Below are 72,089 nucleotides of genomic sequence, written 5' to 3' on the forward strand. Positions count from 1 at the left end.
GTGGGAACGGGAAGAAAGTGGCCCATAAGGTCATGCGGTACTTTCCGTTGACGCCGAGATTGAAAAGGCTGTACAGTTCCAGATATACTGCAGAGGATATGAGATGGCACTATTCTAAAAGGCCAAGGGAAGATGGTGTGATGAGGCACCCCGCTGACAGTAAGGCGTGGAAGCACCTTGATGAGTTGTACCCATCTTTCGCAGCCGAACCTCGAAATGTTAGGCTTGGGTTGGCTACAGATGGTTTCAATCCTTTTGGGAACATGAGCAACTCTTACAGCATGTGGCCTGTAATACTTGTCCCATACAACTTGCCGCCGTGGAAGTGCATGAAACCACAGTCATTAATGTTGTCTATTCTTATTCCAGGTCCTTCTTCACCTGGAAAAGATATCGATGTCTATATGAGACCTTTGGTTGACGAGTTGAAGGAGTTATGGATGAATGGTGTCGAGACAAGAGATGCATACAATAGTACATTGTTCAATATGCGTGCAGCAGTCTTGTGGACCATTAACGACTACCCAGCTTATGCTATGATGTCTGGGTGGAGCACAAAAGGGTACAAGGCGTGTCCCACATGCAATGAAGAAACTCCCTCTGTAGGGATTAGAAGTAAAATTGCATACATTGGCCATAGGAGATTTCTTGATATGGATCATGAATGGAGGAGCAAACGAGCACTATTCGACGGTAACAGGGAACTCAGGCCACCACCGAAACATTACTCCGGTGATGATGTTTTGAAGCAATTAGAGAATTTGCTGATTAGACATCCTGGGAAACACAAAGAATTTGGTGGTGTGAAACGCAAAAGGGCTCCGATTGAACTTAATTGGTCGAAGAAGAGCATATTTTTCGAGCTTGATTATTGGAAGGAGTTATTGTTGAGGCATAATTTGGACGTAATGCACATTGAGAAGAATGTTTGCGACAGTGTCTTGGGAACTTTGTTGAACTTAGAGGGAAAATCTAAAGACACTGACAAGGCAAGACTTGATCTAGCAGACATGAAAATTAGGGAAAAACTCCACCTCCGCAAAGAGGGAAACAAGTGGAAGAAACCGCACGCCAGTTACACCCTCAGTGTCCCGGAGCGTCGAGTTTTCTGTGAATTTGTGAAGTCAGTTGAATTCCCGGACGGTTTTGCTGCAAACCTTTCGAAGAATGTCAATGTCAATGATGGCAAGATAACTGGGTTGAAATCACATGATTGCCACGTGTTGTTTCAGCAGTTGTTGCCCGCCGCACTTAGGTCGTTTTTGGTTCCGGAAGTTCGGAAGCCAATTATTGAGTTGTGCGGTTTTTTCAAAAAACTTTGTGCACGGACTTTGAATGTGAAAGACCTTGAGAAGATGGAGACAGACATTATCACCATTTTATGCAAGTTGGAAATGATATTTCCTCCAGCATTTTTCGATATTATGGTGCATTTGGTTTTGCACCTTCCGAAAGAGGCAATTCTTGGTGGTCCCGTGCACTTTAGGTGGATGTATCCCATTGAACGTTCGATGGGAGTTTATAAACAATATGTAAGAAATCGTGCACGTCCCGAAGGTTCAATCGCAGAAGCTTACGTGGTGAACGAGGCTTTAACCTTTTGCTCAATGTACCTGCGGGGGGTTGAGACTCGATTCAATCGACCTGAGAGGAATGACGATCGCGTTGAATCCCAACCAAATCGGGAATATTCTATTTATAAGGCTGTTGGTCGTCCATTTGGTAAGAAATCAAATATGCTCCTCAATCCGCAGTTAAAGCAAAAGGCTGAGTGGTATATCTTGAACAATTGTGCCGAAATTAAGGAGTACCTTAGGTGTGTTTTCTAGTATTTTTTCAATAATGATGTTTGGTTTATATACCGAGTAAATGCCAAAATCATAGTTTTTTTGTTCATTTGTAGTGAGCATATGGATGAATTAAGAAGACGGGGGGGCTTGAATCTTGAAGTTCAACAAAAAACTGATTTTCCTCAGTGGTTCAAAGAAAGAGTATGTATATTAGTCAATTCTTTTCTGAAACCCCAATTAGTCAATCCAAAACTAACTTTCAATGTTAATGTTGATAGGTGAACGGTTTGCATGAGTCAACACCTACTGAAGTGAATAATGAATTGTATGCTCTCGCAAACAAATCAAGCGGCACTGTGTATTCATATCCAGGGATGATAGTGAATGGTGTGAAATTTGTGACTCGTGGTCGTGATATGAAGCTTAAAACACAAAATTGCGGTGTAATGGTGCCAAGTGAGGAAGGAGTGAACTACTATGGAGTTTTGGAAGAAGTAATTGAATTGTCCTACTTGATGGGTTACAGTGTTGTCCTATTCAAGTGTAGATGGTTCAATACAAGTAGAATTAAAGTGGAATCCAATTTTACGAGCGAATATGTGAAAGAAGAATGTTATAAAGATGATCCTTTCGTTCTCGCATCTCAAGCGAAGTTGGTGTATTATCTTCGAGATGTGAAAAATGGGGATGATTGGAGGCTCGTTAATGAATACATTCCAAGGAATGTATGGGATTTCACAAATTCCGATGTTGATGATACTGAGACCACAAATGATATACCAATATTGCAAGAAGTTAATTCTTCTTCATTTCAGTTGTGGGTAGAACTTCCAATTTTTGATAATCTTCAGTATGATCGGGTTGATGTCAATGCCACTGAAGTGCACAACGTTGATGATTTGGTTGGCGAAGGTTCAGATGAATTTGTTGTCGATGATGAAGTTGAATTTGAAGACGACACGTTGGTCGAGTATGAAGACGATGAGGATGACGATAATGTTCTAGTCGATAGTGATAGTGATAGTGATGTTCGTAATGATGTTGTAGTTAGTGATGATGAGGACAGTGATATGTAATTTAAACAAGTGTATGTAACTTTTTATTTAATTCAATGAAAAGTTTATTTATTATCATTAATTAATGATAGTATCAGATATAGGTACACATGCACCTATTGGATGCTTTGGGGATAGTCAATGTATTCATGTACTGGTACTCATTTTTTCAATATATTTGATGAAATATGTTGAAAAAATGGGTAGTCGCACATGTCTGCTTACTATCTCCAAGGGATCTATTAGGTCGGAATAGGGTAGGTTGGGAAAGACAATAAGTAATAAAATGTTAATTCAATAACAAAAAATAATAGTGATGCACCTAGTGGATGCCTTGGGGATAGACAATGTATTCATGTACTGCTACTCATTTTTTCAATATATTTGATGAAATATGTTGAAAAAATGGGTAGTCGCACATGTCTGCTTACTATCTCCAAGGGATCTACTAGGTCGGAATATGGTAGGTTGGGAAAGACAATAAGTAATAAAATGTTAATTCAATAACAAAAAATAATAGCGATGCACCTAGTGGATGCCTTGGGGATAGTCAATGTATTCATGTACTGGTACTCATTTTTTCAATATATTTGATGAAATATGTTGAAAAAATGGGTAGTCGCACATGTCTGCTTACTATCTCCAAGGGATCTATTAGGTCGGAATAGGGTAGGTTGGGAAAGACAATAAGTAATAAAATGTTAATTCAATAACAAAAAATAATAGTGATGCACCTAGTGGATGCCTTGGGGATAGACAATGTATTCATGTACTGCTACTCATTTTTTCAAAATGTTTGATGAAATATTTTGAAAAAATGTGTAGTCGCACATGTCTGCTTACTATCTCCAAGGGATCTACTAGGTCGGAATAGGGTAGGTTAGGAAAGACAATAAGTAATAAAATGTTAATTCAATAACAAAAAATAATAGTGATGCACCTAGTGGATGTCTTGGGGATAGACAATGTATTCATGTACTGCTCCTCATTTTTTTAAAATGTTTGATAAACATTTTAAAAAACTGAGGAGAAGTACATGACTTCTTACTATCTCCAAGGGATCCACTAGGTCGGAATAGGGTAGGTTTGGAAATACCATAATGAATAAATGTTAATTTTATAACAAAAAACAATAGACATACATAATTTGAATTAGTTAATTAATGAATATTTTAATGTAGAATGTCCGAAACAAGTAATGACACAGGTGGTGGCTCCAAGAGAGGCAGGGGAGCTTATTACGGTGCCAATATCGAGAAGGAGCTGGCCATCAAAAAAGTTACTCATTTGAAAGTAGAGTTTGATAAAGAAACTGGAAAAGCTATTCAAAAGTACGGCAAGTGGTTCAACAATTCTATGGCTCGTTATTTGCGTAGCACCGTACCCCCAACTACACTAGCTTGGGAACAAGTAAAACCAGCTGATATCGAAGTTATTCGAAAGAGACTATCTGTAAGCATTCTTTAAACCTTTAATAACTCATTATTAAATATTTTGTCTATCTTCAAAATATTTTAACAAATTCCAATTTTAATTGTGATTTTAGGAAAAATTCATTTATCCAGAAGACAATCCAGTAATCAACGATGCCATGGTAAGACAAATGCAAAAACATCTGACTGATTGGCGCCACACGATGAAGAAACACTGGGTAGATGTTGGAGGAGAGGTGGACAATGAGAGAGCGAAGTCAAAACCTTTTGTGTCGATCACTTCTTCTGATTGGGCAGTTCTGTGTGATTTTTGGGTTTCTGATTCTCACCAGGTATGCCGTACATTTTACATTAATTTTTAATTATAAAATTACAATTTAGATTAATGAGTACTGTTTTCTTTTTGAAGCGTATATCGAAGAAAAATAAAGAAGCTCGAGCTAAAATGACCATACCAGGAGGACACGGTTCCAAATCCATCGTTGCCCATGTTTATGATCACGTAAATTATAATAACTTATATCCTTACATTTACGAAAATATTATAAATGTCACAATGTTTAAATAATTTTCTTTTTTAGATGGACCCATCTACTGGCCAGCTCCCGAGCATGATCGACACATTCGAGCACCTGCACAAGAAGAAGGATAAGTGGATTAGTGATGCAGCGGCGACAAAACATGTAAGTTGCATAACCTTAACTAATTTATGATCATTTAACTTTAAAAAAGTTTAGTAAATAATTAATAAATATTAATTATTAATTGTTGTTGTCAATTAGTAATTATTTATTAATTAAATTTTTAACAATGAAATCTTTATAATCTATGTGCCAATATTTTTATGATTAATGATTGTGGACTAAGATAAAAAAAAAGAATGTAACTAATGTTGTCCCCGTATCAGGGAGCTTGCGGGCTAAAGTAAATTTGGTCATGAAAATCCATTTCTGACTGAAAAACATGCAAATGTAGTTGATGTATATGTTTGGAGACGTAAATTCCCCATTAATGGAATTAACTGTACCTACCGTATATATCAACAACATTTTCATGATTTTCAATCAGAAATGGATTTTCATGACCAAATTTACTTTAGCCCACTTGCTCCCTGATACGGGAACAAAATTAATTACATTCTTTTTCAATCACTGGTCTGCAGTCATTAATGATAGGATGTTGGCAGATAGATAATAAAATTATATTTTATATGTTGTTATATTAAAAATTTATAAGTTAGGTTTTCAAATAATGTTATATTGGAATTCGAAATACGTGCTTTTTATTGTGCAGAATGAGATGACCGAACGTCGAGCATCGCAGAGTACGACCCCTGCATCATCTGCTGCTTCTTGTGTCGGCGATAATGTCGACGGTCATTTCCCGCCTGATATGGATATTGTCACGGATGTCCTTGGACCCCGCTCGCGTTATAAGAAAGGGTTTGGGGGGTTGCCTAGGTTGAAGGCAATTGGCGCAAAGAGGGCAGCATCTTCGTCAACTTCTCAAATGTCCGGGCAATTGCCACCTGAAGTGGACACCATTTTGTAGCAAAATCAGGACATTATGCTAGAAAATCAGAACCTAAGGAAGCATACGACTAAACTTGAGAGTCGTCAACGGCGTCAAGATCTCCTGCTCAGTGCTTTGTTGAAGCAGGTTGGTCAATTGGCTCCTGGTTTTACTGTTGACTTACCAGACCAGGATTCGGACGAGGACGATGATGCTGATGGGGGCGGGAATGATGAGGCGGCCAGTACTCATTTGTAGAACTTTTTTTCTATTTATTTAAAATTTAATTTATGAGACATTTATTTTACTAAATTACTTTTATATTTTCATGTTTGGTGGAGACAATAAATATTAATAGTTGTAATTTTTTGTTTATTTATTTATAAAATTTTAATTTTATTTTTATTTCTAATTAAATAATATTACTAAAAAATTAAATAATTATTAATATATTAAAATTGAAAATTATTAATTAATATTAATATATTGAAAATAATATTAATAATTTAATAAAAATTATTATTTTAAAAATACTTTTACCGGCGCAAAATTACGTCGGCAAAGAGTTCCAATCTTACCTTCACATATACACTTTTACCGGCGCAAAAATGCGCCACTAAAAAATTAAACTATTGCCGGCGCATTATTGCGCCGCTAAAAGTGTTTTCCACAATATCGTGACAGATTTTTTTACCGGCGCATTTATATTTTCACCGGCGTATTTTTTCGTCGCCAAAATAGTCCATTGCCGGCGCATTATATTTGCGTCGGCAAAAGTGACATTAGCGACGGAGATACGACGCAATTCTTTGCCGGCGCAAAATTGCGTCGGCAAAAACTCCATAGTTTTTGCCGGCGCAAAACCATACTTTTGCCGGCGCAAATTTGCGCCGGCAAAAGTCTCCTTTTTTGTAGTGTGAAATGAGTTACAAGCACTAATATATATACAAACTAAGCTAATAACAAACTAACTACACTGTAACTAATTAACTTATAAAAAATGTAGCAATTAACTTAACAATAATGTGACATAATTTAGTCAGTGTTTAATGTGGCGTGCTGCGACATGACACACATCCAGGGGGCATTTTGTATATATGAGCGTATCTTGGTGCTTGATCATTAGTCAAGTCTTGCACCAAGTAACCTTAGGGGTAGGGAATGAAACTTTTGTAATTATGTATATATCTCCCAAGCGAAAATCATATATGTTCCTGGGAATACTTTTTATTTCCTAAGAATGCTCTTTAGGGGTGAGGTGACCTGGTGAATTAAGGAAGCACCATGGTCACCAGTAGATAGGGACTTAAGTTGTGTACTCCCTTGCCCTATCAATGTCATATATAGACAAAACGATGTTTATCCATGTCTCTTGTTTGTTGCCTTTGTTGGGCCATCGCGTGCCACTTGCCTATGTTGTATGCTCTAGTTATTGTATGGGATGTTGTCTTTGGATGGCTTACTTTGTGTTTGCTCAAGTTTCGTTATTGCCCTTACTTGTACAGGACTTGTATCGTGGCTAACCATTGTGCTTGTTTGCAACAGGTGGTGGGTTTTAGGTTGACTTGATAGTTGAGTGTGCTAACAAGTGTCGCATGTTCCATCAATTCGAGGAGTCAAGTTGGTGGCCCGTGACACTTAACACTAGGGCTGACAATTCGTGTAAACGTGTCAGATTCGTGTCGACACGATTATGACACGACAACACGTTAGGTAAACACGAATACGACACGATTATTAAACGTGTCAAAAATACGAATACGAACACGACACGATTATTAAACGGGTCAACACGACACGAACACGATAACACGATTAATCATAAATATATGAAAAAAATCATAAAACCTATGTAAATGATTCGTGTTATCGTGTCTGACACTATTATGACACGACACGATTATTAAACGGGTCAACAGGATTATGACATGACACGATTAAGGTAAACACGAACACGACACGATTATTAAACGTGTCGTGTTCGTGTTTACCTTAATCGTGTCGTGTCGTGTCGTGACCCAAATTGCCACCCCTACTTAACGCCCCCCTCATACTAAAAGTAGAGAATTTCTCAATTCTGAATTTGTCTCTGAATAGTAGAAATCTAGAATTGAAGAGTGCTTTAGTAAATATATGTGTTGTCTCATATTGAGAAGGTAAATGTTTGACAATAAGTTGTGTTGTCTGTGATTTCATCATTGGACACGTGGCAGTTATTAGAGAAGTAATTAAACTCATCGAAAGATAGTAGAGCTCGTCGACGAGCTCGTCGAGAGCTCCTTAGAGTATAGTCTCCTCCCAGTAATTCGTGATCCCTTTTTAGGCATGGGCGTCTCCAAGTGACGCCACGTCCCGAGGAACACCCTAGTGGTCCTCTCGTCTTCTTGACCCAATGGTCCTCCAAGTCTAGAAATTTTTTCCTCGAGGCCTGGACAGAGCGCCAGGTGTCAGTCACTGTAGCCTTGGGCCACCACAAGATCGTCTAATAGATTTTAGGGTGTCTCGAGTAATGGTGTCGAGTTCGTACACTCGACAATTGACATTTCCTACAACGTCATCTCACACAAGAAAACGTGCAGCCATATTCTAGCAGTACCAAAGACATGTCTCCCGTCAAGTTGGTGGGATGCAACCTGCAAATTGGGCCACGTGTGATACGCACGGGCCCGCAGTCTTAACTAGTGTAGCCGTAGGTGTTAAGTAGCAATTAAATCCCCAAATAATGGGGGAATGTTTGTAATAAATGCTCATTTAGGATATTAATGATCCCAAACCACTATAAATAGGGCTAGGGCACCACATTGTAAAAGACTTTTGGCTTTTAGACTACCTGCTTTTGTACTAAGAGCAATCTATACGCTGCCTGAGAAAACCTCCATTGAAGTTTGTTCATCCAAGCTTCAAGAACTAGGGGTGCACAAAAAAAACAACTAATCCGCCCCACTCGCCCAACCCATCAAAATTCGCCCGCTTTAAACCCGCTCATTAAAAAATAACCTGCTGAAATTGGGTTGGGTGGAACCCAACCCGCCACTAGATAGGTTGGGTAAGGGTTGTAATAATATAAGGTGTGTACAACCCGCACTTGCTACTTAAATTTTTTTGTATATATATATATTTTTAATAATAATCTAAACTTAAAAATACAACCCATAAATGGTTCATTGAAAATTATAAAGTTTGTGACCCTTTTAATATTGAATTTTGAGATGTGAATCATTGTATTCTTTATATTTATACATATATGTACCTATTTATATTAGTCCAAATATTTAACTATTTTTTAATGAATGCTTTCGTTGCTATGAGATTAATGGTAATAACTTAGGAATCGTATATAAAAACTTGTCTAGAAAAAATAGATGAAAAAATAAATAATGTTACTTGTATTGATGGTTTAAATATTAGTGAAACTTTTCATAATAAAACTCAAATTCTTGAAATTATCAATGTGAGGATTGATAAGTTTAATACCATTTATAATTTGTATAATTTAGGTAATTATTAGATTTTTTATGAAGTCCTAAATTCAAATTTAAGATATGATAGTATTTTATCAAATTATTATTTATGATGACATTGATGAGTAAAGGATGTAAAAGGTTGAACTTTATAGTCTACAATTTTTTGTTTTTTATTTTAAATATCATAAGTGCATAATTTTGAACTTTAAATCAATCCAACCCACCCATAAAACCGCACAAATCCGCCCATAAAAAAACCATCCAAACCACACACTAGTTGAGAAGTTATGGATTGCATTTTTCTAAAACTGCAAAATAAAAAAAACCGCGGAAACTGCCAAACCCACCCGCCGTGCTCCCCAATCAAGAACACTAATACTAAAGACTCATGGACTAGGGTTTTTTTATAACTTTAATCACGTAAAATCTTGGTGTTAATCTTCTTTATTTTCTTTAAGTTATGTTATTAAGTTGATAACGAAAAAGGTAGTCAACATTTTGTTGCTTTCATTGAGAGAGCTTGAAGAAACAGTCATGGTGACCACGTGTAGGAATGCCCCAGACAACGTTGCTCCTCCTATCGAAGCTTGGAGGGGGAGAACCCAACTGGCCACCTCTATATAAGCTCCCGGAGATGACCTAGGAGGATTACGACGAGAAAGCCGACTACAATGGCGAAGATGACGGGTTCTACGAGGAGAACTATCCTCAGACTATGGATGCAAAGGATCCGCCAAAAGTGGTGGCACTCCGTGGCCAGGTGGCCTCCCAGCAACAAAAAATTGATGCCCAGGAAGGGAATATCGCTGCCTTACAGAAGATGGTTAACATCGTGAGGGCTACTCATAGTGCCCAAGGGTTGCGAATGGACACCCATGGCGAAGTACCACCAAGGCAGCCAGCTGGCGTGCCACCTAAACACCCAGCCGAAGTGCCACCTGTCAATGCAGAAAGCATGCTTCCCAAGCACCCTATTGGTGTGGTGCAAGATCCAACAGCTAGCGTCTCACCTGCGCACCGACATGGAGTTGAAGCCTCACATGTGCCACAAGACCATGGGAAAAGCAAAGTAGACGAAGACCCTGCTCCGGGGCGGAAGAGAACTCGTTAGGCTTCTGAGCCCATTCAACCCTCGAGGCAGGCCAATGATGGTCAGGGGCATGGTGCCCAAGGACAACGCTAGGCAGCCAGCGTCCGTGGAGGCCAGGGCGTCCCATCTAGGTGCGCCACGATGGATCGCGTTAGACCTGAAGGTGGTGTCCCTTTGACACCTTGCCAACCTCATAAAAACCCCTACTAAAGGGCTAACTGGAGAAAGGTCTCTGCCAACCAAGGACAATGAATCAATTTCTCTTTCAATAACGAATACCTCGAGTTCGACGGGGAAATAGAAGTAGGATACCCTAAGGACGGTGGTTGCCACCAAGATTAACCTGACCTGCGAGATGACTTGAACGCTCGTAGGGGTAGGGCAGTTCTCGAGGACAACCCTAGAAGAAGGCATGGGCCTGACCTCCGACATAACCCTCTCCGCACAAAGTTGGAGAGTTTTAAAATGATAACGCTCCGAATGGCCTAAAGACAAGGTCATGAGTCTAACTTGGAGGATGAGGATGAGGATGGGGATCTGTGTGCTCCTCGCATTGTGAAAGCCCCGCTACCATGAAGCTTCAAGATGCCATCTACCCCTCCATACAACGGAGGAACATATCCTACCGACCATCTCTCAATGCTTAACAGATTGATGTCGGTCCATCGCGTGTCCGAGGGGTCTAAGTTCCATGTGTTACCGTTGACTCTAACAGAACTAGCAGACGAGTGGTTTAAGAAACATAAGTCAGGATCCATTCATTCTTGGCATCAACTTTCCTCATCCTTCCGAAGGCAATTCATAGTTGCTCAGAAGGTGAGTTTCATGGTCAATTCTTTGGCCAACATAAAGCAGGGACCCCTCGAGACCCTTAAAGCTTACATCAAGCGCTTCAAGGATGAAGCAGCTAAGGCCAAGAGGGTCGATGATGGCCAGTAGCTAATGGCCTTGCAAGCTACCATCCAAATAGGTTCCCTACCATAGGATGACCTCCAGGGGAGGGGATGCCATAGGCTCAATGACTTCATTTGTCGAGCCCAATAATACACCACTTAGGATGATGCCCAGATTGGAGCATTCAGAGGACTTGTGTCTTTCCCTGCGTCATTGGCCCCAAACGTCGTGGCTCCAAGAACTCAGTACTCACCGTACACTCCTGCCCAAGCAAGTGTCATGAGTGCTCCTCCATTCATCCCATATGTTCAATAAATTGGCTTTAGTGCCATGCCAAATGCTAGTTTCATTGCCACTCTAATAGGCTATGGGGGAACTCCCACTAGATACAACACTTTTCAGCCTACATTCAGTCTTGGAACTGCGGCTCCAGCCCAGTCCACGGTACCCAACGAGAAGATAAGTACTCGAGGTGGTTGTCTAACCCAGTCCTGGTGCCTAAGCCAAACGGCACTTGGAGAACCTGTATAGATTCGAGTGGATGAAGGATTGCAAGTAGTCATTTCAGCAATTGAAGGCGCATATGGCTAATCCGTTGATCCTGTCAAAACCCATAGACGGAGAATCCATTCTCCTCCACATGGTTGTCTCAAAGAATGCCATCAGTACCGCCCTAATTCATGAGGAATGCCACGTTCAGCACCTGGTGTACTACATAAGTAAGAGACTCCTCGGGGCGGAATCCAGATACCAATTTATGGAGAAGCTAACTTTTTGATTAATGGTTGCTTCTCCGAAGCAAAGGCCTTACTTCCAAGTGCATCCCATCAAGGGTCTTCATAGACTAGCCCTTGCGGCAGGTCCTCTAGAAGCCGGAATCCTCAGGGAGAATCCTCAAGTGGGCCATTGAACTAAGTCAGTTCGACATCACTTATCACCTGTGGATTTCCATCAAGGGACAAGCATCAGCGAATTTCATCGTTGAGTGCACGGGAGCACATGAGTGACCTGGGAATGCCTCAGTGGTCAGGCCCACATGGAAGTTGTATGTAGATGGGTCCTCCAATGAAAATGAAGTAGGAGGGGGCCTAATCTTTGTATCCCCTAAAGGGCACATGGATCACAGTGCCCTAAAGTTTGGATTTGACGCCTCGAACAACGAGGCTGAGTACGAGGCTCTCATTGTTGGACTTTGAGTGGCCCTAAAGCTCAAGGCAAATGGCCTTTAGATCTTCAGTGATTCTCAGCTCATAGTGAATCAAGTCCTCGAAGAGTACCAGGCCCGAGGGAAAAGATGGTCGCTTACTTAGCCAAGGCTCAGGAAATGCTACACAGCTTCAAAAAGTTTTCCATCAGACAAGTGCCAAGGGAACAGAATTCTAATGCTGATGCCCTGGCCAAGCTTGCTACCACCAAGGACGCAGATTTGATCAACGTGGTCCCAATTGACTACTTAGCTGCTCCAAGCATCTCAGCCCCAAGGAGGTAGAAGCAGTCTAGCCTCAGGACAGTTGGATGGATCCTATTGTGAAGTACCTAGTCTTCAGAGCGTTACTGCAGGACAAGAAAGCAACTCAGAGGTTGCACTACCAAGTCCCCCGGTACGTTGTAATGGACAACACACTGTATAAGCGAGGATATTCGTTGCCCCTTCTTCGTTGTGTCTCCAAGCAAGAAGCCAGCTTTACACTTCGAGAAATACATGAAGGCTTTTGCGGGGACCACGTTGGGGACCAGAGCCTCGCCAAGAAAATCTCAAGACAAGGGTACTTCTGGCCCACTATGAATACTGATGCGTTGGATTAAGTCAAGAAGTGCGACAAGTGCCAACGCTATGCCAACATACCCCGAGCTCCACCAAATGAGCTCACTTAGATGACAAGTCCTTGGCCCTTCGCAGTCTGGGGGATTGATTTTATTGAGAAATTTCCCACCAAGAAGGGGGAGTAAAGTACGCTATTGTGGTGGTGGACTATTTCATGAAGTGGGTTGAGGCTGAACCTCTCACTTCAATCACTTCCAAGAAGGCGCTAGACTTTGTCATTAATAACATTGTTTGTTGCTACGGGCTCCCGAGAAAGATAGTCTCTGACAATGGTCTGCAATTTGACAGTGAGTTGTTCACGACATGGAGTTATGAAGAGCTTTTCCTCCGTAGCCCACCCACAAGCAAATAAACAAGTGGAAGCTGTCAGCAAGACACTTAAAGCCACCCTAAAAAAGAGGCTAGAATAGTCGAAATGTGTTAGGATTAATGCTTTAAAAGCATGTAAAGAGATTTTATTGAATTAAATAAAAAGAACTATTTTATTATATTTGAATATTATAATTATTTTTTGAATTAACTATATGATATTATCAAGAAAATTCCTTATTCATTCATGAGAATATGATCTTGTATTAGTATGAGACAATTAAGATCATATATAATGAATAAACTAGTCAGTAACATATTAAAGTATGGAATCTTTAATGAATGGTTACTAGTGCAGTTTACTAAGCATACGAGGCTGCAAGTGATCTATATTCAGATTACTTATGTAGATAGAAATCTTAGTAAAGGTGTTGTATATAATAGAGATTATATATGACAGGACCGATAAAAATTAATCATCTTTACAAACTTGTCATTTGACATAAGATTTTATTCTTATGATAGCAGATGATCATTTGTAGATTAGTCTAAATCCTGAGTATTCATGAACTCCTATTTGTGTTGATTGGATCTTTTGATTCACTCGTTAATGTTTCTTAGTATAATGAGGCTAATGACTTTTGTTTTGGAGATTCAATATCATGAATGGCTGGGAACATGAATTACAATAATGAAATCCATACTTTCCTAATGGATCGAATATTGGTTCCCTTAAGGGTTAATTCTAAAACTGAATAGTTATTGAGCTCAAATCTATCATTTTATTATAAATTAATTATTCGCTAGTGAATTAATGGTACTTAAGGATCAAGAGTTAATTAGAAGGGTAAAAATGTAATCTTGATCAGCTCTAATTAATGAACCAATAAATGAAGGACAAAACTACATTTATTGATTATATTAATGGACTACAAGAGAAAACTCTCTAAATATAATTCTATAAATAGTTAGAGTGCAATTCCATATTTATAGTAGAGTAATCATGGAATTAATAAATAAGATTATTGGATTAAAGAGTTTAATTAATAATCTGGTTTATTGGAGCTTCCTATTATAGGTCCATGGTCCCCAAATCACCTCTGTCCTACATTGTCAAGAGTATGGATGCCAAAAGAAAGATTTGTAGAGAGGACTTAATTGCAAATGAATTAATTTTTCAAGGCAATGAAATAATTATGTGATAGTTATGGGCAATTATTATTTATGAATTAATTAATTATTTAACTATATAGTTTTTATTTTGAAAAACTATAGGTTAAAAAAAATTAATCTTGTTAGGAATAATATATAAAGAAAGATTAATAATTATCTTATTTAGAATAAGATATTTATTTATTTATATATATTTAAAATTGATATTTTAAGATAAAATTAATTTTGAATTAACTGATATTTATTTTGGGATAAATATATTGTCTTAAATATTAATTAAATAAACAAATGAGAAAATTAGGAATAACCCTAATGGTGTGGTCGACACACTCATTGTACAGTGAGTGTGGCGCCACACACATGGATTTCCTATCCCTGGGATTTGAATTTTGAATTTAAAATTATTTATTTTATTTAATTATTCTTTTTAACTATAATTTAAATTAAATAATTAAATAAGGTTATAACTGATCAGTTTTATTTTAATAAAATAAAGATTAATTAAATTAGTTTATTATAATTATAAACCTGAAAAGAAGCGATACTTTTCAAGTGATTGTTTTTCATAGACTGTCAGATTTTCTTTCTGAAATAGAAGTGACATTTTTCCTATATCTGAAAACTATTCAATCCTTCTTTTCTCTTTCAAACCTCTCTAGATATCATGTGTTGAGTACATCTAGAGAGTCATAAATCAACCTTTTGAATTCTACGTGCCCACACACGTCCTTGTGTGTTTGAGGATTGGTCTGGAAGATCAAGGTGTGAGCTTTCAGAAGTGATCGTTGATTTTATACAAAAAGATTCAATGAAACTTGATAGGCTACAATATGTAATCTTGAATCTTATTGTATGTGATTTAATATATATGTGTGTGTGTGTGTGTGATCTTGGCTGGTATTAATAATTATTAAAAAGGGTCCATTCTCCGCTGCATATCTTTGATTTGCTCTTTTAATACCAACAATTGGTACCAAACGCTCGTGCCTGCTACCGCGGCCTCTCGTGCCTTGGCTGCCTTAGCCTCATTTTCCTGAAGGCGCTCCCTATTTCTTTGCCACGCAAAGTAGACGGTGTCCTCAGCCATCATGTTGAGTTCGTTCTTTAGCTCCCCAGTCTTAAGTCCCCACTGTCCGAGGAAAAGTGAAGACGTGGGGGCAAATGTTGTCCGTGATTTCATCATTGGACAAGTGGCAGTCTTTAGAGAAGTAATTAAGCTCATCGGGAGATAGTAGAGCTCGCCTAGAGCTCCTCGGAGTGTATTCTCCTCCTAGTAAGTTGTGATCCATTTTTAGCCGTGGGCATCTCCAAGTGAGGCCATGTCCCAAGAACCACCCAAGCGGTCCTCCTGTCTTCTTGACTCGATGGTCCTCCAGATCTAGGAATTTTGTCCTCAGATCCTGGATAGAGCACCAGGTGTCAGTCACTGCAGCCTTGGGCCACCACAAGATCATCTAATAGCTTTGTGGGTGTCTCAAGTAGTGGTGTCGAGTTCGTACACTCGACAATTGACATTTCCCACAACATCGTCTAACACAGGAAAACGTGCAGCCATATTTTGACAGTGCCAAAGACGTGTCTCCCTTACAGTTAGTGGGTTGCAACCTGCAAATTGAGCCCCGTGTGATACACACATGCCCACAATCTTAATTAGTATATCTAGAGGTATTAAGTAGCAATTAACTCCCCAAATAATGGGGGAATGTTTGTAATAAATGCTCATTAAGGATATTAATGATCCCCAACCACTATAAATATGGCTAGGGCACCACATTGTAAATGACTCTTGGATTTTAGACATTTGATCCCACTTTTGTACTTAGAGAAATCTATACGTTGCCTGAGAAAACCTCAATTGAAGCTTGTTCATCCAAGCTTCAAGAACCCTAATACTAAAGACTCGTGGACTAAGGTTGTTTTATGATCTGAACCACATAAAATCTCGGTGTTAATCTTCTTTATTTTCATTAAGTTCTGTTATTAAGTTGATAGTTAAAAATGCCATCAATAAGTTGCTTCTTAACAACCTTTTCTCGAACAAAATAAAGGTCCAATTCTATATGCTTGGTCCGAGCATGAAGAATTAGATTTGCAGACAACAATATTGTACTCAAATTATCATACCAAAGGACTGGTGTAGCAGTTGTAGAAACTCGATTCTCATAATGAAGAGCTTGGAGCCATGTGATTTCAACAGCAAGTGTCGCCAAACTCCTATATTTTTGCTTTAGTACTTGACCGAGAGACAGTGGGCTACTTCTTTTAGGACCAAGAAATAAGAGTGGAGCCTAAATCAACACACAAACCTGAGATGGATCTTCTATCATCCAGATTTGATGCCCAATCAGCATCATAGTAGCCAACCATATTCAATGATGAGCAATGAGTAATATGGATTCCAAAATCCAAAGTACCTTTTAAATACCTCAATATTTGCGTTACATTCTTCCAATGGGATTGTAGAGGGTTATACATAAATTGTGACACCTTACTTATAGCATAAGCTATCTCAGGTCGAGTGATAGTCACATTTTGTAATCCACCAACAAGGCTCATGTACAGTTTGGGATCTTCTATTGGATCACTGCCTTCTTCTGATAACTTCTCACCACCAATCATGGGAGTTGGTAAATTTTTTTTTCAAATTGCATCTTTTATTTGCATAATAGATCAATTAGGTACTTTATTTGAGACAAATGGAAACTTGAATTAGTTTTATTAGCTTGAATACCCAAAAAATGATGCACATATCCTAAATTCTTTACTGCAAAAACTGAGTTCAGATGTGATATAAGTAAGGAGATCTCAGATTGGGAACTCCCAGTTACCAAAATATCGTCTACATAGACTAAAATGAAGATGGTGTGTGTAGAAGTGAACCCGGTAAACAAGGACTGATCAGCTTTGGACGCATGAAATCCTAGGGAACAAAGAGTGCTGCAAAGCTTTTCAAACCATGCCTTCGGAGCTTGTTTTAATCCATACAACGCCTTGTGCAACTTACACAATGAGGGTTGGTTTTTTCTTGAAATCTTGATGGTTGAGTCATCAACACTTCTTCTCAGACGTGACCATTCAAAAATGCATTGTTGACATCTAATTGCTTGATTGGCCAACCTTTAACTAACTGCCACTGTGAATATAACTCTGATTGTCGTGGGTTTCACTACTGAATTGAATATTTCAGGGAATTCAAATACATATTGTTGATTAAACCCTTTAGTAACAAGTTTGGCCTTGTGCTTTAGTACACGACCATTAGGTTTTTCCTTCAATTTAAACATCAATTTGCAGCCAATAGCTTTTCTATATGGTAGAAGCTTAACTAAGCTCCAAGTACCATTCTTGTAAAGAGCTGTAAGTTCCTCTGACATAGCATTTTTCCACAAAGGGTCCTGCAAGGCTTATTAAAAGTCAGAGGTTCTTTTGAGGCAATGTATACTTTGGGCTTATACACACCTGCTTTGGACCTAGTGGTCATCATGTGAGTGTTGGTTTGGCATGTAGTTGAAGATAATATTGGTACATCAGCTGGTATAGGGTTGGTATGATTTTGTATTGGTAGGCAGAAGGATAGGTGAGATGGGATGATTTAGTGATGATTGCATATTAAGAACAAGTGGTGGGGTAGTAGTGTGTAGTGGTTGAGATGGTGGAATAAATGGTAGCATAGGGGGAGCAGTGAAAATTGAAGAAGAAGAGATAGGAGATGAGTGAGAAGGACTAGATGACACAGGAACAATGGAGAAATTGTGTCAGACGTAGATGGGAAAGATTTGTTTGGATGGATAGTTTTACATGTGGAAAGAAGAGGAATTGTGGCAGTAACAAATTTAGGTGGATGACTCAGAGATTTATCTACTGATGTACTAGAAGGACTATTAGAGAAAGGGAAACAAAGCTCATTGAATATAACATCCCTAGACAAGTATAGCCTACTCAAGTGAGAGAGACACTTTTACCTCTTGTGTTTTAGACAATAGCCCAAGAATATACACTCAGTAGACCGAAATTGCAATTTGTTTGCATTATATGGTCTAAGATTAGGATAACATACACAACCAAAAACTTTCAGCTTGTTGTAATCATGATTTTTTTTTGAAGAGTAATTGAAGTGGAGTGGAATGAGAAATGACAGGTGAGTGTAATCGATTAATAAGGTAGGCTGCTCTTCTTAAGGCCTTATCCCAAAACTTTAGAGGCATTGAAGCATTGGCTAACAAAGCAAGGGTTGACTCAACAAGATGCCTATGCTTTCTCTCAACAATGTCATTCTGTTCAGGTGTGGTAGGGCAAGAGACTCCATGAATAATACCATTATCAAGAAGGTATTTTTGAAAAGCTTGGTACTCACATTCCCAATCAGTTTGTAAGGCTTTTATCTTGCAATCTAGTTCCTTTTCAATTTGAGTCTTGAAATTGATAAATTTGAATAGCCTCTGACTTATTTTTAAGGATGTTGTGTAAATCCCCACTTAAACTGTTACCAGTTAAAACAAATTACAAAGCCTGACTCTCTTGCCCGAAAGCTTACAAAATCGGTTACATAACATATATTTCTTTTTCACATGCTTACAACAGGAAAAACAAACTCTAGATCCTAACTACTTTTATAACAGACTCAACAGCACAATAAAATAGAAGACTTTTCTCCCTATATATACCTGATGCTTGCTCCATTTGAAGTTAACTGGGTTTTCTGGCTTTAAAGCATTCCCGAGAGCTCAAAAGAAAGGTTGAGAGAGAGAGAGAGAGAGTCAAGAAAAAGATACAAGAGTTAGATAGTGTTCTTTGTAAAGGAAAAGTAAGAAAGAAACTTACAAAGAGAGTTAGAGGAAGAAGGTTACCTTGTCGATTCATCTGTGACTTGGAACCTTGCTAAAACTTTGTAATCTCACCAGCATTAATGAAGATCGGAGCTCACCATCTGAGGAGCAGCTCAACGAGGATGTAACCCAATTTTTGGGCGAACCTCGAAAAAATTATGGGTGTTTTCTTCTCTGTTTTTCATTTCTATTTGTTGGGTTTTTTGTTGAACTAAGTTTACTGAGTATTTTTCTGGGTTGGTTGATCTCTTGGGTTAAATTTATGGGTTTGGGATTGAGGTTCAGATTGTGGATCTTAGGGATTTCGGTCTGCTAGGGTTAGAAATTACTGAAATATAATACTGCCTTTTTTTATTTGTGTTTGTTCGGGGTCTTTATCTAAAAGAGAAGAATACAATCAAAACTGTGTCGTTTTGTTTGGTTGACTTAGAGTCAAAAGCAGGCAAAGAGAAAGGTCTATATTAACCTTGATATAACTGGTGGAATCATTTGTTGGTGTAGGGACATAACAATCTTATTCCTACAGTGGTATCAGAGCCAGGTTCTGGCTAGAAGAAGCAACAAAAATTCACATCAGGGAGAAGGACAGCCCAATCAAAGCTGGAAGGAGATAACATAGCAGAACCCATTCAAGATCCTGAAGAAGTTCAAGAAGAATTTGTGGATATACCACTGATTGAACCTACTGAAATCCCTAATATTTTTCTTGATTCAGATATAAATAACATGAGTAATATTAAGGTTGACATTGACAAATTCGATGGTTCTGGTGATTACAGGATTTGGAAACGAAAGATTAGATCGCTGTTGGCTCAACAAAAGCTATTGAGGGTACTAGAAGACCCAATCGAATGGCCTGAGAATACTTCTAAAATACAACAAGAATAGCTACTGGAAACAACAACTGGTATTATCATCTTCAACTTATCAGATGCAATCATTAGGCTGGTTGACAAGGAAGAAACACCAGCCAAGATTTGGAAGAAGTTGGAGGAACAATTCCAACAAAAATCTCTTACAAACAAGATTTTCTTGAAGGAAAGGATCTTTGGGTACAAGATGAACCATTCGAAGACTCTTGACCAGAATCTTGATGAGTTCTTGAGAATGCACATTGAGCTTGCAAACTCAGGAGAGAATGAGGCTTTGAGCGATGAAAATCAAGCCATTATCATCCTCAACTCATTGCCCGAATCATATAGAAAAGTGAAGACAGCAATAAAATATGGGAGGACAGAGATAACTCTTGAAGAAGTTATTTCTGCTTTGAAGTCAAAGGACCTAGAAATGAAATCTAAAAAATCAGGGAACTTAAGTGGAGAACTAAACTTAAGTCGTGGAAGACCAACTCAAAGGAAACCTTGGCACAACAAGGGTAGAAGTCACAGCCGTGGACATCACAAGGACATCCACAACCGTGACAAAAGCATATCACACTCAAGGGGCCCAAGTGATCCTAAAGGCTGCTACAACTGTGGAAAACCTGGGCATTTCAAGAGAGATTGCTATTTCTTGAAAAAGAATAATAGAAACAAACATGAGGGACAGGGAGACTCTAACAACTCTTTATCACTTTCATCAAACAATAAACATGAATTTCAAAATGCTAATTTGATTGATGGATATGAAAGTGGAGAAGTCTATGTAGCCTCATCATCTTTTAAAGATGATTGGATACTAGACTCTGGTTGTACTTTCCATATGACTAATAATAAACATTTGTTGACTGATTTCAGTGATTCAACAAAAGGGAAAGTGATCCTAGGAAACAACCAATACTGCAATATAGAAGGCTCGAGTTCAGTGAACTTCAGAATGTTTGATGGGATTATTAGAACCCTAAGTGGAGTGAGGTATGTTCCTAATCTATCCAGAAATCTTATTTCACTAAGTGTGCTTGATGATGTGAAGGTAGAAAGCAAAATCAAGGAAGGGCAAATCAAACTGTGCAAAGGATCTATGGTGATTATGAAGGGAGTCAAGAAAGAAGGCCTATACTATCTAATAGGTGAACCGATTGCAAAAAGTCACAATACAGTGACAGAACCACCAGAAGACTCAAAGGCAACACTTTGGCACAGAAGACTTGGCCACATTAGTGAAAGAGGACTACAGATTGTGAGTGACCAACAACTATTGGGAAAGGAAAAAGTCAGTAAAGTGGATTTCTGTGAGTATTGTGTACTTGGGAAACATCATAGGCTCTAATTTAAAACAGGTACACACAAAACTAAAGCTATACTAGAGTATATTCATTCTGATTTATGGGGTCCAGAAAAAACTGCTACACATGGGGGTAACATTTATTTCATGTCTATAGTAGATGATTTCTCTAGAAAAGTGTGGCTGTTTTTGCTTAAACATAAAAATGAGGCCTTTATCAAATTTAAACAGTGGAAAATGATGATAGAAAGTCTAACTAATAAGAGGATAAAGACCCTTAGGACTGATAATGGCTTAGAGTTTTGAAATTATGAATTTGACCTATATTGTAAAGAAAATGGAATCCAAAGACACAGAACAGTCGGACTAACACCTCAACAAAATGGTGTGGCAGAAAGAATGAATATGACTATTTTAAATAAAGCTAGGTGCATGATGATACAATCTGGTTTATCTCATGGTTTCTGGGGAGAGGCAGTAATGACATCTGTTTATTTAATAAACAGATGTCCTTCAAGTGCCATTGAGTTTAAAACTCCAGAAGAAAAATGGTCAAGTAAACCACCTGATTTGTCTAACCTTAAAGTCTTTGGCTGTGCAGCTTATGTACACCAAAACATTGGGAAATTAGAACCTAGAGCAATTAAAGGAGTGTTCCTAGGGTATCCCGAGGGTGTTAAGGGATACCGAATTTGGCTAAGGGATAAGGGTGGGTTTAAAACTATCATAAGTAGGGATGTAATTTTTCAAGAAAATACATTTCCTTGTTTTACTAACACTAATCCTGCAGGTACACAAACTAATACTAACCATGCAGGAACTATAAGTTTTAACACAGAAATTTCAGATCAAGTAGAGGAACAAACATAAGACATAAATCAGGTGGAACCAACCATTCACCAACCAGAACCCGATATAGTTCAGGTGGAACATACTGAAGATGAAACACAGAGAATGGAACCTGAAGAACCTCATGAAAATCTAACAGATTATCAGTTGACCCGAGACAGAGAAAAAAGGATTCCTAAGCCTAATTTGAAATACAGTTTCAATATATGGAATGAAGACCTAGCCTATGCCTTTATGAGTAACTTAGAAGCCGACTCTGAAGAACCACAAAGCTATGAAGAAGCAGTAAAGTGTAATAAAGCAGAAAATTGGGTACCAGCTATGAAGGATGAGATGAAGTCACTACAAAAGAATCAGACCTGGAAATTGGTACCTAAATCTAAAGGAAAGAGTATAATAGCCTGCAAATGGTTATACAAACTAAAGGAAGGAAGAACCTATAAGGTACAAGGCTAGATTGGTTGCTAAAGGTTTTACATAGAAAGAAGGAATAGACTTCACAGAGATTTTTTCACCAGTAGTAAAATATAAAACTATTAGAATTATCCTATCATTAGCTAATCAGTTCAATATGGAAATAGACCAGATGGATGTGACCACTGCTTTTCTACATGGGGAACTAGAGGAAGACATCTATATGCAACAACCTAAGGGTTTTGAGGTCAAGAGGAAGGAAGATCATGTATGCCAACTGATTAAGTCCTTGTATGGACTTAAACAGTCACCTAGGCAATGGAACAAGACGTTTGATGCATTCATGATGAAGCTAGGGTTCACTAGGAGTTACTATGATGCTTGCTTATACTTCAAAGGTACTAAGGTGAATGAGGTCATCTATTTACTACTGTATGTAGATGACATGTTGATCATTAGCAAGGAAAGGTCTCAGATTGAGGTGATGAAAGGGTTACTCAAGACAGAATTTGAGATGAAGGACCTAGGGACAGCTACAAAGATACTAGGAATTACCATAAAGAGGGACAGAAAAATTAGAAGGTTGTGTATGACTCAAGAAGATTACATTCACAAGATTATAGAGAAGTTTTCTATGAAGGGAGCTAAACCTGCCTCACAACCTATCACAAATCAGTATACCTTATATAAAGATCAATGCCCTAAGACTAAAACAGAAGAGGAAAAGATGAGTAAGGTACCCTATTCTAATGTTGTGGGTTCTATAATGTACTTAATGGTATGTACCAGACCAGACCTAGCCTATGCCATTAGTGTCCTTAGCAAGTATATGTCTAATCTTGAGAGAATTCACTGGTTAGCTATGAAATGGTTATTCAGATATCTAATTGGATGTACTAAGGTGGGCTTGGTCTACAAACAGCAACATGCAAGTACTACAATAGAGGGATACAGTGATGCGGATTATGCAGGGGATAGGGACAGTAGAAAGTCTACATCAGCCTATATGTTCTTAATGGGAGGAAATTGTGTTAGCTGGAAAGTTCAATTACAACCGGTTGTGGCACTATCAACTACAGAATCTAAGTATATAGCAACTACTGAAGCTATAAAGGAAGCTATATGGATAAAAGGCCTAATGGAGGAAATAAAACTGCTTAATGGAATACCTACTGTCTACTCAGATAGTCAAAGTTGCGTTCACCTATGCAAAAACCCTATGTTTCATGATAGAACTAAGCACATAGAGATAAAATACCACTTCATCAGAGACAATGTGACACAAGGTCACATTGCCATTGACAAAGTGCCTCCAGAAGACAACCCATCTGATATGGGAACTAAAGTGGTAACCCTAACTAAATTTAAGCACTGCTTAAATTTACTAGGGATTGACATAGGGTGGTGAACATCACAATTTGGAGCAAAGACCCTCAGATGGAAAAATAATTATCAATACATTTATAACAGCTCAAGTGGGGATTCAAGTGGAAATTATTGTGTAAATCCCCACTTAAACTGTTACCAGTTAAAACAAATTACAAAGCCTGACTCTCTTGCCCGAAAACTTACAAAATCAGTTACATAACAGATATTTCTTTTTCACATGCTTACAACAGGAAAAACAAACTCTAGATCCTAACTGCTTTTCTAACAGACTCAACAGCACAATAAAATAGAAGACTTTTCTCCCTATATATACCTGATGCTTGCTCCATTTGAAGTTAACTGGGTTTTCTGGCTTTAAAGCATTCCCGAGAGCTCAAAAGAAAGGTTGAGAGAGAGAGAGAGAGTCAAGAAAAAGATACAAGAGTTAGATAGTGTTCTTTGTAAAGGAAAAGTGAGAAAGAAACTTACAAAGAGAGTTAGAGGAAAAAGGTTACCTTGTCGATTCATCTGTGACTTGGGACCTTGCTGAAACTTTGTAAACTCACCAGCATTAATGAAGATCGGAGCTCACCATTTGAGGAGCAGCTCAACGAGGATGTAACCCAATTTTTGGGCGAACCTCGAAAAAACTGTGGGTGTTTTCTTCTCTGTTTGTTGGGTTTTTTGTTGAACTAAGTTTATTGAGTATTTTTCTGGGTTGCTTGATCTCTTGGGTTAAATTTCTGGGTTTGGGATTGAGGTTCAGATTGGGGATCTTAGGGATTTCGGTCTGCTAGGGTTAGAAATTACTGAAATATAATACTGCCTTTTTTTTTATTTGTGTTTGTTCGGGGTCTTTATCTAAAAGAGAAGAATACAATCAAAACTGTGTCGTTTTGTTTGGTTGACTTAGAGTCAAAAGCAGGCAAACAGAAAGGTCTATATTGACCTTGATATAACTGGTGGAATCATTTGTTGGTGTAGGGACATAACAATCTTATTCCTACAAAGGAGATACACCCATATATATCTAGAGTAGGAATCTATAAAAAGGATATAATATTTATAACCATTTGAAGAAAGCATGGTGAATGACCCCAAAGGTCCAAATGAATCAATTGAAGAGGTTTAGTATACATTGTGTCAAAACTAGAAAATGAAATCTTATGAATTTTTCCTTGATAACAAGCTGAACAGAAATCAACAGTTGATTTATTGATATTGGAAAGATTACAACGCAAATCTTAGTTTATAATTTTGGCAGACGGATGCCAATAGTCTGTTATGCCAAAGTAAAAATTGAGAATTTGATACAGAAGCATTATAATTAACAACAAGTTTTCATCTATGTAATAAAACGATATTGGGAAAACAAATCAAATGGTTTTCATTATATTGAAATGAGTTACAAGCACTAATATATACAAGCTAAGCTAATAACAAACTACTCTGTAACTAAATAACTAACAGAATTGTACCCATTAACTTAACAGAAATGTACAGAATACTGTTAGTGCTTAACAATTTAGAGACTAAACTAATATATAAATCAATTTCATATACAAATATACAAATATATATATATATATAAAATGATAAATGCTTTTTTTCACCTCAAACTATAGCTTTTGTAGACTTTTGTGCTTATTTTTTTTTTTTAAGGGAGCCCCTTAATTTTTTTTGCTTGGCAAAAATACTCCCCGAACTTTAACATTTGTAGACTTTTGCTTCTTCCGTCCAAAATAGTAACGGTTTCCTGACGTGACTGTTAAAAAATATTAAAATTTTATTTTTATTAATTAATTGATTTTAAATTCAAAAAATAAATAGAAATCATTTTAAAAATTAATAAAAATAATTTTTAAATTTATTAAATTATATAAATCCAATAAACTAAAAAATCAATAAGCATAAATAATTTTTAATCCAAATATAATTTTAAGAAATTAAACTCAATATTTCTAAATTAAATTATACTTTGAACTAAGTTAAATTAAAATCTTTAATTTTTTACTTGATTATTTTCTAAATGTATTTAATTATATACATTTGAAGTATAGATTTGGTTGAGTTTCTAATTTAATTTACTTTAAAGATTTTAATTTAGTTTAGAAATATTAATTTTAATTTTCTAATTATATTTGGATTAAAAAAATTATGTTTATTGATTTTTTATTTATTGGATTTGATATAATTTAATAAATTTAAAAATTATTTTTTATTATTATTATTTTTATTTTTAAAATGATTTTTTTTAAAAATTTAAAATCAATTAATGAATAAAATATAATTTTTAACTGTGATATCAGTAAAACCGTTATTAATTTAGAGAGAATAGACAAAATTCTACAAATGCTATAATTTAAGAGTATTTTTGCCAAACAAAAAATTGAGGGAGCAAAAATCTTAACTGCTATAGTAAGGGACGTCCTATATATGAATCAATTGTGAGTGTTTTGTCAGTATAACGTGCCTGATTAATTAGATCATACACGTAGATATATATTACTTATATAGTACAGCTAAATTTCAAATATTGCCAGACCCCTAATTTTGTAGTTAGTACTTGTAAATATATACCCGGCTTTGTTTCCTACTAATTAAATATGATTATTCCATATACATTATGAATTTTGATATGGCCTATTGATTCAAGTAGCAATTTCTTATAATAATTAAGCTATTTTATGGAGTTGGTTTATATAAATATCTATATATATGTGTATACATATATATAGTACTGTACACACACAGATATTGCAGCCTCTATAAAGCTTAAAATATATATATATTTCTTTATTTATGTATTAGTGGATCGTATGCTGTAAACAGACACTTACGAATCCTTAAGAACTAGATTATAGTATATTCATAGCATATATATATATATATGTTTATATCATTAGAAGGAATAAGCCTCGACTAAGAAGAAGCAGAACAGAAAAGGCCTAAAAATTGAAATGTATTACTATATACCAGAGATTGAATCTAATTATTTAGATAAGATAATTAATTATATATAAAAATGAAAGAGATAGTTTTAATTAATTAAAGTGGGAAGTGGGGACGAGACGACTCTAATAAAACACCAATTAAATGAAATGAACCTTGATTGAAGCCTTCGATCATCAAGTCACCACACGAGGCGACAAAAACCCCGCGACGACCTTTGTCTCAACCTTTTCAATTTCATATTAATATTTCCATCACTAAATCAATTTAACAATAATATATATATAAATATTTTGCTTTATTTTTGTGATATTGACACTCACTAACGTGAAGATTATTTTATTATTCTCAATTTTGTTTTGTTGTCTTCTTCAATGCTACCGAACCTATTCTCAATCTCAATTTTACAGATTTTTTTGTGTCAGAATGATTAATCAATTATTCTCTTTCCATTTAGAAGAAACCTCATATCATTAAATTTTCTCAGCAGGCTTTAATTACTTACACGTTATTATTTTGTGTTCTTGTTTGTATGATTTTGTTTGTCGTAATTTACAATAAAGTTGTGGCGGCTTTTCTTTAAATGCGTCTTTTTATTAATTAATATAATAATTATAAATATACAAATAAAAGTGATAGTGATAGTGATAGTAATAGTAATAGTATAGAAGTAAAAAAAAATTATATGATTTTTAACGATTATATTACATAATATGGCTTACTCTTGACGAACAGCATGCATTATTTTTTTTATTAAAATTACTAAATGCTCATCGATAAGAATAATGAAGTAGAAGAGTAGAGCCTAGCCAAGCCAAGGGTAAAATAGTAAAAATAAATGATGAGTACCAATGTTGCACCAAAATATGGGATTTATGTATTATTAAGTATTAAAGTGTAACAATTAAAAAAAATTCAATACTTTTGCTTAACTTTATTAAAAGAAATACATTAATAGTGTTGGTTTTGTTTTGTTTCATTTTTTTAGGGAGTTAATAATCTTGGGTTTTTCATACATATTTACACAACCAAATATTAAATAAGTTTTTTAACACTCTAAAGATATAATTATAACACTAAGGTGGTGTTTAGTTGCACAACAAAAATAAAATGGTAATTGTAATTGTAATAGGAATGAAAAGGAATGAAATTTTACTTTTTTTGTGTGGTTGAGACTTTGGAATCAATATCAGAATAATGATTATTATGTTTGGTATAGTATAGAATGGAATAAAATTTATATTATTTTAACCAAAATACATTTATTTTTATAAATAATTGTTAATCAAATTATTAATTTTTTAATATTATATACCAAATTATCATTTTTATTCTAAATCATATATTTTTTTTATTAAATTATCCTTATAAACAAAAATATTTTGTAGAAAAAAGTACAATAAAATATCATTAATACTTAAAAATTGTACTTCATTGAAAGATAGTATTTTTTTATTAAAAAATTCATGAAATCTAATTTTATTTTAAATCTTAGTAAGATATATATATCAATTTTAATAATTTGAAATTGATGTTATATTTTAAATAATTAAAATTTTAACCTGGCTTCTTAATAAAATATATATTTATATTATATACACATATATAATTTGAGCATATAATACATATATATATATAGTATTTTTCTTGTTTAAAAATTCACAAGTTATACATACACAAATTTATAGAGAAAAAAAAGATATAATACCATTTCAAGAAGTATATATAACTTTATTATCACATTTTATTAAAAAAAAAAAATTATATAATATATATATATATATATGAAAGAATGACTTATTTCAAATATAATAAAAATGTTGTTAAAATAAATAAAGGGTCATAATAATGTAATTAATGTAAGAATAATATTTTTTTAATAATATAATAATGTAAATGATGGAATGGAATGAGTTTTCCACCCAATTTTGAGTGTAATAACAATTCCATCAAAATGTGTAATGACAATTTCATTGGAAAACCCTTTCCTATTTCAATTTACCAACCAAACAATGGAATGGAATAAAAAGGCATTTCATTCCATTCTTTTCCCTTAAACCAAACACTACCTAAAAATAAATAAAATACAAAATTGATTAGGATAAATTAAAGTACGAGCTATCAAAAATTTTAATAAGATAAATGACAAAATATTACTACTTAGACCATCTCTAATGGGAGTGTAAAAATTATGCTAAATTTAGAACAAAAAGTCAATAAATGACATATATAGCATACATTTTATAATTGTACACATGGATGTAAAGATGATATAAAAAAATCTACATTTAATGCTAATAATAAATAAGATATCAAAAATAATAAGTCATGACAAAAAAGTAAGTAAAAAAAGGGGTATTTGCGGCATAAATAGTCAACGTTTCACACTTGTTACACTTAAATATTTAATCTTTTATTTTTACGGCAAAAATATCCAATGTTCAACATCTGTTAGAGCAGTTAAACATGTTGACTAAAAAGACATTTGTCTCTCTGTAATCGGTCAATTTCATAATATTTAAAAAAATATTTTACATTATAAAAATGAATTAAAAAGACATTTTAAATAAATTCAAATTTAAAAAATTCATATTTTGAGGAAAAAAATACTAAAATTACGGAGTGATTAATATCTGATGAGTCAACAGTCAACAACTTCAACATAGAAGGTACTGATAAAAGCAATGTTTTAGCAACTTTGAGTATTTTTGCCGCAAAGAAAAAAGATTAGGTATTTATCTTCAACATATATTGAGCATTGGGTATTTTGCTGTAAAAATAAAAGATTAGGTATTTATTTGTGACAAGTGTAAAACATTGGGTATTTATGCCGCAAATACCCCTAAAAATGAACATTTAATGCCAACGATAAATAATATATCAAAAAATATAATAAAATAATAAGTAATAGCAAAAAATTAAATAAAAAAATGAGTATTTATTGGTGATCCATATTTGGATCAACTTTTAATATGTGCCAAATTTTGCACAACTTTTAGCACACCATTGAAGAAGCTTTTTTTTTTTAGCAATGCATCATAGAATTGAATATACATTGGAGATGCTCTAACTAATTTAAAAAAGAACATCTTGGTAGAGTTAGTTATAGCTTATGCAACAAGTCAATTGAAAAAAATCAATTGAAACATAAAATTGTTGTATGTTTAGTCAATAATAATAATTTGAAGGGGAAATATTATTTTGATCCCTGTGTTTTAACCAAATATGTGTTGGATTTTATGTTTTATTAAATTACATTTTAGATTATGTGTTTTGCAAAATAGAATCTGTTAACCTATGAAATTGGCCAATAGTCGTATGTATAATATACGACACATTTTGAACAAAATAAATATAATACACGACAAAGTACAAATATCGTAAACAAACACACAAAAATTTATAGTGGTTCAGCCCTGTTCTAATGAACAGTAATAACCTAATCCACTTAGTCTTTAGTATTGAATCACTCGATAGACAATTACACAAATGTACTGAAGAATTCACTCGTCCCCAATTTGCCCAAAGTTTTTCTCCAAGAAATATCTCTCTCAAAATCATTCCAAGAAAGAAAGATCCAAAAAACCCCTTTATGAAGCCTGGGGTCCTTTATTTATAGTACCCAAGCGATGTTACATGATCAGTAATACTGGGGATCGTGGTTTGGTACACGATTATTGGGTAGTGGAGACACGTGTCCACTTCCCCATGACTATGAGATCGTGGGTCTTCTCGTTGTTTCTCTGGATCGTGATTGACGATGCATGATTGAAACCTTCAGGAAAATGTTAAGTCTTAGTTGGTCTATGAGACTTAGGTGCTAGGCCCGTTGTCCCTTTGGAGCTTGGGTGCCAGGCCTGATAACCCTCTGGGTGCTAGGCCTTCTGATCTTTTGGGTGCTAGGCATGCTGATCTTCTGGGTGCTAGGCATGTTGATTTCAGCTTGAATGAGTGTGAACTTTATCTAGCAAAGTGTATTTGGGAGTTTAGGCCGACCACCCTATGAAGAATAGGGTGGGCTGACCACCCCATGCAGTTCTTGAGCATGCCAGGTCGACCACCCCTAAGGGATGGGGTCAGGCCGACCACCCCTAGGGGGTCTAGGTCTGGTCGACTTCCTTATAGGTCCTGGACCTATCCTTTTTTGGTCATCGGTCTTTCTTCAATACTTTGTCGTTTTTCCATGACTTGTGATGCCACATGTCGCTTTCTCATTTGTCACGTCATCTCTTGAATTTTGAGGGATAACAAAATCAAAATAATATTTTGGGTAGTTGTGCCCAATTTTAATCAAAATATTTTTCAATATGACCAAAATATCCTCGAGTTTTATCATTTAATAACTAAAAATATATATTAATAGATATCAAAATAAAAAATAAATGAAAATAAAATTTTAATTCATTTAATTTTAAAAAAATTATTCTTCCCCCGTCCCCCCACCCCCTAGGGTTGTACAAAAGTTATTGCAAACCGCCCAAATCAAATCGAAAAAACTGACAAAAAATGCAACTCGAATAACCCGACAAAAATTCAAACCGTCCAATTATTATATTGGGCTGTTTGGAAATTATACCAACTCGTCTAATATAACTATGTTGTCCATGTTTTCGCCACATGACACGTGGCAATTAGGAGTAATTAGCGACAAGCCATGAAGCTCTCGGAGTGTGGACTCTTCCAGGAAATCTAGTCCAGCCAAGTCGTGAATATCTCCGAGTGAGGCCACACCCCGAGGCCTATCCTCAAGCTGGGGATGTCTCCAGGTGAGGCCACATCCCAAGCCAATCTCCAAGTCATGAATGTCTCCGAGTGAGGACACGCCCCAAGGCCTTTCCTCGAGGCGAGGATGTCTCTAGGTGAGGTCATGTCCCATGAGGCTCTCTTCACTCGCCCATCTTTTAGGTCCTCGATTCTAGTCCTTGGACTTGTAGTCAATGCCATGTGTCAGTCACTGCGGGTATGGTACACTAGATGATCATCTGACAACTTTTGGTGAGCCTCGATTAGTGATGTCGAGTTTGTACCCTCAACAATCGGAATTTCCCACAATGTTTCCCGACACAGGCAAACATCCGCCGCATTCTGATACTGTCAGAGGCATGTTCCTCATAAAGCTGGTGAACAACTTTCTGAGATGTGCACCGTGCAATCCGCCTCGGTCGTAGTCTTTATTTAGTGCAACCCTTTTTGTATTAACTCTAGATTAATACTCCAAGATGGGAGAATTTTGTATTAATGATAGATGATTAACATTAATGACCTCAACCTCTATAAATAAGGTTGGGGTACTCCTTGTAAAGGGTTCAGATTTTTAGAGAGAGAAACTCTATAACTTAGTGCAATGTATACGCTGCATGAGAACCCCCATTGAAGCTTGCTAAATTGAGCTTCAAGCTCACTAAATACCATAGACTCGTGGACTAGAACTCTTTTATAGTCTGAACCACGTAAAACGGTTGCGTTCTTTTGTATTATTTTCTTTATACTCTCAAATTTAGTTGATAACGAAAAAGACAGTCAATAAACTCGAATAACCCAAATAAATCGATTAAGAGTTTTTGTTTCCATTTATACATACATATATTATATGTATTTAAAAAAATTTACCAATGAATTTAGAATAATGTTTTAAAGTTTGAATTTAGAATAATGTGTCTAAGTTTGGAAGATGTATGCTATACTTTTAGTTTATTGAATCTAATTATTTGAACATTTAAAAAAAATTCTTAAGATTGGTTTTGGCATATTAACCCAACCAAACCGCCTAAAACATTGGATGGGTTAAACTTATTTTTCTTAATTGGATGGGTTATAGTGGATTTTTGTAACCCGATATCTACATTGGGTTGATTAAAATATGTTATAACCCGACCAAATCGACCGATGTACACCCCTACTATAATGCCCACGTCACTATGGCTGCTTTCTGGAATGATGATTGGCCCTACAAACCAACACGAGTCTTTCCAGTGTGCTTTGTCCTCACTCGCACGCTTCCTGGGAAGACTTCCCAGGAGGTCACCCATCTTGAGATTACTCTAGGTCAAGCACGCTTAACTTTGGAGTTCTCAAGTGATGGGCTATCGAAAAGAAGATGCATCTTGTTGATATAGGTAGTACCCATCAATCCATTTAAGCCCTCTTCAACTGTGTAGTTCCATACCTACACAGTCTTAAAATCATCACACTTGACCTTCCCCAGGCGGTGTGAGATTGCACAAGTTTACCTGGTCTTTCCCTTTACGGATCACGGGATTCTGACTATCACAATCACCCCCCTTACGGGCCCGACGTCCTCGTCGGCCACACTTCTGGCTGGGTCAAGGCTCTGATACCATTTTGTGACGCCCCACATCACTATGGCTGTTTTCTGGAATGACGACTAGCCCTACAAACCAACACGAGTCTTTCCAGAGTGCTTTGTCCTCACATGCACGCTTCCTAGGAAGACTTCCCAGGAGGTCACCCATCTTGAGATTACTCCAGGTCAAGCACGCTTAACTTTGGAGCTCTCAAGTGATGGGCTACCGAAAAGAAGATGCATCTTTTTGATATAGGTAGTACCCATCAATCTATTTAAGCCCTCTTCAACTGTGTAGTCCCATAACTACACAGTCTTAGATTCATCACACTTGACCTTCCCCAGGCAATGTGGGATTGCATAGTTTTACCCGGTCTTTCCCCTTACGGATCACAGGATTCTGACTATCACACCTACCCACCTGTGTCTCTCTCATTCCTCTCTTTCTTCGTTCCTTTCTTCTCTTTGGCACTAACCCAGTGGACCCTAAGCAATGCACAACATCACCACCATTCACAACTCCTCCACGTGATGGATCCCAACCCTAGCCAATGAAACCGAAGCTTCATATGTCTCGACCACGACCTTGCCTTAGCTAGATCTTGGCATCTGGCAAGCATCTTCGGTGAATCTGGGCACGGTGCAACAACTTTGAATAGATTTGGAAACCCAAGCTTTGACCTTCAAGCATGGTGGTCAACAATGGTGCGACTTTCTTCTCCAGGGCGACACTGGCTTATCAAGGATGATGGCTTATTAAGGTATTTTTCATTTTGTAGTTCAATGATGTAAGTATTTTTCTTCCATTCATTTATGTTCGAGGAAGAAGAAGAATATTAACATAAAATAGGGTTTGAGTTTTGATTTGATTTTGAGATGTAATGTTGAAATTTGGGTTTGATTTTTTATTTGGATTTTGAAATGTAATAATATATCTAGATTTTGATTTTGAATTGTGATTGATTATGAAACTTGGATTTGAAATTTCATGATGACATTTAGATTTGAAATGTGATGATCAATTTATGATTTTATGGTTTAATTCTTGGGATTTTGAGTTTGATTTTTATTTTGAAAAAGAAAAAGAACAGAGAAAGAAGAAGAAATAAAAGTTAAATATTTTTTTCTTTAGTATACATTTTTGTTTTAATTAGGTTTTCATTTTGATTTTGATTTTGATTTTGATTTTGGTTTTCTTTTTCTTATTTTAATTTTATTAACATTATTTTTAATTTTTAATTAATTAATATATTTTATTATTATTTTAAATTACTTAAATATAATTTAAATTCAATATTAATCAAACATAATTTGAAACTCGAGGGTATTTTAATTATATTGAAAAATATTTTGACCAAAATCAGGCCCAGTGTACTATTTTGATCAAAATCAGGCCCGATATACTATTTTGATCCGTTTCGCAAAATACATGGTAACTTTTCCTCAAAACACGTATTTGGCCAAAATATATGGGGCCAAAAGTTTTTTTTTTTTTTTAATTTGAAAGTGTTATGAGTTTAAAAATTATTGTGGTGTCTGATAAAATTTTATAATAATGTATTATGTAGGTGTAAAATTATTATTAAAAACAAACAATATTTTAAAATATATAATAATTTAGAGCTATAAAATATTTTTTTTAAAACAAGAAATAAAAGTATTTGATTTTGGAAACTTTTAATTTTGGCCTCCTTGGTTTAAGCCTGTTACCAAGTTTAACCATGAGTTTTTTTTTTTTAAATCTAAAAATAATTTCTTGTTATGTTAAATAGACAAAAATTGCATCATATGCATGTTTTTAGTTAAATTTTCCTTAAAACGACAAAAATACTCCAACTTAAAATACATTAATATCTTCATCTTCTTATCTATATAATTTAAAATTTGATTAAAGAAACAAATATCTAAAATAATTAAAATCCAAAATTAAAAAAATATATATAAATTATATTTTTATTACTTAATTTTAGGTTTATTAATCAATTTTATTTAATTATTTACAAAATATTAAGATGTATAATGAAAAATATAATATTTTTTAATTATTTTAGTTTTGATTTTTTTTAATTTCAAGTTTTATTGATCAATTTTATAGATTATATTTATCTAAAAAAAATAAATATATTAATGCATTTAAAGTAACGACATTTTTTTCTTTACAATATATATTTTTTTACTAAAAATATGTAGCAAGGTCATTTTTGTCTATTTAAAGTAACAAAGTATTTTTTAATTTTTTTTAGAAGAATAAATAACATTTTTGTCCTTGAACTATGACCACCATATGATCGTGCCCCCCAAATGATACATGATGTTAAAAATTCTCTTGAAATTAAATAAAATTTAAGAAAGATTTTTCCCGCGCGATTTTCTTGCAGCTCTTGAGCTGGAGCCATGGCGAAAACAAGATCTAGAGTGCAGGGGAAATTGAATTCGAACAAGAAGAAGAAGAAGAAAGGCCCTAATTCAATCTCTGATATTCAAAGGACAAAATCCATGGATACTGTACTGGGGGTGGATCCAATTGCGTTTTCAGATGCTGAGGAAGAACACATCGATGACTCTGATATGGTGAAACAGTCACCTGCACTGTGTGAGCTGTTCCCTGAGCCTCTCTCACCCAGATCGTCTCTTCGATCTATCGAACAGCAGGAGAACATACGGCAGGATTTTGCTCATTTCCTGGAGGCTACTAATCGCTGCTCCGGTAATATCTCCCAAGGTAAATCCACTAATCCTCCTGTTTTACAGACTGGAAATGAAGAGCGATGCATTGGAAATTCTATTTTGAGCACTGGTTCGAAGAATAAGGTCAAGATCACTATGGATGATATACAAGAAGAAGTTGATTTTTGGAAATCGTCTATTGTGTGCTATGCTTTGGGGGCAAATCCACCCCTGTCAATACTGGAAGGATTTGCTCGCAGAATGTGGAATGACAATATTGACAAGGTAGGAATGCTGTCTTATGGTGTTTTCTTGATCCGGTTCATATCCATTGCAGATCGTGATGAGGTACTCAAAGGTGGTTATGTATTTTTTAACAAAAGGCCGGTTGTTATGAAAGCTTGGGATCCTGCGATTAACTTCAAAAAGGAGGATATCAGGGTGGTGCCAATTTGGGTTCATTTAGATGATCTTGATTTGAAGTACTGGGGGGAGAAATCATTGTTCAAGATCATAGGACAGGTAGGGACTCCCATAATGGTTGATGAAGTGACTAAACTCAGGGATAAACTCAGTTTTCCTAGAGTTTTAATTGAAGTTTCACTGATACAAGATTTTCCGGACTTAATATACTTTGAAGATGAGAATGGCTTTAACACCTCAGTATCGATTACATACGAATGGAAGCCCATTGTGTGTAATCATTGCTTTGGATTGGGCCACTCTACGGCTGATTGCAGGAAAAAAGGAGGAAGGAAACAAGAATGGGTAATCAAAGACAATGGAAAGAAGAAGGATACAGCTGAGTCTAGCAAAGCCACTAAGCTTGATGATGATGGCTTTCAACCAGTTACTAAAGGTTGGAAACCAAAAGATCAGGTCCCAACAATGACTGCAATGGACAATCCTTTTCAGGCTTTAACAGAAACATTAACAGAACCTTTAAACTCAGCTACTGGAAGGGGAGATCAGATTGAGAAATGCCAAAAACAGAATTCAGATGGGGAAAAAACAGGAGGAGGGGGAGGACCTCCTCTTTTATATGGATAAAATAATGAGTTGGAACATCCGAGGGATCAATAGCCAACAAAAGCAACACACGGTCAAGCAATTGATTGTTAATCAAAAAATAGGGCTAGTTGGTCTTCTTGAGACGAGAGTTAAGGCCCGGAACCTTGGGGCTTTATATGTTCGAATGTTTTCGGGATGGTGTTTCACATCTAATAGTGCATGGCATGATGGGGGTAGAATAATAGTAAGCTGGAATCCTCTTAGTTTTACTGTGAATATCTTGAGATGCTCAAGTCAATTGATTCATCTTTTTGTTGAACCAGTGGGTAAACAGGCCGGTTTCTTTGTTACATTTATATACGGATTCAATGATGAGGAAGGGAGGAGAGGTCTTTGGAAAGATCTTCAGGAGCTTTCTGTTTTGGAATCTTGGATTGTTCTGGGTGATTTCAACGATATTCTCAGTAAAGAAGAGAGAATTGGTAAGCGGGTAAGATTCAAGACTTCTGTGGATTTTAGTAATTGTGTTGAAGCTTGTCAACTAGAAGATGTTAAGTATAGTGGTAACTACTTCACTTGGAGCAATAAGCAACAAGGAGAGGAGAGGATTTTTTCAAAGATAGATAGAGTTTTAGCAAATCAGAAATGGTTGGACTCTTTTCCTACTGCTGAAGTTTTTTTTCAGAATGAGGGGTTGTTCGATTACACGTCTGCCATCCTCACTATTTATGAGGTGGTTTTGAGTGGGAAGAAACCTTTCAGATATTTTAGGATGTGGTCTTCTCATCCTAAAAGTTCAGATATGATTTCCAAGTCATGGCAGCAACAGGTAAAAGGTACTAGCATGTATCAGCTAGTGACTAAACTTAAGAGACTCAAACCGATATTCAAAGCAATTAATCAATTGGGTTTCTCAGATCTGCACTCTGCCGTCCTTAAAGCCAGAGCACATCTGGATGCTTGTCAAGATGCAGTCCGATGTGATCCTTTGAGTCAGGCAACGCAGCAACAGGAGCTAGAAGCACGAAAAGCCTATGCTAAAGTTCATACTGCATATCAATCTTTCTTACAGCAAAAGGCTAAGTTGACTTGGGTTAAAGATGGTGATGATAATTCAGCCTTTTTTCATAGAAGTATTCGTGAAAGAAGGTCACAAAACAGAGTGCTTTCTATAACTAATGACAGAGGAGTTTGGGTAGAGGAACCACATCAGATTATTGAAGCTTTCTTGGAGTATTACAAGAGCCTACTGGGCAGCAAGTTAGCAAGAAGGAAGGCTGTTTTGACTTCAGTTATAAATACTCGGCCTGTGGTTTCGAATCATCAAGCTAATATGTTGCAAGCTGATTATTCTCTTGAAGAAATTAAGAAAGCAATTTTTGACATTCCTGGCCTCAAAGCTCCTGGTCCGGATGGCTATGGCAGCTATTTTTTCCAAGAAAATTGGAATCTTGTAGGAAATGATGTATATGAAGCTCTTACTTCTTTCCTTCATACAGGGCAACTTTTAAAAGAAATTAATTCAACTGTTTTGACACTTATTCCTAAAAATAAGTGCCCAAATTCAGTTAGCGATTACCGCCCCATTGCTTGTTGCAATGTCATTTATAAGGCTGCTACCAAATTAATCTGTTCGAGACTTAAAATTATCCTTCCTAGTTTGGTGGCACAGAACCAAGGGGGATTTGTAAAAGGGAGATTCATTGGACATAACATCATGATATGTCAAGATCTTATTCGGCATTATGGGCGGAAATCAGCCAAGGCTAATTGTATGATCAAGCTTGATCTACAAAAAGCATATGACACTGTTGAGTGGGATTTCATTGAAGAAATGCTTACTGCACTTCAGTTTCCAGGAAAATTCATTAAGTTGATTATGAAGTGTGTCCGAACTCCGAGATTCTCATTAATGCTAAATGGCTCTTTGCATGGTTTCTTTGAGGCAAAGAGAGGGCTGAGACAAGGTGATCCAATGTCCCCTCTTCTCTTTGTCTTAGGCATGGAATATCTTTCCAGGATTATGCAAAAAGTTGGTCAGAAACAGGGATTTAAATTCCATGAGAGGTGTGGAGAATTGAAGCTAAATCATCTTAGCTTTGCGGATGATGTCCTTCTATTTTGCCATGGAGATTTCAAGAGCATTTATTATATGTTGCAGGGCCTCAAACTTTTTTCTATCACTTCGGATTTGTTGCCTAACCCCTCAAAATATGCATTTTACTGCAGTAATATGCAGGACATAGAAGTTCAGCGGGTTTTAGATGCATCGGGTTTTAAGAGGAATGAGGTTCCTTTCAAGTACTTGGGTGTCCCTATATGTGCTAAACGAATTTCAGCAAAGGAGTGTAGTGTACTTGTGGAGAAAATGATTGCTCGAGTCAAGACATGGAGTTCACGAAACTTATCTTTTGCAGGTCGAGTAGTCCTAATCAATTCTGTTCTGATGTCCATTCACTCCTACTGGTGTCAAGTGATGGTGCTGCCCAAGAAAATTGTTAGAGAAATAGAATCAATTTGCCGTGCTTTTTTATGGAAAGGTCATCACTGTCTGAATGGTGCTGTTGCAGTTGCTTGGACTGCCTTGTGTCAGTCTAAAACTTCAAGAGGAATTGGATTTAAAAGTGTCTCTGATTGGAATATTGCAGCTATGTGTAAGTATGTTTGGGCTATAGCTAATAAGGAGGACAACTTGTGGGTTAAGTGGGCACACCATGTGTATGTAAAAGAGGAAGAATGGTGGAATTACAAGGCCACGGTGCAAGGGAGCTAGTATTGGAGGAGACTTGTGGCAATTAAGGATAAGGTGAAAAATTTAGTTGATATATCTCTGTTTACTCTTGATAGGTTCACGGTTTCATAGGGGTATCGGTTATTATGTCCTATAACTGAAAGAGTTTTTTGGAGCAAAGTGGTTTGGAGCAGACTTAACATTCCCAAGCATAGCTTTATGATGTGGTTAGCTGTTCTAAAAAGACTTAAGACTAAGGACAGATTGCTAAGATTTCATGTAACAGATAATGCAGAATGCATTCTCTGTAGCAGGAGTACAGAATCAGTAGACCATTTATTCTTTGATTGCCCATACTCATTTGACTGTTTGGAAAAAGTTAAAGATTGGCTGAATTGGGGTGTGAGTTCAACATCTTTACCAAGAATAATTAGGTGGATTGGAAAGGCCAAGCTTAGCAAGTTTAAGAAGAGCTTGTATTCGGCAGTCACTGCAGCTCTTGTATACCAGATTTGGCGCACCAGAAATTGTAAATTGTGGCTGTCAACTTTGGAAAGTACTGATGCAATAGTGCTCAAAACTAAGGATGCAGTTAAACATAGAGTCATGTGTATGTGGCCTAGGAATGTAACTAAAAGAGATATAGATTGGTTTAATACATTGTAAAGATAGTTTTTCCTGTATAGTTTACCAGATCTTCCTGTTGGAGGATGCTAATAGTTTGTAAAATTTGTTCTTTGGAGTAATGATATACTTGCTGATTCATCAAAAAAAAAAATATATGAGACTTCTGTTAGATTTCATCTTAGGTGGCTAACGAATCGATGTTGTGATATTTTATATGTTGATGTGGCACTGTCATGTATAGAATAATTAGCAATTTCGCCCCGCGAACTTTGACCGCTACCAAATTATACCCATTTTATTAAAAAAATTTATTTTTTCTAAAATAATAATTAAATCCTTAAAAAATTAAAATTTTAATTAATAACAAATAACTCTTTTTTACTTTTAATTTTTCTTTTCTTTTACAGCATAAAATAAATCTATTTTATAATAAAAATTTACAATAGATACTAAAACAAAGAAAAAATATTTAATTAAAGAGGATGACGAATGACTTAAATAAATTAAAAAAAAACCTATTAATTTTAGAGAAGGAGGACGAAGGGTAACAAGCTTTGTTTTATGGATTTTTTTAATTTTTATTTTAAGATATATTTATTTTATATTATAAAAGAAAAGAAAAAGTAGGAAAAAAAATTATTTGTTATTAATTAGTTTTTTAATTTTTGAGTATTTGAAAATTTATTTAATTAATTTGAAAATTTTAGTACTGTTTATTTTTTAATTTTTTTAATCTTTATCCTATTTATTCCAAAATTAAATTAGTTTTAATAAAAATAGCACAATTTGGTAATAGTTATAGTTTGATGGGTAAAATTGCTAATTATTCTACATATGATAGTGCCACATCATCAATCTGTTAGCCACCTAGAACGAAATCTAACAGAGGTCTCATATTTCAGTAACGTGCATAGTTCGGAGGAACTTTTAACATCGTGAATCATTCAGGGGGTACCATCATATAGTGGTTATAGTTCAAATGGCAAAAATAAAATTTATTCTTTTTAGAAACTCTTAAAGTTGATAGTAAGTTTAAACTGAGGGTGCCAAAATGGTAATTTTTCTTTAAATTTTAATTAATTTTTATATTTATATTTCTTTATTTTAAATCATTTTTATTATATTCAAGTAAATATATATAAAATTTATAGATTTTCTTATAAACTAAAATATGTATTTAAATTGTAGTTGCTTTCGATTTTAAATTTTAACTTCTAAGTAAATATTTTAATTAGAGCTTTTAGAATTTTTAAAAAGTTTTACTTATCTGGACCTAAAGTCTATAAAGAATTTTCTTGATATTCCATCCTAAATTTAAAAATAAATTAAGTTGACACTCTTCCCTGTTAAATACGACAGTACTTTTTTTGTAAGAACAATACGACAGTACTAAATTAATATAAAAATATTAAAAAATCATAAACTCAAAATATCAATGCCTATCTTATTGAAGAAGACTCCTTGGTAAACTTTCAAATCTAGGTCTATAAAAGTCTCATATCTCTAAATAAACATATATATAAAAAGGTTACACGAATAGAAATCAATTCCATAATAATAAGCAACAATTTATAGCAAAACGTATAGAAATCTTAAGTTATGAGAGAAGAATATCAATATATAAATACTTTAGATTGGAGCAACTTGTAGGGTTTGTGTTTCTCTTGTTATATTATTTTAATAATATAATGTTGATTAAATGAATGTGACAAATAAATTAAGGTTGTGACAAATCTATTTTTGTTATAAAACTATTAAGAATACTGAAATATAGAGATGTAAAGAGAGAGTGAAACTCTTGTATGTGTTATTTCAATGGAAAAATGACCCATATTTATACAAATAAATAAACCCTAAGAAAATTGGGTAACTACTCTGAATACAATCAATAATTAATGTTAATATTTTACTTTGGGTAACTTAGTGATTATTCATTATTATGGACATCCATATATATAATATTTATAACACTTCCCCTTGGATGTCCATGAAAATTGCCTCATTAAAAACCTTGCTAGAAAAACCCAGTAGGACAAAAACTTGGCCAAGGGGAAAAGAGTGCAGTGTATATTTACTCCCCCTCATTTCGACGCTCTTGAAGATCCTTTAATCGACGCATTATGATCTTATGTACCATTTTCTCGAACGTTGATGTTGGTAATGACTTTGTAAATAAGTCTGCAAGATTGTCGGTTGATCGAATTTGGTGAACATCAAATCACCACTATTTTGAAGATCATGTGTGAAGAAAAACTGCAGTGAAATGTATTTAAATCTATCTTCTTTAAGGTATTATCTTTTTAGTTGAGTGGTACATGCATCATTATCTTTATAAATAATTGTTGGTATTTCTTTATCGGGTCATAATCAACATGTTCCTCAAATATGTTGTTTCGTTGATCTCAATCACACATTTTCCCCTTGCCTCATGAATTGCAAGTATCTCAACATGATTTAAAGTTGCCTCGTTATAAACCTTGTCAGGAAAACCCAGTGGGACAAAACTTGACATAAGGGAAAAAGAGTGCAACACGTATATATCTCCCCTTTATTCACATATCCATAGTAACTTTAGTGATCAAATATCTCATATGATTTTCATTGTAATTATAAATCACGATAAATTATCTATGATCACATATTTACTATAACTCTTCTAGAGCATATATGTAGAATGGAATATGAATATTATCCAACATATTAAATGAATCATGCATATAATTGTATTCATTATCATATCATATCAATAATGTTATAATATGCATCATATTTGTGGATATTCATTATCTATGACTGTTTACCCAAAAGAGACTCATCTGATGACGTGGCAAGACCAATGCGCACGTGGGATGCACGTGACCATTTAAGCAGTTATGTTTCTAGTCGACCATCGACCAGAGGAGAATTCACTCGGCAAAAAGCATATTTCATGGGCGACCAAGCTGGTCGCAGGATATCAAATACTTTGTATTGATATGTGATCTCACATTTATGGAATAATTGTAATTTTCATTATTATTTGAGATACGCTTGTATTAAATGTAATCAAGGCCCACTAGCCCATAAGGAGATCTTTGAGCCTACAAATAAGACTGAGAGGGTTCATTTGAAGGATCTTTTGGGGGGGGGGGGGGGGGGTGGGATCTAGAGAGAGAGAATTATTATTTTTACACAATACCTTGTATCTTCTGTTGAGCTTGTGAAACTCAGTCAACCCTAGTTTGCTGATCACAAGTTTTCATACATTAATAAGAACACTAAGTGGACGTAGGTCATTACCATCTCTGGGGCCGAACCACTATAAATCTTTGTGTCATTTATCTTTTTGGCTTGAATTCATCTCATTTCTGTTGTTTTATCTGACTCAGTGTCGTTGACCAAATCGATGGTCAACATTTTGGTGCTTTCATTGAGAGCTGAACTATAACGCCCTACTACCTTAGAGTCGTTACTAAGTGAGTTTAAATTGTGCAATTAACTCGTTAATTGAGGTTTTAGGACAAAAGTGTAATTAAACTATAATCAGAGTCATAAACTTTGAAAATAAACATTTTACTGAAAATCATAAAGCATTTAACATTTGGGATCCCAAAATTCTGTTTAGAAATACTTACAACTCAAAAGTATAATCAGAGTCGGCTAAATGACAAAATAGAATTTGGTACAAACCATCTCCCAAAAATATATCCCTGGCCGTGGCAGCCAGACAGACCAGACTTGTACGCGTCACTCGTCACGCTCCCCATACTCAAGGCTGATCAACTTTTCCCTTGCCCTTACCTGAACCATAGAGCACCCATGAGCAGAAACCCAACAAGAAAACCCTCACAAGTAGATAACATATGTATATTACATACTTAACATATAAACAAGCCACCATCAGGCTAAACACATATGGCCATGCCGGCCCAGGCGCTTACCAGGCCCTGGGTCCGCGGTCCACACCGTGAGGATATCCCAGGTATCCTTTAGGGTCTCATCCTGGCAACTCACACTCCGTTTGCTAAACGCTGCTCCCGGCCCCTTGCCGTTCTCGGCCGTTGTTGTTCCCGGCCGTCGCCATTCCCAGCTCTTGCCGTTCATTCATTTATATGTACACATAATATAACTAAACAGATACCTAAACACATATAAATTCAATCAAAGGGCTACGCCCTGCAACAAAGTCATATAGGGCCGAGCCCCGCAACACAAGCATATAGGGTCGTGCCCTGCAATGCAAGCTCTATGGGAACAATAGTTTTCTTACCTGTGTCCCGAGCTTTCCAGGCACTGATATCCCGAGCACAGTCCTCTAAACCAAGCCTCGCTGAAACCCTAGTCATAACACACCAACAATATCCATCCATCAAGTTCTAATCCATTAAGTAACTTTGGGTAATAATTCTAGTCTCCGGGACATTGAATTCTATCAATCCGGGTGATGAAATCCATCCCGAGCCTTAACCATTGGGTTCCCGAGCCTAAAACCTCTTTAAAGCCCAAAAATACATTAAGCGTCGTGGCTCTAAGAACCCATGCCACGACCCCAACTCAACCCGAGGCCCTGCCTCATTTCAACCTACATGCGCCGCGGCCCTTCCTGAAGGGCGCCGCGGTGCGCCTCCATATCCAGACGCCCCTATGATCTAAGGGGTCGCGGCTCAACAAGAATAGCACTGCGGCCCGACCCCTCGAGCCCAGAAAATCTCACCATTTTTACCACAAAAACCAATCCAATTAACCCCAAAATCAAACCAGCAATCCAAACCATTAATCATAGAAGCTCTACCATGTTTCCAGTAACAAAACCTAACAAAGAACTAGCTCAAAACCTCATCAAATCTCAAGAATAATCCTTCACCCAACACAAATGAAAAACTCTAACATTTCAGCATAAAACCAGCTGCAATTCAACACAACTCAATCATATTAAAGAGCTTACCTTGGGCAGAAGTGAATCCCTAAATCAATTCTCTAAGCTCCAAGCCCCTAGCTTCCAAAATCCATGCTGAAACTCCTTAGTCTTGATTAGTTTTCACCAAAATTTCCCTTGCTAAGACTTAGAGAAAATAAAGAGAGAGAAGAGTGAGTCTTTGGGCCGGTTTCTCCAAGTTTCTGAGTACTCCTTTGTTTTTTGTTTTACTTACTTAGCCTCTAAGGTTACCTCAAGGCTCGGGGTACCAAAAACATCCCTGAGGGCAAAATGGTAAATTTCCCCAATATCCATTCCTAGACATTCTAACCTCAAATATATCTCCAAATATTTATTTCCATAACCCGATAACCCCATAAAATATCTAATACCTGAAAATACCCCTCGACTCGTCCCGAGTCGGATTTTCGACCCCGTTGTGGCTTTCTAGCTAATCGCTCCCTAGGACTATCTCGGATCGTGCAGCACATATATATCACAAATATATCACAATTATTTCAAATATCACATTTATGCCCTCAACGACTAAAATTACAAACATGCCCCTAATAACCAAACGGGGCCTACATGCATATTTAATTCACCTAAACATGCATCACTAATCACATATTCACACAAATTTGCATATTATAACAATAAATCACTTATTGCCCTCCAGGCACGCTAACCAAGGCCCGAAGCCTTATTAGAAAATTTTGGGTCATTACAACTATCCCCTCCTTACAGAAATTTCGTCCTCGAAATTACCTGAACAACTCGGGATACCGCTCCCGCATTTCCGACTCCAGTTCCCACGTCGACTCCTCAACCTTGCTGTTCCTCCACAACACTTTCACCAAGGCGATGGTCTTGCTCCGCAAGACTTTATCCTTCCAATAAAGAATCTGAACCGGCTTCTCCTCAAAAGACAAATCCTGATTCATCTCCAAATTCTCATAACTCAGAACATGCGTTGAATCAGACACATACTTCCGGAGAATGGACACGTGAAACACATCATGAACCCCTGATAAGGCTGGAGGCATCGCCAATCTGTAAGCTACCTCTCCAATCCGCTCCAGAATCTCAAAGGGGCCAACAAACCTAGGGCTCAGCTTGCCCTGAACACCAAATCATTTCACTCCCCTCAAAGGTGAAACCCTAAGGAACACATTGTCACCAACCTGAAATTCCACGCTCTTGTGTTTCAGGTCCGAGTAACTCTTCTGATGACTCTGGGAGGCGAGCATTCGAGCTCTAATCTTCTCAACTGCCTCATTGGTCCTCTGAACCATCTCAGAATCTAAGTACCTCCTCTCACCAATCTCATCCCAATGGATAGGCGATCTGCAATTTCTCCCATAAAGCATCTCATACGGAGCCACTCCGATAGTCGCCTGATAACTGTTGTTGTACAAGAACTCAATCAAAGGAAGATACTTACTCCAAGATCCCCCAAAATCCAACACACAAGCTCGTATTATGTCCCCCAGTATTTGAATCGTCCTTTCAGTCTGACCATCTATCTGAGGATGATAAGCAGTACTAAACCGTAACTGTGTGCCCATAGCCTTCTGCAGACTCTCCCAGAACTTGGAGGTGAAGGTGGGGTCCCTGTCGGATACTATCGACCTTGGAGCCCCATGTAGTCGAACAATTTCCTTCACATATAACTCAGCATACTGTTCCACAGTATAAGTCGTCCTGGCTGGTAAAAAGTGGGCCGAATTGGTGTACCTATCCACAATCACACACACCGAGTCATGCTGTCCCACGGTCTTCGACAAACCAACCACGAAGTCCATGGCGATATCCTCCCACTTCCACTATGGAATCCCTAGAGGCTGCAGCAACCCTGCTGGCCTCTGATGTTCAGCCCTGACCTGCTGTCATGTTAAACATTTGGCCACATAATCCACCACATCCCTCTTCATGCCCGGCCACCAATACAAAGCTCTCAGATCCTGGTACATCTTCTTCGTACCTGGATGTAAGGAGTAGGGAGTGGTATGCAGTTCATCTAAGATCTCTCGCCGGATATCTGAATCCATCGGAACACAGATCCGACCCTTGTACTTTAGTAGCCCCATCTCTAAGATAGAGAAGTCCTTAGCCGCTCCGACTAAGACGTTCTCCCTGTAACCCTTCAATTGGGAATCATTCCCCTATGCCTCCTTGATCCTCTCAAGGAGCATAGACTGAAGAGTGATGTTGGCTAACCGACCAACCACCAACTCTATACCCACTCTAGTCATCTCCTCCGCTAGCTTATCGGATATCTATCTCAAATAGAACAACTGTCCTGGGCCTTTCCGACTCAATGCATCAGTCACTACATTAGCCTTCCCAGGATGGTATAGGATGTCATAATCATAATCCTTAACCAACTCTAGCCACCGTCTCTGGCGCATATTCAGATCCTTCTGAGTAAAGAAGTACTTCAAACTCTTATGATCGGTGTATATCTCGCACTTCTCACCATACAAATAATGTCTCCAAATCTTAAGTGCGAATACCACCGCTGCCAATTCTAGATCATGCGTGGGATACCTCTGCTCATACTCCTTTAACTGTCTCAATGCGTAGGCTATCGCCTTCCCAGCTTGCATTAGCACACACCCTAAACCTTGTCTGGAAGCATCACAATAAACCACAAACTTCTCATTGTCTGTCGGAAAACTCAACACTGGCGTGGTGATCAATCGCCGCTTCAACTCTTTGTAGCTGTTCTCACATCTGTCTGTCCAAACGTACTTTGTCTTCTTCTTTGTCAATTCTGTCAATGGCGTAGCTATCCTAGAGAACCCCTCAAAAAACTGTCGATAATACCCTGCCAATCCCAAAAAACTCCTCACTTCAGGAACACTACTCGGTCTAGGCCATTCTCTCACTGCCTCAATCTTACTTGGGTCAACCAGAATCCCCTCCTTACTGACGATATCGCCCAGAAATGTAACTTGCGGTAACCAGAATTCGCACTTGTTGAACTTAGCATATTACTTATGCTCCCTTAATCGCTGCTGTACCAAACATAAATGCTGCTCATGCTCTGTCTCTGACTGAGAGTACAGCAAAATATCGTCGATGAACACAATCACGAACTTGTCTAAATATTCCTTGAAAACCCTATTCATCATGTCCATAAAAGCTGCTGGGGCATTGGTTAATCCAAAGGACATAACGAGGAATTCATTGTGTCCATACCTCATCCGGAAAGCGGTCTTTGGTATGTCCTCTTCTTTAATCCTTAACTGATGGTAACCTGACCGGAGATCAATGTTGGAAAACACTGTCCTTCCCTGTAGCTGGTCAAACAAATCATCGATCCTAGGCAGTGGATACTTAGTCTTAATAGTCAAATTGTTCGGCTTATTGTAGTCAATACACATCCTAAGAGATCCATCCTTCTTCTTGATAAACAACACTGGAGCACCCCATGTCGAGAAACTCAGTCTGATGAACTCCAAATCTAGTAACTCCTGTAACTGAATCTTCAACTCCTTCCACTCCGCCGAGCCATTCTGAAAGGCATCCTAGATACTGGCTCTGCCCCTGATACCAACTCCATAACAAAATCAATCTCCCGCTATGGTGGCAGCCCTGGCAGATCTGCTGGAAATAAATCTGGAAACTCATATACCAATCTGGTCTCCCCTAGTCCAACCGACACAAACCTAGATGTATCCACAACATTCGCTAGGAATCCTATGCAACCTCCCTGCATTAGGTCTCTAGCCTTCAGTGCTGAAATTATAGGTACCCGCGGTCCACTAGCTGTTCCCACAAATACAAAAGGTACCTCCCTTTCCGGTTCAAAGGTCACCATCCTGCGCTTGCTGTCAATCGTTGCCCCATACTTTGATAGCCAATCCATCCCTAGGATCACATCGAAGTCATCCATCGCAAGCTCAATCAGATCTGTAAACAATTCCCTACCATCTACCTCTACTGGTAAAGCGCTAATCAACCTCCTAGAGACTACCAATTCCCCAGTCGGCAACAAAGTCTGAAAACCCCTAGCATACATAACACTAGGTCTACACAGCTGATCTATCACTCTAGCAGACACAAACGAATGAGTAGCTCCCGAATCAAACAATGCAGTATAAGTAGAACCAGCACTAGAAATCTGACATGTCACAACCGAGGGGCTGGCCTTCGCCTCAGTCTGAGTCAAAGTTGTAATGCCCCGAATTCTCCGATGGGGTTTAGTGGCGGTTTAGTAGGCCGGGAGGGTCGTAATTGTTTATGTGAATATATGCATTAAATGAATATATGCATGTTTATGTGAGTTATATTATAATATGATGATATATGTGTAATGCCCCGAATTCTCCGATGTGTTTAACGGCGTGAATAGTAGGCCAGGAGGGCCATACTTGCTTAATTATGTTATTAATTGATAAAATGCATGTATATGTTGATTATATTATGATATGATGTGAAATGCATGCATGTGAATCCATATTTCTAATTACAGGTGTGATGGTAATTTGGCCCGTTGAGGGTAAATTGTTTATTTGCACGCATGTTGGTGATATAATTTGAGACCACATTATGATGTGGGTTTGTTCGAGCCATTTGGCATGAGACGATCAAGGAATGTTAATTATTGGTTTGGTCATAACAAGCTTAAGCTCGAGGCTCGGGGTGAGTCTCGGGGTGTTTTAATGATTAGAGTGTTATCGGGCATTAAAGGGTAACGGGATGTGAATTATTGGAGTTTGAGAATATTGAGATTAGCGGGAATTGGGAAGTGTTAATTATCATTAACGGTGTAGGTGGAAAATGCCAAAATTACCCTTGAAGTGGTTTTAGAAGCTTTAAAAGACCTAGGGGTATATTGGTCATTTGGGATTTGGATATATATGGTTTTAGATGGCTGTAAAAATAGAACCAAAAACAAAGTTTTCTTCATCCTCCCCGTACGTCCATCTCTCTCTTTTTCCTCTTTGGAGTTTTGAGCTCAAGGTGTGGAATTAAGCTAGGGAATTTAAAGGTTGAGGTTGTAGACTTAGTTCAGCCATTGGAGAGGGTTCAAAGTTGGTTTAAGGTGAGTTTTATCCATCAATTTTCTGATTATACTCTGTTTTCGTTTTAAGTTTTCAGCTCTAGAATTTGGTGAGGAAAGTTGGAATCAAGGGGAGTTTTTGTGGTGTTTTACTTGGGTTATGATGTGGGAGAGTTATGGGTGTTGTTTGGAGGTTTAAATGGGTGTTTGGAAGAGGTTTTGAATTGGTTTGAAAGGCTGGTTCTAAGGAAAAACGCAGGAGGATGCTTGCTGGTGCATGCTGAATTCTGGGCATTTTAGCTTATTGAGCCGCGGCCTGGCATAGGTGAGCCACGGCCCAAGGTGCCTGTCAGGAGGGTGGCCGCCTCTGTTTGGAGGCGCGCCGCGGCGCAGCTGGGGAGGGCCGCGGCCCAACAGGGCAATTTTGGCCAGAATAGTGTTTTTAGCTTGGGGATTCAAACCTAAGGCCTCGGGGTTGAACCTACTACCCGATTGAGTAGTGTTTGATGTCCCGGAGGTTAGGTTTTGGTTTGGGAACCTTTTATTGTTCAATTTATTGATGGAATCCCATAATTGGTTATGACCAGGTAACCGCTAAAGGATCAAAAGGTTGATCGTTCTCAGGGTTGTTCTTGTATTCATTCTAGCTCGAACCAGAGGTAAGAAAACTGCACCCCAAGTGTGACATGCATGGATATTCGCGAGGCATGTTGGCTGTGTAATATGGACATGGATTGAATAAAGAATGCTTAGCATATGTTGCTCACTTGTGCATGGTACTGACTCATTAGTCAGAATTGGCAAAGGTGTTAGTATCAGCTGTGAAGCTGTGACTTATTAGTCAGGTTCGGCAGTGATACTGGACACTGGTCACATAGCGCTGACTCATTAGTCAGAACGGCCTTAGCGTGGATCACGCAAGCCAACAGAGATTAGATCTAATCGACTATTAGCATTGAATGACTCAAAGAGCATTAATGTCAGACCGACCCCGAGGGTCGATGATTGAGATAAGTACTTGGAGGCTAGTGGCTTACCTAGCAGCCACTCTCCCACTTGAATCACGTGATATTCACTTATTTGTTTGAAAGTTTTATGCTCAGTGTGATTATAATGATAATCATTTGATAATGTTTATATAAAGTGTTATGTTTTCTTGCTGGGCTTTGGCTCATGGGTGCTATGTGGTGCAGGTAAATGGAAAGAAAAGCTCACCTAGCCTTGAGTGGAGAGCTGATGTGGTGATGTGTACATATGCGGCCACTTGACCACCACGGCCAAGGAGTTCTCAGAGGAACTAGGGGGTTTACCCTATTTTTGCCGCTTAGGTCGGTGGGATTGTAAATTTAAAACAGTACTGACCTTTTTGCACTGAGAACAACTTGTAAATGTTTTGATTAGCTCTGCAGAGCAGTTTGTAATGAAATTCTCCATTTCCTTTTTATTGGTTTTATACCTTAACCTGTTAATTACACTTAGAGCACGTTTTTGACCAAAGGACTCAGGTAGTGAGTCAAATTTCTGGTCCACCGTTCACCGTAACTGTTATGGGGTAGCCAGGGCGTTACAATATGCATGCATGTGGGTCCACATTTATAATATTATGCTATTTTGATAATTTGGCCCATTGAGGGTAATTTGTGTATTTGGGTGCATGATGTGATTTGTGAATGAGATTCCATTATTATGGAGATATATTTCAGCTATTCGACATGAGACGGTCATTTTTAGTGGATTAGCAGTTTTGTCATAACGGGGTCAATTTTGGGGTAATATGAATGTTTATTTGATGATAAATTGGGAATATTTGAGATCAGGGTGAAATTCTGGGAGTTTTGACTATAATGTCCCCGGGGGTATTTTCGGGACCCCGAGCATTAGGTTTTATTTGAGGTTACTTAAGCTTGAAGTAGCTGTCAGATAGAACGTACGATTAGAAAACCTCTCATTCTCCTTCGTTAGTTCATTTTTTCCACCCGAAGCATATTCGAAGAAATCTTGAGTTCTAGGAGTCAGAATCAAGTGAGGATCGAGGCATAGCGATCCTACGAAGGATTAGAAGCTTCTTGACCGAAGGATTTGACAGAAAACAACCTAATCGAAGGTAATCTAAGTTTAAAGTTTTGAGTTTCTAGAGTTTCTAAGCTTTGAATTGGACTTTGTGAATTGTTGGGTTTTTGATTCGTTTGAACCTTGGGTTTTGAAGCATTGGGAAGCTTGGGAACTTTGATTTGATGATTGGGAAATGTTTAGGTATGATTTTGGAGGCTTTGGAGTGTTAGAAACGTGTTTTGGAATGGCCCAGAGTTGAGGGTCACGACCCTGTTCTTGGGGTGCCGCGGCCCTGCTTTGAAGAAGCAGGTGGGGGAAGGTGTACCTGCTGGGCGCTGCGGCCCTTGATGGAGGGTGCCGTGGCTCTTGCTTCAGGGAACTCTGGGGGCCGCGGCCCAAGGTGCTAGGGCCGCAGCTCTTGCCCAGTTTTTGCCCCGTTTGCTCGTTTTGACCCCGGGAACCTAGTTTTAGGCCTCGGGAGTGTCCCTACTACTTGGATTAGTTTGGATTGATCTCTCAGAGGCTAGATATTGGTTTGAGAACCTTTGATTATCATGTTATTTATGGTATCCTATAATGTGTTATGATTAGGTAACCGCTAAAGGACTAAAAGCTAAACCGTTCTCAAGGGTCGTTCTTTTGTTCATTCTAGCTCGAATCAGAGGTAAGAAAACTGCACCCCAAATGTGACATGCATGGTTATTCATGAGGCATGTTGGTTGTATAAATGTGGACATGAATTGAATGTGGAATACTTAGCAAATGTTGCTCACTTGTGCATGGTACTGACTCATTAGTCAGATTTGGCAAAGGTGCTAGTATCAACTGTGAAGCTGTGACTCATTAGTCAGGTTCGACAGTGGTACTGGGCACTGGTCATATTGCCCTGACTCATTAGTCAGGACGGCCTTAACATGTTCAACGTAAGCCAATAAAGATTAGATCTAATCGACTTTCTGCATTAGATGACTCAAAGAGCATTAATGCCGGACCGACCTCAAGTTCGATGAATATTATAAGCGCTTGTGAGACTTACCCATCAGTCTCTCATTTGTTGAAGGCTAGTGGCTTACCCAGCAGCCACTCTTCCATTTGAATTAGTGACCTGCTTGTCAGTCACTCAGTATGGTTTACCAGAACCTCAAAGTGATATTCACTCATCTGTTTGAAAGCTATGAGCTCTGTGTGATTATAATAATAATCATTTGATGATGTTTACATATAATGTTATATTTTCTTGCTGGGCTTTGGCTCATGGGTGCTATGTGGTGCAAGTAAAGGAAAAGAAAAGCTCACCCAGCCTTGAGTGGAGAGCTTAGGTGGTGATGTGTACATATGCGGCCGCTTGACCTCCACGGCCAAGGTGTTCTCAGAGGAACTAGGGGGTTTACCCTATTTTTGCCGCTTAGGTCGGCAGGGTTTGAACTTTTGGAACAGTAATGACCTTTTTGAGTTGTAAATAACTTGTAAATGTTCTTGTGGGCCCATGAATAGTTTTATGTATCAAATAAAACATATCCTTTCCTTTTTATTGGTTTTCACCTTAACCTGTTAATAACACTTAGAACACGTTTTTAACCAAAGGACTCAGGCAATGAGTCAAATTTCCGATTCACCGTTCACCGTAACTGTTCTGGGGTAACTAAGGCCTTACAAAAGTGAACACCCTGGCAGGAGCGAGACTGTCGCCCTGCTTCGGTCGGCATCTGTCTCTTCTTCACATCACGGGCGATCATAACATTCAATCCCCGTACAAATCTGTCTCTTCTTGCCGCATCTGTTGGCACTAAATCTGGCGCAAACTTCGCCAATCGATCAAATTTCAGAGCATACTCTGTCACGGTCAATTGGTTCTAAGTCAGGTTGATAAACTCGTCAACCTTCGCAGCTCGGACTGCAACACTGTAATACTTATCGTTGAAAATGTTCCTAAACTCTTCCCAGGTCATAACTGTCACATTCCTCCTCTGAACTACCACATCCCACCGGATGCGGGCATTCTCTCTGAACATGTAGCTTGCACAAGCTACCCTCTCGTTCCCCTCAACCCTCATAAAATCTAGAATAGAGGAAATCATATTCATCCACTGCTCTGCCTGCAGTGAGTGTGGACCACCCTCAAAGGTGGGAAGATGCTGCTTTCTGAACCTCTCATATAAGGGTTACTGCCTCTTTTCCACAACAGGTTGAACCGACACTGGCACTATAATCTGCTGAGCTGGTAACCCAGTGACCTGTGGAGGGGCCTGTTGCCTTAACTGTCGAAGTTCTTCCTCTGTTCGTTGCAGACTTGCTTCCATTTTAGCAAACATATGTTGCCAATTCTGTGGGGCAGGTGGAGGGTCCTGACCCTAGTTGTCATCCTCGGCCCTACTGCTGCGGAGTCTCGATGATTGTCGAAGCATCTCAACAAATATGCCTGCAATCAACGATGCCGCACATCAGGCATGATAACAACATCCAAAACCACCTCCTAATCACATCAGTCAACCACAAACAACAATCCACATAACATATAGATAGCATATAACACACAACGGGACATGCTCTGACATCATGCATATGTTAACTCATTCATCATGCTCTATATGGAATAAGCAGGCAAACAAGACATTTAAGCACATATTCAGACATACAATTCAATTATTACCAACCAACCTTGAGTCAAGCTTGTCACTGACAGCGAGCGTACATGTTTAGTCATTCTCCAAAGAGCATAAACCTTAGCTCGCTCTGATACCAAGTTGTAACGCCCTACTACCTTAGAGTTGTTACTAAGTGAGTTTAAATCGTGCAATTAACTCGCTAATCGAGGTCTTAAGACAAAAGTGTAATTAAACTATAACCAAAGTCATAAACTTTGAAAATAAACCTTTTACTGAAAATCATAAAGCGTTTAACATTTAGGATCTCAAAATTCTGTTTAGAAATATTTACAACTCAAAAGTATAATCAGAGTCGGCTAAATGAAAAATTAGAATTTGGTACAAAGCATCTCCCAAAAAATATCCCTGGCCGTGGCAGCCAGACAGACGAGACATGTACGCGCCGCTCGTCACGCTCTCCATACTCAAGGTTGATCGACTTTTCCCTTCCCCTTACCTGCACCATAGAGTACCCGTGAGCCGAAGCCCAGCAAGAAAACCCTTACAAGTAGATAACATATGTATAATACACACTTAACATATAAACAAGCCACCATCAGGCTAAACACATACGGCTATGCCGTCCCAGGCGCTTACCAGGCCCTGGGTCTGCGGTCCACACCGTGAGGATATCTCAGGTATCCTTTAGGGTCTCGTCCTGGCAACTCGCACTCCGAGTGCTAAACGCTGCTCTCGGCCCCTAGCCGTTCTTGGCCTTCGCTGTTCCCGCCCTCACCGTTCCAGGCCATCGTCGTTCCCGGCTCTTGCTGTTCATTTATTTTTATGTACACATAATATAACTAAACAGATACCTAAACACATATAAATTCAATCAAAGGGCTACGCCCTGCAACACAGTCATATAGGGCCGAGCCCCGCAACACAAGCATATAGGGTCGTGCCCTGCAACGCAAGCTCTATGGGAACAATAGTTTTCTTACCTGTGTCCCGAGCTTTCCAGGCACTGATATCCCGAGCACAGTCCTCTAAACCAAGCCTCGCTGAAACCCTAGTCATAACACACTAACAATATCCATCCATCAAGTTTTAATCCATTAAGTAACTTTGGGTAATAATTCTAGTCTCCGGGACATTGAATTCTATCAATCCGGGTGATGAAATCCATCCCGAGCCTTAACCATTGGGTTCCCGAGCCTAAAACCTCTTTAAAGCCCAAAAATACATTAAGCGTCGTGGCTCTAAGAACCCATGTTGCGGCCCCCAGCTCAACCCGAGGCCCTGCCTCATTTCAGCCTACATGCGCCGCGGCCCTTCCTGAAGGCGCCGCGGTGCGCCTCCATTTCCAGACGCCCCTATGATCTAAGGGGCCGCAGCTCAGCAAGAACAGCGCTGCGGCCCGACCCCTCGAGCCCAGAAAATCTCACCATTTTTACCACAAAAACCAATCCAATTAACCCCAAAATCAAACCAACAATCCAAACCATTAATCACAGAAGCTCTACCATGTTTCCAGTAACAAAACCTAACAAAGAACTAGCTCAAAACCTCATCAAATCTCAAGAATGATCCTTCACCCAACACACATGCAAAACTCTAACATTTCAGCAGGAAACCAGCTGCAATTCAACACAACTCAATCATATTAAAGAGCTTACCTTGGGCAGAAGTGAATCCCTAAATCAGTTCTCTAAGCTCCAAGCCCCTAGCTCCCAAAATCCCAGCTGAAACTCCTTAGTCTTGATTAGTTTTCACCAAAATTTCCCTTGCTAAGACATAGAGAAAATAAAGAGAGAGAAGAGTGAGTCTTTGGGCCGGTTTCTCTAAGTTTTTGAGTACTCCTTTGTTTTTTGTTTTACTTACTTAGCTTCTAAGGTTACCTCAAGGCTCGGGGTACCAAAAACGTCACCGAGGGGAAAATGATAAATTTCCCCAATATTCCCTCCTAGACATTCTAACCTCAAATATATCTCCAAATATTTATTTCCATAACCCGATAACCCCATAAAACATCTAATACCCAAAATACCCCTCGACTCGTCCCGATTCGGATTTTTGACCCTGTTGTGACTTTCTAGCTAATCGCTCCCTAAGAATGTCTCTGATTGTGCAACACAGATATATCACAAATATATCACAATTATTTCAAATATCACATTTATGCCCTCAACGGCTAAAATTACAAACATGCCCCTAATAACCAAACGGGGCCCACATGCATATTTAATTCACCTAAACATGCATCACTAATCACATATTCACACAAATTCGCATATTATAACAATAAATCACTTATTGCCCTCCAAGCACGCTAACCAAGGCCCTAAGCCTTATTAGCAAATTTTGGGTCATGACATGAACTCAAGACCTCCAGGGAGAAAAATGGCGAAAACAACTAGGAAAACTGGGCACACTTCTAGTACTGCGCCAACTCAACCTCCTCCACGAGGCGTGGCTGAAGATGAGCCACAAGTGGAAATGGAAGAGGAGGAGATGGATGCTGAAACTTTGAGAATGTATTTGATTGTGCTGGAAGAAGAATTAGCCAATCTAAGGGATAATCAAGAGAATGTGGCTGAAACAATGGTGTTGCTGCAGAGGGAGATTGATAGGCAGCGCCAAGAACTGAATGAGAGGCAGACTGGCATGGACCGCCAGTAGAGGGATGCCACTGCCGCCCTAGAGGCAGCCATTCAGTTGGCTCGGGGACAGCCTGCACCTACCTCCCAACCGGATCAGCCACCTAGTACTTACCCACAGCAGAATCCATAATCAGATCATCCCCATCATCACCACAATCCGCCACAACCGACAAACCCTCGAATGCCAGAACAACCTCCTGCTGCTCAATAGGAGAGGCTGCTCCAGGATCCTGAGTGGCAGCCACCCTCTCATGCTGGTCAAGATAATCCCCATCAACAAAGGCAGAGTAGGGTCGAGTAGCGTCCTAGAAGCCCTAGACGCCAAACGGTTGAGGAACAAATCCTTTTGAGCAAAGGACAACGTCCTTCTGCGAGTAGAAGGAAGGTGGATTTAGGCTCTGCAGTCAGGGTCCCCCATGACATAATAATGCCTAGGGACCTACCGACCAACGCAGGCCTCCACCTACCTATTGGGACATTCCAGCATGGAGAGAGGGAAATAGTGTGAACAACAGGTCGCATCGTCATTGGTCATAATTTAGGGATGGCCATGACTATAATGAGGCGGATTATGGCAATAGAAATGCTGGTCGGCGACGAGAAAAGAGGGGTGAAGAGCTTAGTCCTCCACCAAGGGATAACCGACCAATGAGTCAAAATGTTAGGGGCAACCTAAACAGCCCAACGTCTTTGATCGACTGGGCGCGAGCGAGCAAAGGCATAGGGAGGAAGATCTGAGGGACGTCCTCAATGATAGAAGGGAATGACACGACGAGTATTTCCCCACAGCGTCGGTTGCTCCAACAGTACCAAATGCCATACAAGCCCAGCTCGATGCTTTAAATCAGGTCGTACAGCAACTAGTTGGATACTAGACATCTCATATTGAATTTGGTTGGAGAAAAGGCACTGCATTTTTGCTAAAAGTCTCAATGGCAGAGACTCCAAGCATATTCAAAATGCTGGTCTTGCCAAACTTCACTGGATTAGAAGATCCCATATCTCTTGTTAACAAATTCGAGGTACAGATGGACATCTAGAAGGTGTCAGACGATGCTCGGTGCAAAAAAATTTGGGCAACTCTATCCAAAACGGCTCAGGAGTGGTTTTTTAAATTCCCTCCGTCCAGTATAGTCTCTTGGGAAATGTTCGTAAAGGAGTTTTATGGACAGTTCTATGCTGGTGGGTGCATCCAATCGAGGTCAATCAGCTAGTCCAAATACACCAGAAGGAAGGAGAAACCCTGAAGGGGTATGTTCAACGCTTCATGCGAGCAGCTACGGGGGCCAAGATGGTTGGAGATGAAGGAAAGATGATGGCTCTTACTGCTGGGGTACGACGCCACTCATATCTTTGGAACAGTCTGTAGAAGAATGGAGTCAAGAGTACTTAGGAATTTCTGGATCGAGCAGACAGGTACATCATGATCGAGGAGGCCATTGCCAATGAAGGGAAGTCTCCCACAAACGACCAGGGCCCAAAAGAATCTCCCACCAAAGCCGCCAATGAGTCTGGGAAGACCAATGGCAACGACAAAAATAATGGGAAGAATGGGGGGGGGGGAGGTCGAACCACGAGTCGACGACGTCCGATAACAAGCGCCCGAAGCAAAATAGATATAAGCCGAGGTTCACCAATTATACGATCGTAGTCGAAATCCGAGCAGAGGTGTATAAGGCCACTCACACAACTGTTCCCTTCAGGCGACCAGCCCCAATCAGGAAGGAGATATCCAAGAGAGATACTACCAAGTTTTGTCGTTTTCATAATGACTATGGCCATGATACCAACGAGTGCAACCAGCTTAAGGATGAGATTGAGTTCCTTATTAGACAAGGACACCTGAGGAGGTATGTGTGAGTAGTTGGAGGTTCTCAACGAGAGGCTCAAGGAGGCAACGAGCAGGCACTTGTATTCCAACGTTCGCCCCTTTTACAGCCAGCTCCAGTTGCTAGTACATTACTGATCATCTACGGAGGACCACATATAACAGATGACAGTGGGAAGGTGAGGGAAAGATATGCTCAAACCTTATGTCACGACCAGGATATTGAAATGCTGAACATAGAGGAGCGAACTCCCAGAAAAACTCGAACAGAGGAAGAATCAATAACTCTCTCCGAGCTTGACGCACAACATGTTCGATTTCCCCATTCGGATCCTCTGGTCGTGGGTGTCTAGATCACCAATATGATGGTCAAGTGGGTGTTAGTAGATGCTAGAAGCTCAATCAACATTCTGTATAAATCTTCACTGGAGAGAATGAAACTATCAGTGCAAGATTTGGAAACATGCAACTAAACCATTTATGGTTTTTCCGGTGAAGGGCTCGCACCAACCAAGTCGATCAGGCTTCCAGTCACAGCAGCGGCTACACCTGGAAACATGACATTACTCACTACTTTCATAGTATTTGATTGTCTTTCTGCATATAATGCTATGATCTGAAGGCCTATTCTAGTCAACCTGCGAGCTGTGACCTCAGTCTGGCACTTAGCCATGAAGTTTTCAACTGACGTAGGAGTGGGATGCGTGTTCGGAAACCAGTGAGAAGCGCGAGAATGTTATAATTCCTTGATCACCAAGGCAAAGAGAGGCGGATCGGGGGGAAAAGCCGAGAAAAGATTGATGTTGGTAAATGAAGTACAAACCCAATCAGGTGAACAGGTCACGAAATAGGGTGTTGCCCAAAGTGAGGATAGAGACTTAGATCCTCGCTTTGGGGATTTTGAAGAAAATGTTGGACCCGTGGAGGACCTCGAGGAGGTCCAACTAGAAGAAGCAGATCCGACCAGGGTTGTGAAAGTCGGTAAAAACTTAGAGACAACAACAAAAAACAAACTGGTGGAATTTTTAAAGGAGAACCAGGAGGTATTTGCCTAGTCGCATAAAGATATGGTTGGGATATACCCAACAGTGATCAGCCATGTCTTAAATATAGACAAAAAATTTCCACCTGTACAACAAAAAGGAAGGCTTCTCGACAAAGACAAATCAAAGGCCCTAAAAGATAAAGTCAAGAAGCTGAAGGAAAATAGATTCATTTGGGTAGCATTTTATCCATCTTGGGTCTCTAATCCCGTACTGGTTCCCAAGCTGAATGGCAAGTGGAGGACGTGAGTGGATTTCATAGACCTTAATAAAGCCTGCCTGAAGGATTGTTTCCCACTTCCAATGATCGACCAACTGGTCAATGCTACATCATGGCATGAAATTTTATCATTCATGGACGCATAATTCGGGTATAATCAAATCAGTATGCATCCACCTGATGAGGATCACACTAGCTTTCGAATAGATACAAGACTTTACTGTTACAAACTAATGCCCTTCGGTTTGAAAAACGCTGGTGCGACTTACCAGTGACTGGTCAACCACATGTTCAAAGAGCTGATCGGCGTTAGCATGGAAGTATATGTCGATGACATGCTGGTTAAGTCGAAGAAAGCCGAAGAACACATCGAGGACCTTCAAAAATGCTTCAACATCTTGAACAAATATCAGATGAAGTTGAACCCCCTCAAATGTTCCTTTGGCATTGGATCAGGAAATTTTTTGGGAGTCATAGTAAACTCGCGAGGAATTGAAGCTAATCCCAAAAAGATTCAGGCCCTGATCAAGATGCAGTCTCTTGCTAAGATTAAAGATGTTCAAAGCCTTACTGGGAGGATCATCGCCCTGAGTAGATTCATATCCAAGTCAACAAACAAGTGTGTCCATTTTTCAATCTATTCAGGTGAAATAAGAAGTTTGAATGGACAGAAGAGTGCGAACAGGATTTTCAGGCATTAAAGTCCCACATGTCACAACCACCAATCTTGTCCAAACCAGTTGAAAAAGAAACTTTGTACATCTATTTGGCAGTCAAAGAGTATGCTGCTAGTGCAGCCTTAATCAAAGAAGAAGACAACGTTCAGAAAGCAGTATATTATGTGAGCAAGAGGTTAGTGGGAGAAGAATTGCGATATCCACCCATTGAAAAGTTAGCCTATTGCTTGATTCTGGCTTCAAGGAAGCTACGACCTTACTTTCAAGCTCACCCCATCGTGGTGCTCACTGACCAGCCATTACGGCAAGTCTTGCAGAAACCAGAACCCACTGGTTGGTTATTAAAATGGGCAGTCGAACTAGGGCAGTTCGACATTTCTTGTTCTCCACGAGTAGCTGTGAAAGGGCAAGCTCTGGCCGACTTTGTCGCAAAATTCACCGGGATCCCAATTAGCGAGCCGGTGGAAGAAATTGAAAGTCAAAATTAAACTCCTACTTGGAAGTTATTCGTAGATGGCTCTTCCAACGAGCACAATGTAGGAGCAGGTTTGATCTTAGTCACATCCAAGGGACATCGGTTCCATTGTGCAATCAGATTCGACTTTACAGCGTCAAACAATGAAGTCGAGTACGAAGCCTTGCTCGCAGGATTAAGACTAGCTAAGGACATGGATATAAAGTCACTGGAAATATATAACGATTCCCAGCTAGTAGTTAATCAAATTACGGGGGAGTATCAGGCTAGGGGTCTCAAGATGGTGGCTTATTTGAACAAAGCAAAGGACTTATTGGCACAGTTTGAAAAGTATACTCTCCAGCAAGTGCCTCGTGATCAGAATTCAAATATTGATGCCTTGGCCAAGTTAGCAAGCACGGAATGCTGACACCTTGAACATAGTGCCAATTGAACAATTGTTGGCACCAAGAATTCAAACAGAAGAGTCTTCATTGGTGATTCAAGCGACAGACACATGGATGATGCCCATCGTTGAATATCTCGAGTAGGGATTGCTACCAGTAGATAGAACAATGCAAGGATGCTTCAGAGACAGTCGGCTCGATTTATTCTGGTCGACGGAATTTTGTATAGAAGAGGATACTCGATGCCTTTGTTGAGATGTGTTTCTAAGGAGAAAGCCAAGGAACTTATGCAAGAGGTCCACGAAGGCTTCTGTGGAGATCATGCTGGGGGGCAGAGTTTGTCGAAGAAGATCTTAAGGCAAGGATATTTCTGTCCTACCATGAATGAGGACTCAATGGATTTCATTCAAAAGTGTGAAGGTGTCAAAGATTCTCCAAGATACTGCGAGCAGTCCCAAATGAGCTCAAATAGATGCAAAGCCCGTGGCCATTCACAGTTTGGGGGATTGATTTGATCGAATCGTTACCCATGGGAAAAGGGAATGTCAAATATCTAGTAGTTTTTTTTACTACTTTACAAAGTGGGCCGAAGCTGAGACACTAGCAACAATAACGACCAAGAAAGTCTTGGACTTTGTATTCAAAAACATCGTGTGTTGATATTGGCTGCCCAGGAAAATTGTCTAGGATAATGGCACACAATTTGGCAGTGACCTTTTCACCGATTTCTGCGAGAGGCACGGGGTTATAAAAAGTTTTTCATCAGTAGATCATCCGCAAGAAAATGGAAAAGTTGAGGCTCTCAATAAGACTCTGAAGGATACACTGATGAAAAGGCTCGAAGAAGCAAAAGGCGCATGGCCAAAGCAATTTCCCGAAGTACTTTGGTCGTATAGAACATCCCATCGAACATAAACATGCCATACTCCATTTTCCTTGGCTTATGGGTATGAAGCCATGTTGCATGTTGAGCTCAACCCACCATCACACAGACGGCTAACATACGATCAAAGCGCTAATGATCAATTATTGATGGAGTCCTTGGACTTGGTCGATGAAAGGCGCGACTAGGCCCAACTTCGAGTAGCAGCTTCCCAGAAAAAGGTCGCTCAATATTTTAACTCTAAAGTACGTGAAAGAAAGTTTAACGTGGGAGATTTAGCACTTAGAAGAGTTTTTCTCAACACCCGCGACCAAGCTGCAGGAGTGCTCAGACCAAACTGGAAAGGTCTGTATCAGATTGAAGAAATTCTTCAACCCGGCACATATAAACTTGCTCGCTTAAACGGAGATCTCATTCATCACTATTGGAATGGAGAACACCTACGCAAGTATTATCAATAAACAGTTCTTTTTAAAGAATTGACTTGTATTAATTTCACTTTTTACAAGTTTATGAATAAGGGCTAGTCTATTATAAGATTGGTCGCTTACAAGTGTAAGATCAATTTTTGATCACTCGTATAGACACGATTTTGTCTATTTATTACGAGAAATAAAAGGAACTGTGTGCAACCAGTTATTCTTGCTAAATTATTGCATTTATTACAAGTATTTGCTCATTACGTGTGTGTTTTGCTATATTACCATTTTTTATTATAAGTATTCGAGCAGTATTGCTTGAACAAGACTTGGTCATGGCAAGTGATTGAGAACCCTAACCTCCTCGATCACTTGGGGGGCATATAAGAAACTAAGCAAGCAAAGCATATCAACAGGCATATGTAAACACACGAGCAAAATAAGGGAAAGCGTACTACGGTACTTAGAGTATTTTAAAAAAAAAATAGTTTAAATTTTGTAAAATCAAAACAAAGTTCTATGCTAAGTTCGGTCATACGAATAGATGTTATAATATCAAAACGAAATGTTTTTACACCGGGAGCAGTTACTGCTTGGATGTAAATTAATAAATTAAAAGGAAAGCTACCTTGAGCAGCAAAATTGTCTCAACATTACGAATCGTAGTTCGTATTTCTAGTTACAAAAATAAAAGAAAACAAATATATAAATCACTGAGCAGCAGGAGGATCTGGCCGGGATTGCTGGTCGACGGTGGTCCCCGCTTCTTCTTCAACAACTTCGGTGCCAGTCGCCAAGGAGATTTCAGGAGATTCATGAGCTTATGGTTCCTCTGCCAACCAAGCAGCATATTTCGCCAGTTCAGCTTGCTTTACCTGCTCGGGAATATAGTCAAAGTTCGCCTCTGGATTATTTTTCCATAACAAGTAGAAGTAGTTGAAAGTCGCTCAATTGAATTTCTTTAGATTGCGAGAGTTGGTTACCTCGATCAGTTTAACTCGCTCCTCCAACTCGGTGGTTTCCTTCCGGCTGATCACTAGGTCATCTTGAAGTTTGGAGGCTTCTTTGAAGTTAATCTCTGAAGCCTCCTTAAACTTCTCCTTGACAGAGTAACTTTGGTCACCGACACTTGGCACTTCCTTAATTCCTCGCTCAGGCTGGAAATTCTAGCCTCGACCACCTTAATCTCTTCGGCATTTCTCGCCTTGGCAATCTTGATCTCCTCGGCGTATCTGGCTTCGGCCACCTTGATCTACTTGGCAAATCTAGCCTCGGTCTCCGCAGCTCGGTGCTAGCTGTGGCCTATGGTCAGGATACCCTGCGAACAAAAAAAGAAAAGTAAACCAGTCAGGGGCAATTATAGAAAATGTTGCTCAATTAAAGAAAAAATAAGAAACACACTTACACTTAAGACTTCAGACAGCTCGCGACTGATGATCTGGCTATTCTGTAGCGGAGGGAGATGCAAGAAATCTTTCTGGCTATGGTAGTGCTTCAATAGCCTTTGTAGCTTTGGTGGGTAGCGTTGTAGGTGCTACTCAGGAGGTCATTGGCCGATGGTCTCCCTGTCTATTCGGGGGGAAGGCTATTGCGAGGAGGAGGATGAGGTGTCATGGTCCTGGAAGGAGTGGGTGCTGGAGGGTCCCCTGTTCGAGCCCTTTTCTTGGAGGGATCATGACTGCTCTCCCCAGGGTGTCGTCTGCAAAGCTTCTTCGACATTTATGTATATATCAAAGCTTCTTCGGAAGGCATAACTGCAAAATAAAAACAAACGATCAGACAATGTAATTTAAAGGAGTACTAAAATATTGAAAAGGGAAATTGTAAGTAATATACCCAAGCTATTGTGTAAATTACTGGTCGATATATTATTTATAGAACTATTGCTACACTCACTCTCTGCCTCAAAGAAGTCTGATTTAAAATTACTAGTCGTAAATTTAAAGTTGCCATCCCTGTCAAATAAATGACAGGGGATAGGTATGCTATCTAAGAGTGAGAAGTCTATACGATTCTCGTCAGAAGACTCAAGTATAGGGTCGGTGTATTTCGGTAATTTTTTCTTGGCCCTCCCATGTTAGGCAAGGGTAGCAGCAGCCCGAGGGTTGCTAGATGGTTCTCGGATGGTCACTCCTGTTGCCCATCGTCTAGGGGGTTGTGACACATCTTGTTGTTGCTAGGCCAGGTTGTCTGCGACCAAGTCCATCGTCAGGAAGTACTCCTGAAGTAATTTCCTACGTTTGATTTGTAGGTGACGTCACTCAAGAATATGCGAGTATATTCTTGGTGACAGAAGTGGAAAAACCTCGTGTTGTTCTGGTTGGGGTTGGACTTGAGATCGAACAGATAGTTGATCTCGTGTAGTGTGGGCACAAGCCACTTTTTATGGTTGTAAAGGATATAGAGTGTTGATAGTACTCTATATCCATTGGGAGTAATTTGGAAGGGGGCAAACTCGAAGTAATTGGCCACCCCTTGAAAAAATTCGTGCAGGGGCAAGATTGCCCCTGCCTTAATGTGAAACCTCGACCAGGCGATGAAGGCGCCTTCAGGCATGTTTGCCCGTTGGTCAGAGGTAGGTTTGATTAAGTTAACCCCAGGAAGACCATACTTCTTGAGGTATTTTTTCACCATCCTAGTCGATATAACACTAAGAGGCGTGACGTACCAATCAACTTCTGGTCGGAGGCCGTCACGAGGCCGGGCTTTGGGTTGAATTTCTAGTGGTGCAAAATTTACAGGTCGATGATCATTTGAAGGGCCCTTAGTGTCAGTTGTTATTTGGTTAGAAGGAGAATGGGTGGTTTTCTTTTGCCTACGAGCTACGTGTTTAACACGACCCATGTGTGGCTGACGGTCTGGAGAGCTGGTTGGGAAGATGGAGAGTCAGAGAAAGGAAATAACGGTTGCTCTTGATCTTCGAACAATAGCGTGAGAAGATCATCGTCTATTGGCCTCTCACCTCCCCAAGGATCGTGCATGAATGTCTTGGAAGAGTAAATGGGAAATAAGAATCTACGACCAATAGATAGAAGAAGAAGAAATGTGAGGATAACGTTGCTCGTGTATAAAACTCAAGCTTTTACACGACCAGCAGCATCCTAACATAAACACTAAAAACATACGAGCAGTTTGGAAAAATGGATCAAAAAGTGGAAGTGAAAAGTTTTTTCAAGAAAACTTTTTGACTCCGAAAAACAGGAGGGAAATACCCAGTTTTTTCGAAAATAGTAAAATCGATTTTTCACCTCGATTTCGGGCCCTAAAACAGTATTCCCGTTTTCCACATTAATTTCTAAGCCTCCCCTAATGTTTTCTATTACCTAAAAATTCCTATTCTATCATGTTTTTGCATACGAACCCAATTACCCAAAGTTTTTTCTCAAGAACATTAAAAACCCAAACTAGAAAACTTACAAAATTTATTCTAAATTGTACAACAGAGAATATGAGTTCAAAACTTACTTGGATTGCGGTTTTCAGAGAAATCACGAAGGTTGTTGCTCGAAGCTGATCAAGCACGTCTCGGATCATCGAAGCTTTCTGGGTTTTTCTTGGATAGTTCTTCTGAGTTCTTGAGGAGAAATAAGGATACGGTAAAAATTGAAAAGTGAGAAAAGAGATATATTTATACTGATCATGGTGCAGATAAAGAGGTAATAATGGGGGTGAGATTTCGATGCATTGGAAATCGTATTAGCCGTCAACATATTTTTGGAAAACTGTAACGGTCATGATGGCTTACTTTTTCGAAAAGGCGTTGACAGATGTCACAGGTCAGACGAAAAGTTGGTCGAGTAAGTTTAATAAATGCTGGTCGCATTAAAATAAACTTGGGAGGCAAATTTTTACCCAAAAAAGATTCATTTGATGACATGGCAAGACTAGTGCGCATGTGGGATGCGCGTGAACATTTAAGCAGTTACGTTTTTGGTTGACCATCGACCAGAGGAGAATTCACTCGGCAAAAAGCATATTTCATGGGCGACCAAGCTGGTCGCAGGATATCAGATACTTTTTATTGATATGTTATCTCACATTTATAGAATAATTGTAATTTTCATTATTATTTGAGATACGCTTGTATTAAATGTAATCAAGGCCCACCGGCCCATAAGGAGATCCTTGAGCCTACAAATAAGACTGAGAGGGTTCATTTGAAGGATCTTTTGGGGGGGGGGGGGGGGGGGGGGATCTAGAGAGAGAGAATTATTGTTTTAAGCAATACCTTGTATCTTTTGTTGAGCTTGTGAAACTTAGCAAACCCTAGTTTGTTGATCACAGGTTTCCATACATTAATAAGAACACTAAGTGGACGTAGGTCATTACCATCTCTGGGGCCGAACCACTATAAATCTTTGTGTCATTTATCTGTTTGGCTTGAATTTGTCTCATCTCTGTTGTTTTATTTGACTCTGTGTCATTGACCAAATCGATGGTCAACATTGGCTATGTTCAATCCAAAATTTGAAAGTTAAATATGATCACATGAATGAATATCTTCGATAATATCAATTTTCATTTGTAATAAAGATGGTACTTCGGGACCATATATTCGTTGCATTCTCATTACATGCTCTTTAATTTCTACATCAAGTGATCATATACACTATGATTCTGCATACGAAGTTCTTTGGGACTTCTCTACTCGTAATTTAATCTATAAACAAATAATATATTTAATAATTCCAAATCTACAAGATGAAATGAGAAATCTTTCTTCAATAGTTTATAAAATAATCAAGAGCTTTTTACAATGTATTATTTACGAATTAACATTGCATAGACAATCATACTTGTAATTTCAAATAATTATTCACCTACATGTCTTTAATCTAGACAAAGATCTTTATTGTATAATGCGCGCAACTTTGAATTTATATCTCATAAGACATGTTAAATTCTTCTGGAATTTTTTGGTAAGACATATTTTAAATTCTCATATTACTAGAAGCTCTAAATACATAATTTGTATTGCAACATTTATATGACACATACCAATTCTCATAAAATATATATACTCTAGGCTATAATAAAATCTTGATTATATTTTCTCATAACAATATGTATATGTCTTTATTTAATCATTCTCTTGTCTATGCAAATTTTGTACAATAATTCATGTGTGTACAAATATATAAAATTTTCATTAGAATTAATTTTTCTTGTACAAATATTTATTTGTACTCCTACAGGTTTTACTTCACCTTATGTAAGTAAATTTATACTGCCTTGATTGTGTCATATGATTTTGGCCAAAATTATATATACATCGATAATTCTCGACCCGTTTAATATCATGATCCTTACTATCTCATATTAGTATATTGCATATGCAAACATTTTGTATTGTCTACAATAATTCATAATATGATAATTTCCTTCCATATTGACATAACTTAAAGAGATCTCATTATTTTCAACATACTTGTCAAACATGTATATTATTTATAGGTGTCTATATAACCACTTCAAGGGCTTTAATTATTATCAACTTTGTTATGTCTATAACTTCTTTAAGGAGTCTCTTCAGGAGCATCATATTTATTTAATGTTCAAATTATCAATACTTTATAACATTAAGGTATCTTCATGAGTGCCTCTTACTTACAACAACTTCAGGACGAACTGAATGAGCATTTGTTTTCATAATTTCTACTTTGTTCACTTACGCTTCAAGTGTTATTAGACTCATTCTGACTTAATTTAAATAATATTGATTTGCAGTTGGCATACATATATGTATGATTTTATCATTTTGAACTTCTAGTTCTTATTTTGTGCAAGGATCATTTTTTAAAATATTCATTGATCCAACTGCATTTCTCTCCCCCTGATCGAGAGAATATTTGAAAAAATTAATACAACCTGTAAGGATTTCAATATATCACAATAAATTAATATTTTCTCAAACTCATATATATTATTGGGTCATTGAACTTCAGGTTCAATAAATCATAATTATGAACTTATTTCATTTTCAAGAATGAGTCATATATATGTATAAGTGAAAATATACACGCTTATAATTCTTGTAAGTTCATGATCATACAATCTTATCACATTGATGAGAAATTATGCAATAAAATTCAATAATAATTCAAGAATGCAAAGAGAATATAATTAAACACTCGTTGTCAAAATAATATAAAAAAAATTCTCATATACCTTGGACAAGATGAATAACTATTATAGAAAAATAATTTATATAGGCAAAATAACTTTTAGAAGAAATATAATTTCAAATTATGAACAATTATGAAAAATTTGAGAAATGAATGCACTAATATTTTAATGAGTGACACTTTTATAAATGATATATATGAAGTAAAAAAGATTAACAATAAAACTTGACAAGTTAAAATATTTGTAAACAGAACATTTGAAAACTAGTTGAAATATATATATATATATTTCTTTTAAAAATACAAGATATTCAAATTTATTTTCACTTCCCATATGCAAAATGTATATACATATTTTCTTGAGCACCATATAAGAATTAATAATATACAGAATCTTCTAGTTCTTCGTCTAAATTTAGAGAAATTTATACATTTCATTTCATATGATTGATCATTTCATTAATGAACTTCAGGTTCACTATACTTTGTATTTCACTAAAATTTTCAACATATACATAACCGCTATAAAATTTTCATTTTTGTTTATATACTAGAGAATGAAATAATTTTAATATCCTTCAAAATATATAATAACATTGATTCTTCAAGAATCAGATTTCTCCATTTGATTTTTGTAATGTATTATGTTCAACAACATTATATTTAACAATTTTATCTATCCAATGGTGTGCTTGCTTAAAAGCACAATTATTTTTCAAATATAAAATTATCATTCATTCAAGTTAATACACAATGATAATAATCATGTTTGTTGTAACCAAATAGGTATAATCATAATATGAATATATCACTTATTTTTCTTTCTCATTTCTTTCCAACAAGTGGTAAAATTTATTAATGAAATAAATCATTCCTTATTGTTATGACTTGATATATTATATAATTAAATGTACAACCGGTATATATTATAAGTTCTTTTTTTCCACATTCACAATTATATAGAAATCGTACAACTGGTACATAAAATATGTTTAACTTTAGCTAGCAATATATTGTGTTAAGGTTTCATCAAGAATATTTTCAAATAATCTTTGTGACTTTATAACACTTTGAGGAATGTAATTATAAATTACATTTTTATCAATGACAACGTTCACTATAATACTAATAATTAGATATTCACTTCTAGGAATGTGCAATGAATAATTGACATAAATAATGAATCAATCACTTCAAGGAATAACATTGAAAATACCATACTTGCTTCTGGCAAGAAATATTGCATATATAATAACATGACTAATAATATCGATACTCTGTAAAATGAAATTTACTTTCTATCATTCTCTTAAGAGAATAATATTTAAATGTACAACAAAATTGATATACAAGCTAACTTCTTTATTGTACAATACACACACATCCAAGTCAATATCAAAGGTAGTTACACCTGAATTAGTTTCTTCTCTTCATATTTGTTTTTCAATCTTGTTTATCATTATTTCATATTTTAATGTTTTGATGCAATTTTCTTAAAACTTTTGGAACTTGAAAAATTAGTCACCAACTGCATCAATCATAATACATTTCAATGTTTTTTAATTGGGTTCATAAATTTCATATAATTGACAAATATGTGAAATATTCACTTTAGGAAATTTTGCTAAAATATTACAATTCTTTAGCAATTATGTTTGTGTTATATATCTTAATGAATAATATCACTTTTATATAATCTTCAAGATATATGGAAGACCTTATCTCAAGTATCTACAATTTTTTTTTCAATATGCCATAGACATGGAACTTTACAAATTCTGATGTAGTCATTTGTAAATAACTATAAAATAAATACTATAGAGAAATAAATATTAAATATGTGAGATAGTAAGAACACATACATATGAATATAATCATATTTACGATTGGTAAAATAACAACTCACATATACATTTTTTTTATGATCAATATATATAGTATGGTAATCATATAAACATACATTCACAATAAAATATTTTTACCTCAATAAAATATGATGACTAGAGGCTTGATAATTAATTTTATTATCAACACAAGATGGCGGTTGGAGATTGAATCATCTAGTTCAGATTTAACGAATGATTATGACTAGAGATTCATGGTAAGAATTTGAACCTACAAATAATGATAGTTAGATAGTCATGCTGATAATGTGTTATAAAACTATTAAGAATACTGAAATATAAAGTATAAAAAAATAAGCAGAGTAATAGAGAGAGATGTAAAGAGAGAGTGAAACTCTTGTAAGTGTTATTTCAATGGGGGAAGGACCCCTATTTATATAGATAAATAAGCCTTAAGGAAATTTGGTAACCACCCTAAATACAATCAATCATTAATGCTGATATTTTACTTTGGGTAACCTAGTGATTCT

The 72,089-nt window shown here is 37.6% G+C and overlaps 2 protein-coding genes across 2 annotated transcripts; one reads left to right on the top strand and one right to left on the bottom strand.

Annotated features, from left to right (window-relative positions):
- Window positions 1–16,019: 16,019 nt before the first annotated feature.
- LOC133777926 (secreted RxLR effector protein 161-like) lies at window positions 16,020–17,164 on the bottom strand. The gene is made up of 2 exons (XM_062217693.1): window positions 16,852–17,164; window positions 16,020–16,150 (listed from the first exon to the last, which is right to left on the bottom strand). The coding sequence occupies exons 1-2, from the start codon at window positions 17,162–17,164 to the stop codon at window positions 16,020–16,022; spliced, it is 444 nt and encodes a 147-aa protein (XP_062073677.1).
- A 22,888-nt stretch (window positions 17,165–40,052) lies between these two features.
- On the top strand, window positions 40,053–40,496 carry LOC133777949 (uncharacterized). The gene has a single exon (XM_062217717.1). It carries the CDS (start codon window positions 40,053–40,055, stop codon window positions 40,494–40,496), a length of 444 nt encoding a protein of 147 aa, XP_062073701.1.
- Window positions 40,497–72,089: the final 31,593 nt, after the last annotated feature.

Source organism: Humulus lupulus, chromosome 1, assembly GCF_963169125.1.
Source record: "Humulus lupulus chromosome 1, drHumLupu1.1, whole genome shotgun sequence".
NCBI lineage: Eukaryota > Viridiplantae > Streptophyta > Magnoliopsida > Rosales > Cannabaceae > Humulus > Humulus lupulus.

Bases quoted from the DNA above. Each gene is read 5' to 3' on its own strand.
- LOC133777926 (XM_062217693.1), bottom strand. From the start codon at position 17,164: ATGATTGGTGGTGAGAAGTTATCAGAAGAAGGCAGTGATCCAATAGAA. The intron at 16,151-16,851 runs GTTTGTGTGTTG...CTCAATTTGCAG, and splicing joins TGATAGAAGATCCATCTCAG to GTTGCAACCCACTAACTGTA.
- LOC133777949 (XM_062217717.1), top strand. From the start codon at position 40,053: ATGTGGTTAGCTGTTCTAAAAAGACTTAAGACTAAGGACAGATTGCTA.